Raw genomic sequence first — 72,089 nt, forward strand, 5'->3', positions numbered from 1 at the left:
ATTACTGCCCATAACCATTTTATTCTTAAGACAAGAACATTTTTTTAAACAACCATGACTTGTTCAGAGGTTTATTTTTGAATGAATCTATCTTTATTGTATATGTATAATCATTTTTTGACAGGAGAGTTTTTTCTTCTTAGTGTTTATCAGGCATGGCAGAGATTATCTCTGTGCCTTTGCCTGTTGAATTAACCCCATCCAACATTGGAGGGGTATGTTCATCACTTCTTTAAGCAATGATATTGCCCCAGAACTAGGGACATAGTTGGCCTATATCACTATAAAGCAATTTGCAACCGGCTGCTCACAAACACCATTTACATGCATTGCAAGAAGACCATCCAAAAGATCCAGAGCAGTTTTGGCTTCCACTATGAAGCAGAAAGCTGTCTCTAAGAATTCATACCTCTACTCACTGCTAACAAATAAAGCCTGTCTGAAAAATGTGGCTACCAAAAAGCCCCATGGAGCCACAGTAGTTGTTGGTATGTCCCCCAGGAATTCTGAAATTCATTCAAGTTTGCCATTTTTCTCTCATAATTTCCAATTTCTGAGGAATAATTTCTTTAGGATACAACGGGTATCCCAAATATTTGAAAGGCGGCTGTCTTTGTACTTTCTCTGGGGCAGGAACGAACCCTGCAAGGACAGGACTCTGCTGAAGCTGACCACATAATTCAAACTTATTGATGGCTGAGTCCTAAGTTGTCAAGTGATAATGGTTGGAACTAAAGAACTTCCTTTGCGTGATCTATTCATATTTAGATTATTATGGCTGGCTCCTACAGGGATAAAGAAAATATAGTAAAGGGAAAATTCCAGTATATGACTCAAAAGCAAAATCAAAGATAAATAACACTATATATTATATGTAAAAGTTCTCTTTTGCTTTATGTAGGTTTACCTGGTACCTTAAAAAGACACATAATGCTGGGCAGTGGTGGCGCACCTTAATTCCAGCACCCAGGAGGCAGAGGCAAGAGGATCTTTGTGAGTTTGAGGCCAGCCTGGTCTACAAGAGCTAGTTCCAGGAGAGGCTCCAAAGCTGTAGAGAAACCCTGTCTTGAAAAAACAAAAGAAAACAAAACAAAAAAAGACACATAAATTACACAGATAATTTCTTTAGGAATTTATTTTATTTCATATAAGTCTATCATAGTTCCATTTTTTATTTTTATTTTGTTTCCACTATATCTTAGCTGAGCTAGGTAGCCTTCCAGCGAATGGGCTCCCTAAAGTCAGAGAAAGCAGGATGGATTAATCCTGCTCGCACAGCTCCTATCCCCGCACTCAGTCCCAGCCATACAACTGTCCCACAAAATCAAAGGCCCTCACTGTCAGTATGCTGGTGCCCTCAATGTCAGGTCAGTGGTATTAGGCTACCATTAGTTCAGGCAAGCTGTTTTAGTGGGTATTCCCATCACGGCCTTGATCTCTTTGACTGTATTCTCACTTCTCCCATTCTTCATCTGAAGTTTGGGAGCTCAGCCCTGTGATCAACTGTGGATCTCTGCATCTACTACCATCAGTTGCTGGATGGAGGTTCTATGATGACATTTTTAAAAAAATCACCAATCTGACTACAAGACAAAGGCTCTTCAAGCACCCTTTCCACTATTGCTTAGGGTGTAGCCGGGGTCATCCTTGTGAATCCCTGTGAATTTCTCCACTTCCAGATTTTTGCTGGTCCCATAATCGTTCCCTCAATCAAGATTCCTATTTCCTTGCTCATTGTCTCTGTCCATATTCCACTGGACAATCCTGTTCCTTCAAGCTCTCCTCCCATCTCCTTTTCACTCCCCCTCCTCCCCTTCTGCATTACTTTCTCCCTGCAACCGGACTTTCCCAATTTCTCCCGAGATCCTGTCTTTTTCCTTTGTTTTTGTTTGGTTTTGCTTTTTGGGATTTTTTGTTTGTGTTTACCTCACCCAGGATGGATTTTTCTAATTTCATTCATTTGCCGGCAAATTTCAAAATGTCATTTTTTTTTAAAGCTGAGATGTACTCAATGGTGTAATTGATTCTTCATATTTTATCCATTTTTTTGGTCGATGGGCATAGATTTTCTTCCATGCTGCTATTATTACATTATATGCATGCGGATGATAGAGGGAAAACACAGACATTTGCCCTTTTTTGTTCACATTATCATTTACTATTCAGAAAAGATAATATAGCCGTGGATTTTACAGAGGACCATATCATATTTGGTGAATAAGTAGATTACAATGATCTTTAGAATGGTTTACTGTGCAGTCTGTCAGTTATAGTTATTATCATACTTTTTTGTTTTTATGATTATATTGTAATCTGAGATAGTCAGGCAGCAGTCTCTGTCAGCAACTTGCACATTTGTAAATTTGCAAACCTAGAAGACATTTTTAGAGTGCACATTTTCTAAAGAAGGCATGCTGGTATTATAAAATTCCAGGACATTCGAGAGTGCGGTAAAAGGAAGTTTTCTGAGTATTTATGGCCAGCTATGATAGAATGCTATGTTTCAGTCCAAGGAGAAAACCTGTCTCAAATCTGATATTTTTAATAAATATCTGCATTAAAACAGTATTTGATTAATATGTAAACACATTGGAGTGAATGAATTTTCAAAAATTGTAACTAAATGCATAATCCTTGTAGTATATACAGTGCTCAAAAATCCCACTCTGCCTAGTGGCAGGACAAATAAAGCCAAATCCTTATTAGAGTGAATATTTGCTGTATTGAACTAATTGAGAAGGAAACTTACACTTATTTTCAGGTTAGCTTGTCATGAAGTGCACGCATATACCAACAGATGACTTTAAAATGATGGACATACAATTTCCTTAAATAAATTATGTTTTTTATTAAATATAGAAAAAAAACGACTTCAGATTTAATAGTGATTATGTAATTGGGAGAGACGTGATACTATTTGGAATCTAGTAGATTTTAAAAATAAATTCTTATAAATTATTATTTAGAGGCCATTTTGTATATATTGATTGCTTGCAAGAAACAAAAATATGAAGGCTACTTCTTACAAAGTTAAGTGTGCAAACACCTATAAGGCCTTAAAACAAGCAAAAACTAATGTTAACAATGCAAATATATTTTTTTCCCTGAAATCAATTAGATTGGATTCGTTTCTTTTTCATTAAGACACTGTGTGATATTATATTACAGTCGAGTCTATTTGGAATTGGATTTCCAGTCTACATTTCTTTCTTAAATCGACTCATTCCCTTGTACAACACTCTAATCAACTTATTTATATATTATATATTAAAATTCAACTACATTGAAAATTGTATATTATATTTGTATATAATACATACTATTGTATTATATGTAACATATGAAACATAATTAAAAACAGACAAAAACAGATTACAAAAAATCAGAAGCCAGATACACTTGGCTGCACAGAGTCACAATCAGAAATCTCCAGACAGGAATGGAGGGTATATTGGAGGCAAAACAGCTGCAAGCTCACACAACCTGTCATACATTGCCAGTTTTGTCTGCTGTTAACTGTAGGCAAAAAACAGGGTAAATTGCATTTTATCCTGTGTTCAGCCAGATGCCCTGCTTCTTTTCACAGCACGCAGGGCAGAGGGCGTCATGGATGACTCATCAGCTCTGGATGAGATCACCACGTTAATTGCGGTCCTGTGCTTTCCGGTCCTTGTTTTGCGAGCTCTCTCCTTATTGGTTCCTACATGGCATAAAAACATCTGCAGTGAGGGATTTTTGCCAGTGAGGCTTTGACTAAAGTCTTGCTAAAAGCTGGACTTTAGTCAAAGCCTCACTGTAAACAACCCCAGAGAATAAAATCTGTCCAAGGGATCTGCTGGAGACAGAAGCAATACAAACATAGAAAAGCAAGGTTTGTTGAGAATCTCCGTGTTCCTGCTAAGATTCCCCTGTTCCTGTTTTCAGTGCAGAATATGTCCTTGAGTCTCTGAAGCCACGGCTTCAGTGTTAATATCTGTGATTCCTTGGTTAGAATTGGATTCTGCATTTTCTGAAATGAAAATGTATTTAGAGAATCAATAACTGACAACAACTGCGATGTACTGACCTTATGCGCCATTCGAGGCCCCAGTAAGATAATTGAGATCTCGGGAAATAGCCTCAGGCACCTGGGAATCTGAAATTTTTCAAGTGTCTGATTCCCCAATTAATGTGTTTAGGGACTCTGACATGGCATTTCTGAATATGATACCAGTAAGCTGTAATCGGCAGTACTCTATTACCATCAGCCGTCAGCGGGCACAAATGGAAAATTTCAGGTAGACAGCAGGATACAGAACCAAGACATGGGATATATGATCACCTCTTATTTATCTCGCAATGCTTTCCTTTTTTGATACTTGCATCCAGTTCCGAGTTAAACTGATTTTTTTTTTTCTGTCATCCATTTTCACTTTCATGGTTTTTTTTTTTTTTTCCTGCCGGACCACACATTTAGATGGGAGGGAGAAATGTGTCAGCGGCCCTGATAGAAATCTCCATGGTTACCACAGGATTTGTTTCTTTTGGAGGAACTGGGATCATTCTCCTCGAAGGTTTATATTCCGGGAACAGTTTGAATGCACACACTCCTTCAGTCAGCGGAAAGGCGAGCTAATAACATTTTCAGAATAGCGGGTCCTTAATTGAAACGGTGAACAGACGCTTAAAAGAAATCTCACACTAGCTCAGAATTGAGAAATAGATAGTTATTTAGGGGTAAACTCACAAATCAGAATCCTCCGCTTGACCGGTTGAATCACATGATCCAAAAGAGCAGCCGACGGAAAGGGAGCAAGGGGAAGGAAAAAACTGACGGACCTGGATTTTTCATCTGCGTACATATAAGATACAAATTAAAGATTAATTGTGTGATAGGAATATATGCTCTTGATTAATATATGCTCTTGTGTGATAGGAATGTATGCTATTGATTAAGGTTTTGTGTTGTGCAGCTAGTTTAAAATAGAATGTATGATTAAGAAACTTAGGTTAATGGGAGTCATCTATAATAGTCACGTTTGTAGTCATGTTATTCAGGTTTTCTTGATGTAAAGAGATATATTTCTGATGGATAGTTATTCTTCAGACCTCTCAAAAACTAATAGCATATGATATTTAAAATGTTTTAAAAATGTAGGACTGTTTGTGACAATGAGACACACGCCCATCAGCTCCTGGCAGCACCAATTACTTCAAATGAAGATGGGCATCGAGGAGGCTCCTTATGGAGTTTGCTAGCCATTTGGGCAAGAAACTGCTCTTGCCTGGACCGCTTGATGATATGCTGTATGAACTGGACATAGGACCCACAGGAAAATGACAGCTGTAGCTGCCTAAAGAAGGTGAGACAGTTCTCCAGTGTTCCTAATTCATGAAACAGTCTGCAAGGCATTCTGTAGGATACAGAAGAAAGTGACTGAAAATCTGCCAGTACAGGTGGAACTGTCTTTGAAATATCCTGGAAAAGTCTGCCAGAAACCATGGTTCAGTAAGCTGAAATGGGTACCCACAAAGTTACAGAAGATCTTTGTGTGACTGTCCATGCAGTGAGATGTCTCTCTCAAATCTAGAGTTTTTGAGGTTGCTTACAATGTACTTTTTTTTAAACTAGGCAATATTATATTTCTGGATACTTTGATGTAGTCGAAGAATAAAGTCATAATTATAGTTTTCCTTAGTTATGATAAAAAAGTTATAATGTCCCTTTTTATTTAGAAAAAAATGGGGAGGTGCTGTGGGAGGTGATGTATGCTGTGAATATATTTTATTGCCATACACTAATAAGGAAGCTGCTTTCAACTAATGGTTTAACAGAGTAAATCCAGGCTGAAAGAGATATATGAAAATACAGGTGGAGTCATGGAGAAGCCATGTAACTCCAGTCAGAGACAGATGCCTTCACCTGAACCTACCAATACTTGCTAGTCGGTCAAGACCTCGTGGGGATGCACAGAATAGTGGAGATAGATTAGTTTAGGATATAAGAACTAACTAGCAATACTTTTAAGTTATTGGCCAAACAGTATTGTAAATAATATAGTTTCACAACAATTGTGATTTTGCAAAGAAGCAAAGTTCTTATTGGATTAAATGAATACTTCAGTAGAGGAATAGAAATATTTTGTGGAGCACTGCCATAAAGTAGTCCCACATTACTCAGAATTGAGTATAATAAAGAGTTCTTTAATTAGGGGTATACTCTCCGATTATCAGTCTTCTGCATGAGCAGGAAACAGGAAAATAATCCAGCAGCCAAGAGGGAGAAAGAGCACATTTCTCCATCTGTTTTTATAGTACCCCAAGACCACGCCAAAGTGGCCCAGGATCTCAAAACCATTGTCTTAATCAGTTCCCAGAGCACCTCTCCCTTTTGTCTAAATAAGAGAATTTTAAACACAAAGTAAAATTATATACAATCATAACAGATACCACATATAAAATTTAGAGTAACAAACAACATAAACAATGTCAAGCAAGAAATATATGCTAAATGTTTCAATAATTATCCTATCCTATGATATCTAAGTCTTATATTAGAAATGGCTTGGTCTAGTCATGAAAGGAAAGTAACCATGCCTATCGAGTCTTCAATTCCATGAAAGACCTGAGAGGGGAAATAATATTAATTGAATAAATAGGAAAGCTGATCAAGCATCTTCCAAAATGTGCAATAAATGATAGACATGTGAGTTACCTGGCTAATCACCCAGTCTCATTTGCAACTTTGGCTAAAGCTTAGAGTAACTGACAGACCATTTTCAGCGGAAGGTAAAAATTTAAAACCATCTTACTTACCTATCTTTGCATATTTTGGCAGTTTCATTTTCTAAATTTATGTTTCTTTTTTCTCACTCTATCTAGGCTGAACTAGGTAGCCTTTCAGAAAATGGGTCCCTAAAGCCAGAAGAAGCAGAAGGGACATATTCTGCTCACACTGCCAGTGACCCCACTGTCTGCTCAAGCCATAAAACTGTCATCCATTCTGAGTGCCTAGCTTAATACTTTGCTGGTTCTCTCACTATCAGGCCAAAGTTGGTAGGCTCCCATTAGCTCAGCTAAGCTGTTTCAGTGTATACTCATAGTACAGCCTTGATCACTTTGAATATATTCTCACTCCTCCCAGTCTTTAACTCCACATTGGGATCTCAGCCCTGTGATTGTCTGTGGATCTCTGCATCTGCTTCCATCTGTTGCTGAATTTTGGCTCTATTGACATTTAAGATATCTAGATCTCCTGTGTAAATTTGAAGCATAGGGCCTTTGGGAGAGGATTGGATAAGGAAGGAAAGAGGCAGGGAGGGGAGCAGAGAAAAATGTAGTGATCAATAAAAATCAATTAAAAATGTAAAAAAAGAGATAGGTTTCTATCTGATTACAAGGCAAGCATTGCTCAAGAACCCAATTCATTATTGCTTAGGATCTTCACTGGGATCATCCGTGTGAATTCCTGGGAATTTCTCCTATTCCAGTTTTTTGCAGGTTCCCTAATGGCTTCCACAATCAAAATACCTTTTCCCATGCTCTCCATCTCTGTCCATTTCCCATCTCGACAATCCTGTTTTTTCGAGTTCTTCTCCCTCTCTTTTTCAACACACCGCCTTTTCTACTTTTCTCTTTCCCTGTGCTCATACTTTCCTGATTTTCTCAGGACATCTTGTCTATATTCCCTTCTCAGAGGGATTCATGTTTGTTTCTTTTAAAGTTCTCCTTGTTCCTTAGCTTCTCTAAGTTCATGGGATACAGTTTCTCTATTTTTTGCTTAATAGCTGGTATTCTCACCTATGATTGGGTACATACCATCCTCATTATTCTGGGTCTGGGTTACCTCACTCAGGATGTTTTTTTTTCTTTCTAGTTTCCTCCATTTGCTTGCTTATTTCAAGATATTATTGTTATTTTAACACTGAGTAGTACTCCACTATGTAAATGTACCACAATTCCTTTATCCATTCTTTGGTCTAAGGGCATCTAGATTGTTTCCAACTTCTTGCAATTACAAATAATGCTGCCATGAACATAGTGGAACAAATATATCCTTATAGCCTAATTGAGCAAATTTTGTATATAACTCTAATTGTGGTATCAATGTGTCTTCCTGTTGGTTGATTTCTAATTTTCTGAGAAACTGCCATATCGAACTCCAGAGTGTTGTTCAAGCATTAATCCCATTGTCACCCTGTGTCCGAGATGGAATATACAGGAGTGACCTCCATGCTGCTCTTCTTACATTATATGCATGAAGACAATAAGGGAAGAACCCAGACTTTTGCCCATTTCTTGGTATTATCATCTATTATTCATAAAAGATAATTTAATGTTGCTGTCTACAGAGGACCGTATCGTATTTGGTGAGTAAGTAGATTACAATGATCTTTAGAGTGGTTAACGGTGGGGACTGTGATTTATAGTCATTATCTTATTCTTTTTCTTTACTGGTTACGTTGTAACCTGAGGCAGTCAAGTAACAATCACAGGAAAAACATAAATTTTATCCTGAGTTCCCATTTCAACTGCTCTGCCTCTTCTTACAATATACAGCCAGGAAGGGGACGCAGATGAATCAGAAGCTCTTGATGACATCATCAGATTAAATGCAGGCCTGCGCTTTCCGATGCTTCATTTTAGATCTCTCTCCTTATTGGTTCCTAGATGGCATAAAAGTGCAGTGTCTGCACTGAGGGATTTTACCCATCAGACTAAACTAGACTTTAGTCAGGCTCTTGATGGAAAAAAAAATACAGAGAAGAAAATCTGTCCCAGAGACCCATAGGAGACAGAAGCAATAGGAACCTAGGAAAAGAAGGATTTTCGTGAGATTTCACATACTCCTGCTAAGACGCACCTGTTCCTGTTTGCTGTGAGGGGATGTGCTCGAGTCTCTGAAGCAACCACTTCAGCCTTAATATCTGTGATTCCTGGGTTAGTTAGTCTTGGAGTCTGCATTTTCTGTAATGAAGATGTAATTCTAAGGTCAATACGTGATGGCACCTGGGAATGTACTGCTTATGTGCTCCATTGGACGCCCCAGTAAGATAATTGCATTGTTGCAAAATATCCTCAGGCACCTGGGAATCTGAAAACTTCAAGTTCTGGATTCCCCAACCACTGTGTTTAGGGACTCTGACATGGTGTTTCTGAATGTGATAACAGTAAGCTGCAATTGGCAGCACAGAATTCCAGTCAGCCATCGGCAGGCAGACATGGGAAATTTCAGGTAGATAGGCAGGACACAGTTTCAACAAGTGGGATGTATGATCATCTCCTAGATACCTGTGATATTTTCTTTTTTGATAATTGGATTCTGGTGCTAGGTAAAATACATTTATTCCTGTCATCCACTTTCACTTTCATTTTTTTTCTGCTGGTCCACACACAGTTAGAAGGGATGGAGAAATGAGTCAGAAGTTCTGATCTAGATCACCAAGGTTACCACAGGATTTGTGCCTATTGAATTGGGATCATTCCACTCATTGTTGCCAGAACAATTTGAATGCATACACTCCTTCAGTCAGAGGCAAGGAATGCTAATTACATTTTTCAGCATTGCAGGTCCTTCCAAGTCAGGCTCCGACTATATGCCAGCTCTCAGCTGCTCATCTTTATAAGCAAAACTCGAATGTACATAGATTCACACAAGGCAAAAAGCTCTTGACTACTATATGAGACTAAGCCCAGGAAATTTAGCAAAATCAGGTACTGGTTTATTCCCAGTATTACAGTTCTGAGTCACCTACCATGGTCTCTTATATAGATAGATTCCTGCTCCTGAAACCTCTGCTTCTCTTTAAACTTTTGGCGCCACTCAGTCTTGAAATACTGCAGTATCTGAAAGGATATAATTCACTTCAGGCTTTAGCCTCTGACAGAGTAAAGGAAGTCATTCCCTCTCCTCCTTTCTCTAAGATCCATTGTGGGAATGGCTATGACGTAGGTTTTTTTTTTCATGAAAACTTACAGTCATTGATAATATTATGCAGTAACATATGAAGGCACGACCCTACCTGTCACCAAAGACTCTCTCAGTACAATAAAGTTTAGAAGAGGAAACATACTTCTTTTATCCTATTGCCTTTTAGGTTCTCACAGGCTCCACTCTGCTGTCTTGGTAGGCACAGACTCTGTGTTTTGGCATATAAAACTCTTGTACATGATTTTTTTTCACTTGTATGCCCTTTTGTATTTAGGAAATCAGATATCATAAGCTTTGCTGGAAATCAACTATATATTGTTCATGGCATCACGATCAATACTACCCTTTAAAATAATTAACACAACAGATAACTTTGTTATTGTGTGTTGTCTTTGTGTACTTTGAACAAGTACATATCTTATCTTGTATCTTCTGTTCTTCTTTTCCATGGAGACGAAAGGAAGATTCGAGACACAACAAAACCCACGTGGTGAGGTTTATTGAGGGGAGGGTGCAGTGTGCTCGACGGTGAAGGAAGGAAAGGGGAAAGAGGACTAACAAATGGCTTTTGAGCTTTTAAAGGGGACCCCCAAGCACATGCATCAAATGCCATGTTCTGAGTCTGCACGCAGGGGCCTTTGCGTCAGACGCTAGGTGTGTGTGCTCCTGGGAAAAGTAGTTTCCCAGGCTAGCATAGCTCAGGGGCCTCCTAGGAAATGCACTTCCCCAGGAGAACAACATCTCCACCCTTTTTGATTTATTAAAAATTTGGGGAGTTGAGGGTCTTAATGGGTAGGGAATGAAGGCATAGCCTGGTGTCTCATAACTGCTTCCTGCTGACTTTGTGGGCATTGAGGGGTTTGGGGTGTCCAGTGTGTCCTGGGGATCGTGTCCTGTTTGCTGGTGTCCTGGGATGGCTGATTGAAACCACATCCCTCTGTGTCTTGAGGAACTGAGTCATCGTAAGATGCTGGAAAACAAAAATCGTGTTAGGAGAGAGAAAAAAAATTAAAAAGGAGATTTGAGGCGGGGGCCTTCAGGGTTTGAGATAGTGGGGGGCATTAGGGTTTTTGAGGCTAAGAATGATAAAAATTAAATGATACTTATTCCATTTGAGGACTTATTCCTTTGAGTCCGGTCCATTCAGGTGGGTCAAGCTGGCTCTCTGGAACTTAAAGAAAATGTCTTAAAAGAAATGCATTCTTAACATGTATGATGTTTTGGGCATTACCTTAACATCCAGGAGACACTGCTGCAATCAGTGGTGAACCTGGTGTGTCAAGGAATTTTGTTAAGAATTTGCTCACCACCTGAACCTTTGGCTCCGTGTCTGATGATGATTCCTGTAACAACAGCTGAGTGGTTATTTGGAAATTTAGAAAAAGAGGAGAAAGGAAAATATGTTGGCACAAGAGAGTTGATTGAAGGACAGGACCTCTATTTTCCTTGGACTGGAGTCCTCTGGAACTTAAGAGAGCAAGGTCCTGTCTGAGTTACCGTGTATGAGGTCTTGAGCTGGAGAAGTAAACAGTTTAAGATGTGACAGGTGAATCCAGTGAGGAATTCCCTCGAGCTTAGCAGCTTTGGGAGTCAAAAGAATTACTCTGAGGTGACTCTGCCATTTAGGGGAAAAGGTTAAGGGACATTGACCTGGAGGGGGGGATAATACCTGATCTCCTATTTTAATCGGCAGTGGACATGGATTAGCACATGGTTGAGGTAATGAGTGGTAGGTAAAATCCCACAGTAGCGAGTGTAGATGGGTTAGTAGTTGTGTGAGCAGGTGATCAGGAAGGGGGGGTTAGGTGGGAGACGGGAGTTGGAACCGGCTGCCCATACATGAGTTCGAAAGGTGAGATGAAAAGGGGACTTTTGTGGAGGGCTCTAAGCCTGAGGAGGGCCAGAGGTAGGAGTCTTACCCAGTCAAGGTGAAGTTCCTGGGACATTTTAACAAGGGCATCATTTAAAGAACAGTTAGTCCGTTCTACCTTACCTGAAGCCCGAGGGTGGTATGAGATATGGAAAAGCAAGGGAATGTTAAGGGCCTTGGACAAGTTTTGAGAGATCTGGGAAGTGAACTCAGGGCCGTTATCTGACTGAAGAGAGGTTGGAATTCCAAACTGGGGAATGATTTCTCAGAGAAGAACATCGGAGACTGTCTGGGCTCTCTTTTTGGTGGTGGGGAAGGCTTCAACCCACCCAGACATTGTATCCATTAAAACCAGGAGATATTTAATTCTTTTGACTGTGGGCATAAGACTAAAATCCAGCTTCCAGTCAGTTCCTGGAAGGGAGCCCCTGGTCTGGTGAGAAGGAAAAGGGAAGCTACGGTATTTGGTCTTAGGATCTAACTTCTGGCAGATCTGACAAGAGGCAGTGATAGCCTTAAGGAACCTGATATCCTCAGGGGTGAGTTGGAGGTGAGCCCTAACAAAATGAAGTAGATCTTTGTTATTAGGATGAAAGAGCTGATGTAGGTAGGACAGGATCTGTTGGGTGTCAGGAGATGTCTGTGAGAGTGTGGGCTGCACTGTAAGAACTTACTGAGGTGACTGAGACAGATCTGGGCTCTGGAGTGCTGCTGTCTTAGCTGCTCTGTCAGCCCGATTATTTCCCTTGGAAACAATGGAACTGTCGGACTGGAGAGACCGACAGTGAATAATTCCTATAGCTTTAGGGAGATGGGAGGCTTTTAACAGGTTCATAATATAACCTGAGTTAGTTATGGATCCTCCTTTTGTTGTAAGAAGCCTGTGTTCCTTACAGATAGCTGCGTGGGACAGGAGGATATGAAACACATACATAGAGTCTATGTAAACATTTAAAGATTGTCCCTTGGCTAACTGAAAGGCACGGGTGAGAGCTATCAGCTCAGCCTGCTGGTTAGTAGTATGGGCAGGGAGTGCCCCTGCCTCAACTATCTCTGTATCTGATACTATGGCATAGCCTGCTCTACGGGCCCTATCACATAAAAAGGAGCTTCCATTTGTGTATCAGGTATAGGTGGCCTGGGACAGTTTGCCCTCCTGTATATGTGAGGGGTGGGGCAGTAGATCATCTAAGGTCTCTATGCAGGAATGGGATGGGGAATCATTAACATTAGGCTGAGGTAGAAGATTTGAGATACTAAGGGGTGGGCAGCATTGAAAGGTGAGTGTGGCATCTTCTACCAGTGCCACCTGGAGGGAAAGGATTCGGGAAGGGGGTAGGGTTTGTAAGCCTTTGTAAGTTAAGAGGTTGGACAGATTATGGTGAGAGAAGACTGTGGTGGGTGCCCCAAAGTTTAGTTTCTTTGACGCACGAATAAGAAACTTAGTAGCCGCCAAAGCATGAATGCAGGGTGCCCAGCCCCGAGTGGTGAGGTCCATCTTCTTTGACAGGTATGCTACAGGCACAAGAGAATGTCCCAATTGATGTCCTAAAACCCCAAGGGCATATCCCTTCTTTTCTGCTACATAAAGAGAAAAGGGAAGATTTAAATCTGGAAGATGAAGAGCTGGAGCCTGGATTAGGGCCTGTTGGTGTCTCTGGAAGGTTTTGGTCACAGGATGGGGAAGGGGCTCATTCAGGGAGCCAAGAACTGCTTAGTACAGGGGACGGGCAAGGAGAGAAAAGGAGGGGATTCAGGAACGCAGGAAACCAGCCACTTTCAGGAACGATAAGACCTCTTCTTTGGTGGAAGGAACTGCAAGAGATTTAATTAGTTTTTTTCTGTCCAGAGTGATAGCCTTTTGGTTTGGGGTTATGGCTAATCCCAAATATGTTACCTAAGTGGTCGACAATTGAGCCTTAGAAGGTGAGACTCCATAGCCTCTTTTTGATAGGAAATTTAATAAGGTGACAGTGTCTGTCTTGCTGATCTCCTAAGACAGGCTGCATAGGAGAATGTCGTCTACATATTGAATTAGTTTTGATTTATGGAGAGACAGTGAAAGCAGATTAAAGGCCAAAGCCTGGCCAAAGAGGTGTGGGCTGGGGAAGGATGGTCCAGGTGAGCTGTGTGGAAAAATTAGTGTCAGGAACAGTCCAGGTGAAGGCAAAAATGTTTTGAGATTGAGGGCTGAGGGGAATGGAGAAAAAAGCATCCTTGAGGTCTAGAACTGAGAAGCGAGAGGTTCCTGGAGGAATGTTAGACAGAAGGGTAAGGGGATTAGGGATGACTGGGTGAAGAGGAACAACAGCAAAGTTAATGAGCCGGAGGTCCTGAACCAAATGATAAGTTCCGTTAGAGTTTTTAACAGCCAGTATAGGGGTATTAAAGGGGGAGTTGGTGGTGCGGAGCAGTCTTTTCCTCAAAAGGTCAGAGATAATAGATTTAAGTCCTCTGAGTCTCTGGGAAGAGAGGGGTTACTGAGCTTGAGTAACATACTTGGTGGGGTCTTGTAACTGAATAACAACAGGGGAATGGTGTTTAGCGACAGCAGGATTTTGGGTTTCCCACACCAGAGGATCCACTTGGGAGGCTGGAAGAGGAAAAGACGTGTTAGTGTCAGAACATTGGGGAGCCAGGAGAAGAAGAAGCTGTGTCATCAACAAATCTGGAAAAAAGCGAATGGGAGGGGTAGCTAAAGAAATGGAGGCTCCAACCTTAGTTAAAAGATCCCTCCCCATAAGGGTACTGGACAAGTTGGCATAACTAAGAATGAATGAGTGAGAAAAATACCTCTAAACACACAATTGAGTGGTGGAGTCTGTTGAGGTAAATAAGGTTGTCCCCCCACCCTGACAATAGGGGAACTTGAAGGAGAGGTTGGCCCCCAGAATTCCCTCAGAACCAAATACATTGCTCCAGTATCCAAGAGGAACGAGATGAGCCGTCCTGACACAGTGAGAATTACCTGTGGCTCCTGATTGCAGATGACAGTGACAATCGGGTCATTAAGGGAGGAGGAGCCTGGGCAACTTCAGTCATCCAGGGCCAAGCCCAAGGGGTCAACTTGGGAATTTTTAGGGTCTAATGCCTCCATGCCACCAAGCACAAGAGGACAATCTACAGACCAGTGACCTTCCCTGTGATACCTTGGACAAGGTCCCCTAGGACTACGATGGGGAATAGGGCATCCTCGGGCCCAGTGACCCATCTTACCACACTTGAAGCACAGACCTGGTGGTTCACGCACCCTGGGAGATGGGGGAGCAGCACGAATGGGACAGGACAGGTAGCCTGTCACCTGGGTCGGTTGAGCAGCCATGGCTATCATGTGGCAATGATTGTGAGCTTTTTCGTGTTGTGCATAGTACACTTTGAAAGCTGTCTCCAGGACTTCTGCCTGCTGGGTTAAAGGGCCCTTCTCCAAACCCCTGAGCTTGGCCTTGATGTCTGAATAACAAAGTGAGTTATTAAAAGTGATTTAAAAAGTGAGTCATTAGTAACTGTCTGCCCTCTGGGGATTCTGGGTCTAAGTTCATTAACTGCAACAGGACTTTTGTAAGGCGTTCCAAAAATGCAGAAAGATTTTCCTTCGTATCCTGGATAATCTCTGAAAGTTTAGAATAATTTACTGGCTTAAGGGTAGCCTTACAGAGGCCTTTCAGGAGACAAGTTTGAAATCAGTCCCTGGCCAAGATCCCACCTTTTATAGTCCCAGTGTGGTTCTTGGTTTGGGACTGCCTCTGCCCTCGGAGGGTGGGAGGGTAGAGTTTGGTGAACTTCATCCGCACGTTGTCTGGCCTGCTCCCAGACCCACCTGTGCTCCTCCGGAAGTAAGTTATTAGACAACATCATAAAAATGTCGTGGAAAGTAAGGTTGTAGGATTGGATAATATATTGAAATTCTTTTATAAAAGTGGTAGGATTAGATGCATAGGACCCAAGTAATTTGGCTACATGGGAAAGTTGCGACAGGGAAAACACAACATGAACCCTAACCAACCCATCTGCACCAGCCCCCTCCCCCAGCGGCAGGATGGCAGCAGGCTTGGCTTGGTTAGGATTAGGCTCCGTGGCGGCACTTGAACGCGTGAGCGGAGGAGTGAAGGAAGGTGCTAGCACTAGAAGGCCAGTGAGAGAGGAAGGGGAACTCAGCAGGGCTTTGGAAGACCGAGGAGGCAGAGTAAGGCGGGGGGGGGGGGGGGGGGGGGGGGAGATGGGGAGTATGAATCCAAAGAGACTTCTGACGACCTGTGTGGCCTCTGATGAGAAGAGTGGGAGTTGGGAGGAAGCAGAGACTGAGGAGCCGGATGGAGACCTGCTGGCGGAAGAAGGGTGTCTAAGTGAGACTCTTTTAGATCTGGAATAGGATTTGGGTGGGGTCTCCAGAAACCTAGAGAAAGGTTAGGTGAGGTTTCCTTATGCCTGGACCTGGAAGGAGATTTACGTGGGACTTCCGGAGACCTAGAACTGGAAAGTTTATGTGAGGTGTCATGAAAAGAAAACTCAGGTGAGGGTTTTTTATGCCTAGAAGAAACTTTGGAAGAAGAAGACTTAGGTGAGGTGTCACTTGACTGGGCAGAGAGGGAGGAGGTGGCTCTCCGAGACCCGGGGAGAGGGGGGGGTGGAGGTTCGTCAGTTGGGTCCATGGCAGGAGCAGAGGGTTCCAGAGTAGCAGATGGCATAGCTAAAAACATGTGAGCAGGTGAACAGTGGGCAAGAACAGAGGGGTCAGTCTTAAGAGCCACATAGAAGAAAGCGGAGATATATAGGAGTTCTTTCCATTTGCCTGTACGATGGCAGTAATTTGCTAGCTCCAGTAAAATGTTGGGGTTGAAAGTGCCGTTAGATGGCCATTTGCAATTACCCTCTAAGGAATATCAGGGCCATTTTTTAGAGCAGAGACGGATGAGTGTGGATGACTGTAAGGAAGGCATTAAAGAATGGGGTTGAAGGGCCTCCAAAACGCATTCCAGTGGGGATGATGGAGGGATAGATTTGGATGGCTTTCTACCCATGGCTAATGCCATGGAAACACCTGCAAAAAATGTGGCACCTCAAGCCTCCCGAGGACGGCTCCTCGATAAAGCAAGATGCAGATAGCACGAACACTCAGGATTTGTGAGCAAGTGTCCGAGCTCACAAGTGAAGTGCTAGGAGACCTTGCTGAATGCCTCAAGCCAATGAAGGGGATGGCTCCCTGGGCAGGAGGAATGCAGCGAAGGTCAAGCTGCACTATAGCGGCTGTACAGAGAGAAGGCAGGAAAAAAATGAAAAAGAGAGAGAGAAAAAAAGCTGGGGACCCCAGGCCCCCAGGGGCGTGTGGGCAGGGGCACTGGCTAAAGCCGAGCTGTCCCTGACACGGATTTAGACAAGGATGCAAGCCAGGAGTGAATGCTAGTGAAGGGGACAACCAGGGAGGTCACCCCCCCCCCAACCACAGAGAACACCGGATGTTGCCAGGAGTTCAATGGTCAATTCTTGGATTCAAAGGGGCGATTAAGCTAGCCGGAAGGGAAAAACTCTCGATTAGGAGTCAGTGTTGTTCGTGGAGCCATGTCCGGGCAGATGGAACACGTGGGTCTCGTTGTGGAGCAGGTCCTTGGTCCTGATTGTGCCCTGGGAGGCTTCGGAACTCACCTAAAGCCAAGGCTCCGGCCTCAGGTGGAAATCCTGGGTGAGCAGATCTCCCAGGTTTCACAGCACCAAGACTTCTTCTTCTTTTCCCCAAGTGTTCTTCTTGGGGAAAGGAAGATGCGAGACACAATAAAACCCATGTAGCAAGGTTTATTGTGGGGAGGGTAAAGCTTGCTTGACAGTGAAGGGAGGAAAGGGGAAAGAGGACTAACGAACGGTGTTTCAGCCTTTAAAGGGGACCCCCAGGCACATGCATCAAATACTACGTCCTGCGCTTGCATGCAGGGGCCTTTGTGTGGGACACGGAGTGTGTGCGCTCCTGGCTCCTGGGAAAAGTCGTTCCCCAGGCAAGTGACGCTCAGGGGCCTCCAGGGAAATTCAGTTCCCCAGGAGAACAACATCTTCCTTCTCAGTCTCTGAATTCCTATATCTGTTAGTAATGTTGAGACTGGGAAACACTGGTACTTTGGAATCAACAGCATCCATTTAAATCAGTTGCAATATTTCTGTCATATTTTTCAATATAAATGTACATGGCTTTCAAGTAGGCTTTAAAGACATGTAACATCAGACATAATACAACAAAGCCTCTTATTTTCTATAGAAAGACCTTCCCTGCACATCATTATGTTATTTTCCATATATATCTTTTTTCCAAGTAATATCTTTGATGTGGGTCACACGATGCTCAGATATGTTAGGATATCAATATTGCATTTGTACTCAAGTTTTTTTGTTTGTTTGATTCTAGAAGAATGAAAGGAATTATTTTTATGTAAGTCTGTCAGCATTTTATTATTTTATTTCTAGCCATAAATGTAGTGTGTGTTATGCTTTCATCACATAGTCTTAACCACAATATTTACATATTTTTCCACTTATATAGAAGGCAGAGATATTGGGTGCTTAAAAGAAATCTCATACTGGCTCAGAACTGAGAGATAGACAGTTATTTATTTAGGGGGAAAACTTACAAATCAGGATTCTCTGCTTGAATGGTGGATGTAGATGAGATAAAAACAATCCAAAGGAACAAAACAGGAACTGGCAGGGTGGGGGGAGGAGAAGGGGCCTGATGTGCTTGGCTTCTAGGTAAATAGTCTATGAGGCCAGACCCCAGTAGGTGGGTAAACCTTCCTGCAGCACCTCCCCTATTTGTTTAAATAAACCTAATACAAAATTATATGCAGTAAGAAAAATATCCTATTCTGACTAGTGTAAGTCTTGTATAATAAATAACTTGTCCAAGTCATGTGAGGAAAGTAACTACACTTCTCTAGTCTTGAACCCCATCGAAGATCCGAGAAGGGAAATAATGTTATTTGAGTGAGTAGCAAGTGCAATCAAGCAACTTCCAAAATGTGCAACAAATAACAGAGACAACTGGCCCCCTGGAAAATCACCCAAAGTCTCATTTGCAACATTGAGGCAATCAACTTTGGCTAAGGCCTAGAATAACTCACAGACTAATTTCAAAGCCAAGAAATTGTTCAAAACCATCTTACCCTGTCTGGGCAAGATTTGACAGTCCTGCTTATCCATTTTCGGATACTATGTATTTTGTCGGTGGTTGAGGTATGGAAAGTTCCTTGCCCAAAAGGCCAGTTTTGCCAAGAAGAAAACAAGCTCCAAGTGGAGTGTCTTCAGTGCTCAACATTTTCTCAGGCATAGATCGGTGCTGCCAGGAGCAATTGTGTCTCACTTCAACTGAACTGAAGTTATTTAAATGCCATTTTCTACAGATCATTTATTGTAAATAAACAAATGTATACCTAACTATCCCAAACTATGTACATTATGTGGTAGCTATAGAATCATTTTTAGCAAAGGCATTTTGTATTTACGTAGTTTATCAATGTTAGTGTACTGCAGAAATGGATCTAACGTTTTTGTTACTTCACTTCTGTGATGATTCAGTCTCTGTTGATACTAAGCAGCTTACTGCTCACTCATCATAAACCCCATTTAACATTTTTTTTCTTCTCAGCAACATTGAAGTATGGTTCCCCTGCCTAAGTTTATATTGACTAGCTAAATTCTATTAAACTTATTTATTAAACAATTTACAGTGATATTTATTCACACTGTGAACTGCATTGGCTCTTAACAGGTAAGACTTATACTCATAAAAAGGCCGGAAGAAGAAAAAAAACTGCTTGCAATATAAGGTTAATGGCAGAACTGACAAGAAGAGAACCACTTAATATATTTTAAATGAGGATTGGGTTAAATATAAGGTATTTTTGTAAGAGACTTAAAAGTACATACCAGTTTAAAACATGAGACTTATTGTTTTTGTACTCTGAAATAAGATGTAATGAACAATAATATTAAGGATAGGTGTATTTAAGTTACATGTATGATTATACACAGAGAGAGTGTTGTCTGCTGTTAACTAGAGACAAAACACAGGGAAAATTGAATTTTATCCTGCATACCCATTTCAATTGCTCTGCTTCTTTTTACAACACACAGGAAGGAGGGGGAGGCACAGATGAATCATCAGCTCTTGATGGCATCATCAAGTTAAATGTGGTTCTTGCTTTCCAATCCTTGAAATGAGATCTCTCTCCTTATTGGTTCGTAGGTAGCATAAAAATGTCTGCACAGACGGATTTTACTTGTCAGGCTCCTGACTAAAGTCAGCTAGACTTTAGTCAGGCTCCTGACGGTAAAAAAAACACGGAGAAAAAAAATCTGTCCCAGAGACCTAAAGGAGACAGAAGCAAAAGGAACCTCGTTGGGGGGGGGGAGTGGAAGATACGTTTTGATTTTCCATGCTTCTGCTAAGAGTCACCTGTTCCTTTTCGCAGTGCAGAAAATGTGCTTGAGTTTCTCAAGCTACTGCTTCCTCCTTATATCTGTGATTCCTGGGTTAGTCTTGAATGCTGCATTTTCTGTACGGCAGGTTTACTGTGGGAGTCAATACCTGACAATACACCGGGATGTACTGGTTATATGCGTCACTAGATGCCCCAGTAAGATAATTGCAATGTCGGGAAATATCCTCAGGCACCTGGGAATCTTAAAATTTCAAGTGGCAGAATCCCCAATCAGTGTATTTAGGGACTCTGATATTGCATTTCTGAATGTGATACCAGTAAGCTGCAATCGGCAGCACAGAATCCCAGTCAGCCATCGGCAGGCAGAAATGGGAAATTTCAGGCAAATAAGCAGGATACAGACCCAAAGAGTGAGATGTATGATCATCTCCCAGTTACCTGCGATGTTTTTTTTTTTTTTTTTTTTTTTTTTTTTTTTTTTTTTTTTTGATGATTGGATTCTGGTCCCAGGTAAACTACATTTTTTTCCTTCATTTTTTTCTGCTGGACCAAACGCAGTTAGATGGGATGGAGAAATGAGTCAGCAGTTCCGATCAAGATCACCAAGGTAACTACAGGATTTGTTCCTATTGGTGGAATTGAGATCATTCTTCTCATTGTTCCGGGAGCAATTTGAATGCACACACTCTTTCATTCAGAGACAAGCGGAGCTAATTACACTTTGAGCATAGCGGGTCCTTACTTTATTGAAAGGATGGCAATATGCCAGCTCTCTGCTGCTCATGTTTATAACCAAAATGCGAATTACAATGACCCAGACATGGCAGACTGCTATTGACTTCTATATGAGACTAAGCCCACGAAAATTAGCAAAGTCAGGTACTGGTTTATTCCCAGTATTACAGTTCTGAGTCATCTGCTATGGTTTCCTGTGCAGCAAGTTGATTGTTGCTTCTGAACCCTCTGCTTCTCTTTAAACTTTTGACACCACTGTCTCAGTCTTGAAACACTGCAGTATCTGCAAGGAAATACTTCGCTTCAGGTTTTAGCTTCTGACATTCTCTTTCCTCTTTTCTCTGCAATCCATTGTGGAAATGGTTATGACATTGTAGTTTTTCATGAAAACGTAGAGTCATTGATAATATTATGCAGTAATATATGAAGGCACAACCCTACCTGTCACCAAAGACTCATGATTGAATAATGTAAAGAATAGGAAATGTACTTCTTTTCATCCTATTACCTTTTAGGTTCTCACAGGTTCTATAGTCTTTTTGTTTTGGCATATAAAACTCTTGTACATGATTTTTTTTCCCCTTGTATGCTCTTTTTTATTTAGGAAACAGACAGCTTGACCTTTGTTGGAAATCAACCACTTATTGATCATGTTATTGTGTGTGTTGTCTTTGTGTCTTTTGAACAAGTGCATATCTTATTTTGTATCTCCAATCTCAGACTCTGAATTCCTATGTCTGCTAGTAATGTTGAGACTAGAAAACACTGGTACTTTGGAATCAACAGCCTCCATTTGAATCAGTTGCAATATTTCTGCCATCCTTTCAATATAAATGTACATGGATTTCATGCAGGTTTTAAAGACATGAAACATCAGAATATAATACCACAGAGCCTTTATTTTCTATAAAAAGACCTTCATATCATTATGTTATTTTCATTATGTTATTCTCCAACTAGTGCCAAAGGAATATCTTTGATGTGGGTCAAGTGTTGCTCAGATATGAGTTTATCAATATTTAATCTGGAATCAGGCATTTTTTCTATTTTACTCTGAGGAATAAAAGCAATTATTTATGTAAGTCTGTCATCATTTTATTATTAGTTTCCTAGCCATAAAGGCAGTATGTGTTATGCCTTCCATCACATAGTCTTAATAAAAATATTTACTTGATTTTTCCGCTGATTTTTCGGCCACTATGACAAAAATATATCTAAAGATTTCTCACTATTTTCTCTTTTGAGCATGTAGCTAATGAGACTGAAAATTTTTGGTCATGCGAATTTGAGGATTAACCTGCAATTATAGCACAAGTCGTCAATCCCTTTTTAATTCTAAATATTAGCAGATAAATTCCCATTCTTTCACGATGAATGTATTTAGGAACTTCCAAAACAGGTTTATTTTTCCCATCATATTGGCAGTTGTAAGCATATTTTTGAAATGGTCTATGAATCTCCAGTTTTTAACATAAAGCCATGTTTTGGCCAATAAACAAATGTAATAACACACTGCTTAGACCTGAATGACAATAAGCTGATATCCCTTCATAGTATAAGGAGTTCAGTTTTATAATATCTCTCCTAATATACAATGAAGAATCTCAATTACTTTCAAATATTCATGTAAGTTTACATATGTGTATATGTATGAGATTGAGTATGCATAGTTATATTTATACTTACGTATGTATGAATATATACACTTTCTTAATTTTGTTTAGAATTTTATACATTTCCATTATTGTATTATTGTAAGGTATTTCCATTATTTCACACTTATTTCTCCTCCTTCCTTTAAAACAATATCTATACTAAAAAGTCAAAATAAAATGAACTGTATAATAAAATTATTCTATTTAATTTTGCACATACAATTGTATACATCAGTATTCCACACTGTATACACATTGTTGTGATTTTGTATAACCAATTTTCCATTGACCTTTCCTAAAACAAAATCATACTGTACAGTAGAAATTGATTCTTTCTATCTTAGCCTTCATTCAGTATTTGTCAGTGGCTTTTCTGCTAATTGTGTTAATTTTAGAAAATCTTCCATTTCTATTAACATTTCAATATGGGATGGTGTTTTGCTAAGCAGTTTTCATTGTTTCTTTGCTTTTATTGAATTTTAATTGACTTTTAGATTTCTAAAATTATGCTTCTTATTACCTTAGCCTAATTAGAAGACACTGTCTTCCCAGCAGATATGCTGTCCTTGGTACATAAATAGTGTGTGGACATTGCATCAAAAATTTTCTAAGCGATGAATAGTGGAAAGCTTTTGGATTTATCAGCTACTCTCTGACCAAACATGTAAGTTCTTTGATATTTAAGCAGTTGTGGAAATGTGCAGAAATGATGTATAATCATGTTTTTTCTTGTTCTGTAAGTTAGAGCCATTGTCTCCTTTGGGTTTAGGAATAAATATTTAGAACACTGTTAGAAATTATATTTGTTTAGAGAAGGTGCAGATCTGTTACCACTATCTTCCTAACAATTTAGAGTAGGCTTGAAGGTTGGATTTGGCAAATTTTTCCACCTGTCAATGATATATCTGCATTAGTGAAAAATGTTAGAGTGAGTTCAGACATGCCTATTGGTACCAAACCTGTAATAAAATCTAAGGGCTAAATGTTGGTAAATTATGACATTTGAAGTACATGGAGAAATCATGCATTTTACCTTGATATGTTGTAGTCTTATTAGTTGTGATTTTGACGTAGAAGTTATAGCTATAGTAATGGTTTAAGAGACTGACTCTCAGATCCTAAGATTATAGAAACTTTTAAAAGATTTTTTTAAGAGGAACAGTAAATCCTAATTTTATTTAATTTTGAGGTGTTATGTATGGGAGACTCCTAAATGTTGCTCTTATTTCATGTACATGTGGATTACATAAAAGCAGCAAAGACAGTGTAGTGATCTCATGATTTGTTTCAACAGGCAGACAACAAATTTTGAAACTGTGGGAATGCAAACAATAAAATCAAAGGAAAGAAAGTAGGAACTAGTTACATAAAAGAAACGTCTCTGCCTGTAAAGCACTGTGCCTGATCTGTGCTCTGCATGCTATATGCCACTGTACAGTTCAAACGCTGGGAAGTGGGCTGGAGATTGAAATGCAGATACACACAGAGACAGAGACATGGGTCATCCGTGAAACAAGAATGCCAAGAAGACCAACTTGAATCAAGAACAGCAAACTTACTGTGTTCCAGGGGAGCTTATACAGTGCATTCCCTGACCAATATCTATGCCATAACTCTCAGAATTTTATTCTACCACCCCAGCAGAAACCCACTACCCTGCCATCAGAAACTCCTGATGATCTCGTGCTCGGAGTAGCTGCAAATACAGGAAGCATGGTTGCCTTGCTCAAAACAGCTGCAAACACAGGAAAAACAAGCGCTTACAGGAAATTCAGAGATTGGGGGTCCACAGTCTCCCAACCTGTGTCTACTCTAAAAAATATCCCATATGTCATTTTCGACTTTTATGTTTATAAAATGCACAGATTGACAGAGGGCTCTGTCCATGAACTTACAATTTGAATATGAAAAATTGAATCTATTTATAGTATATACGTTTGAAAAAACCTGGTATTCTAACAGTATCATACAGTCCTAGGACATGAATCATATGTAGTGAATGCAGGAGCTCTGAGATTTGGTTTTCCACAATAGATGGTCTATTTTGACAGGCAAGCTTTGTACATCTGTTTCCATTTCCCTAGAATCAAGGCTTCTAAAATAATATACTCCAGCAGCATTTGCATAACTGGATATTTGGGCCATACTAAACTCAGTTTGCATTTAATTCTTTGAGTTGTTTGAATGGGCTTTGGGTACCTAATCTATTATTTATCCGAGCATCCTTTTTTTTCTATTAATAATAACATTTCAAAGCACTGTGCTTCTTTTTCTCTTATTGTCCCTTACTGAAACTAGCTTTCTTGAGAGATACACAAAATTCTGAGTGCTTGCAACACTTCAGGAGGTCTCTTCACCATGGGTGGATCTAAAGCAGCCCTTGTGGAGGAAGAGGAGTGCTTTTCTGATAAGAGGAGATGTACAGAGTTTCCTAATTCTGTGACAGTGATATTGCTAAATCCCTCAAACTTTTGAGCTCCTGTTTAATTTCTTTACCAGGTTTTTAACTTTCATTCCACACCAGAAGCAAGGGGGTTGAAAACTCCTAATTGTGGGACTTAGCAGCTTCTTCCTATAGCTCACCAGGCTCAGGCTGATCATAGTCACACAGTCCTTGTAATGCTTCCTCATCTAGAAGCTTCTGTGGAGGATTGGAGTGACTTGTCTCACTTCTAGCCATTTCAGGGAGAACAACCTTTTGCCTTTCATGGTGTCATTCCGAACTCTCCCTTAGAATCACTCACAAATTAAAAGAATCTTTTGGGATCCTTCCAAGCCTATATTTGTTAATATCGTCTTGGATTTTCACCTCAATTTTTCTGTGTCCAAGGTACCATGCATGGGAACTCAAGGGAGAGGTACTTTACAAATTCTAAAAATTTCTGTCCTTGCCACTACTCCAACTTAGCTCCACTATCTCTGAAAGTATCTCCAAGCAAATGCCAGTCAGATGATTATTGATTTTCAGCCCCTATATTTACAAATTTATTTACAATTATAGTCCCATGTTATTCAACCCATGTTTATTTTTACATACTTCCAAAGTGCTTAAACTTTACTTACACCTGTGGTATTCTTGACTTGCGGTGTCCATCAGGCTATACCTCCATACAGAAGCTTCTCTTTCAAACAGCCACTATTTAGGGTACTGACCAACCTATTTGTCCATACATGGCATAGGGATTAGGATTAAGATAGATTTTTCAAGAGAAAATTTATACATTTTGAAGGGCATCCAGTAAATACTATTATATGACCCAAGTTTCTTATTCAAAGTTTTTAAGTACATCAGTCCAAAATGTTGGGGGAAGGCAAGACTTCCTTGCCATGATACAAAGACCAAACAAAGTAATTTCCTCCACAAATCTCCAAACAAGAAGTAACCACACCCTAGGTAATAATACATTTTTGCCTTGACAAAATGTCCTGTAACCACACCTTATGTCAAAGCATCCTGGCTTATACCCTTGAAAAAATAAGACTAGGTGGAACAGATTCATTTCTCTGCTTTCTTCAATATAAGCACATGTGAACTCGTGAATTTCAATTGATAGAAGAAAATGTTTTAATTCTTATAATATATCAAGATTCAGAAACCTCATCATGCTTAATGACAGGACAAATGAGACCCGGTCTTTATTAGAGTGGTTCTTTGATTTAATGAGATTAGTGAAAAGAACATCATATATCTTTTCAAAGGAATTTACCAAAATGAACTACAAAGGTTCCACTAGGTGGGTTCATACTGAATGACAGACAAATGCCATAAATGAACTCAGTTGTTATTAAAGAGAGAAAAAGGAAATCATCTTTACATGTAATAGTGATTTTGGAAATTGGGGAATAGTTTGAGAATTGGGAATGTGGTGGATTTTTCCCAGAAATATTTGTAGAATAATTTAAAGAATGTATTATATGAGTAGGAATTACATCTGAGAAAGAAAAAACAAATAGTGCAAATGCAAAGTAACCCTGAAATTGGATATAAGACCTTATAAACAAAAACACATAATTGTTGATAACATGAATATATATATATACATGTATATATAAAACTTTCCTAATCAAATCATTTGATCTTATTTTATTTCTTTATCTTTAGCACACTACGTTATTATATTCCAGTTGGGTCTATTTGGAAAAAGACTTGAAATCAGTATTTCTTTCTTCAATCCTATCAATTTTGAGGCATGATTTTGTAAATATGAATATATTATACATTATATTCAACTGAATATAAATATAATTATATATTATACATAAATATATTTGTTTTATGTATTATACATATAGTGTTTTATAATAATTCAGCTAAATAAAAAAAACACACAGAAGAACTAACAAAACAGATAAAAAACAGTCATCAGTCTGATGTAATTGACAGCCTAGAGTCATAATCAGAAAAGTTCAGACAGGAATGCACACTTTCATTTATACAGCTAGAATATAGGAAAAAGGAGCCTGAAATTCACTCAGCCAACCAGGAATATTAGAGAGTATTCTCTAGTGATCACTGTAGGCAGAGATCAGGTTAAAAATAATTTCTCCTTATTTCCACTTAATTACCCTGCTTATTTGATATCTCAAAAACTCAGGCGGACTGAGAAGGAAGAAGCATAGGAACAAACTAGTCCCACTGATTGTGGCTGGCAGTTACATGACTGAGGTGGACTGAGGAGCCACTGTAGTGGCACCAGGATTTGTTCCTACTGCATGTCCACCTATTCCTTTGGATGGATACCTTAATCAACCTAGAGACAATAGGGAGGGTCTTGGATCTTCCCCTAAGCAACGTGCTTTACCCTCTCTGAGGATTGGATGGGGGTGGGGCAGATTTTGAGGGAATGGGAGGAAGAGAGGGAGTAGGAGAATGGATAGGTATGTATAAAGAAAAAAAGATTTTCTCATGTGTTCCCCTTTCAATTACCCTGAATATTTTACAGCACGCAGGGAGGAGGGAGACACAGATGAATCAGGAGCTCTGATGGAGATCTCTACGTAAATTGCAGACTAATGCTTCCCATTCCTTGGTTTTAGATCATGGTCCTTAGTGTTTCCTAATACATCTCCTCTTGAATGTACGTTTTCCTCCAATTGGAGGCCTTCAGATAAAATAAAAAAAAAATGTCTGTACTGAAGCATTTTGCCAGTCAGGCTACTGGCTAACATCCAGCTTTTAGCTGAATTTATTAAAAGCTTGTCTATAAACAACTGTAGACAAGGAATTCTGTTTCAGACACCTGCAGGAGACAGAGGCAATAGAAACCTAGGAAAGGCAAGGAATTTGTGGGATTTTTCATTTTTCCGCTAAGAGTCGCCTGCTCCTGTTTACGATACAGGAGATGTATTTGTGTCTCTTAAAGCCACTGCTTCAGACTTATATCTGCAGTTTCTGACTCAATCTTGGTTCTGCATAAACTGCAAGGAAGATTAACTTTGTCAATCAATACCTGTCAGAATTTGCAGATGTACTGATCAACTGACAATACAAGATCCTCCTGAGATAATGGCTATATCGGGCGGTATTCTCTCACACAGTCACCTGGCTCTCCTTGAAAATTTCAACGGGCTGTGGTGGTGCACGCCTTTAATCCCAGCACTTGAGAGGCAGAGGCAGGCGGATCTCTGTGAGTTCGAGACCAGCCTGGTCTACAAGAGCTAGTTCCAGGACAGGCTCCAAAACCACAGAGAAACCCTGTCTCAAAAAAAAAAAAAATCAAGTGTCAGATTCCCTATTCATTCTGTTTATGGAATCTGGCATGGAATTTCTGAATGTCATACCAACAAAAGGCCACTGTAAGCACAGAATCACAATCGGCCATAGCAGGCAGACAGGGAGGCTTCCATGTAAATAGCCAGGACAGAGGGATAAGTAGCTGGATATAGGATCGCACCCTAGTTACCACAGGATGGTTCTCTCTTTTGACAATGGAAATAAGTGCCTAAATGAAATAACATTTTTCCTGTCATCCACTTAAAATTTTGTCGTTTCTGTCACAGCACATATTTAGATGTGAGGGAGAAATGACTCAGTAGCTCCGAAAGTGCGCTGAAGGAATCGCAGGAGCTCTAGCTGCTCAGTCTGCCTGCTAAGGTGCTGCAACTGTGGACACCTGCTGGCTAATAAAGATTATTACACCTACTTCAATTCATCTTAGTTCAGGTTAGTAAATTGTAAAATTCGAAAGTTACATACATATTAACAATATTACTATTCTGGAATTTAATAACCAGTATGCTTATGCTGGAGATGGTATTCTGCAAGGTGTATGTGATTTTTCTTATACATCCATTTATTTGGTTTTGGGAATTAGCCATGTTTTTCAAATTATATCTCTAAGAAAATGTTTTGAAAACAGGGCCAAGAATGAGTCATTTTTATACATGATGCATTCTTTATAGACTAATAATGAAGAGGTAGTTGAAAACATTAACATTAGTGAAAATGATAACATTCTCTAAGCAGACAAAGTCCAATCTGTGGTACTGAGAAATTATCTGAAAGAATTCATACTGTTGAACTTCACAATCAAAATTTGATGAAAACTTATGATAGGTCATCAGAAAACTATCTCTTTTTGAAGGCAATATGCACTGCATCAAAATAATATCCAAGGATGAGACAGTATCTTTACCGGATAAATTTCATACCTTGCAGCCATATGTACAGGATAAGGACCAAGAGCTAAATGAATAAATGAGGGGACTAGAACAGTACAGAGGACTAGAGATTCAGACTCTGAATACCTGGAGTTTTAACTGCCTAACCAGTTATCTCCTCTAAGAAGCCATCTGACACAAAATATCCTATGGTATTCAAATAATATAATTGGCAACCTATAGGTATGAGTGATCTAAAGAAAACTATGCAAGCAATAGTATTTTATGTCTTGCACTCACCATTTATTAGGGACAGGATTCAGTAACCAGGAAAGAATTGAATCACATACCAGGGTTAAGCAGGGCAAGAGAGAACACTTTTGTAACTTTTTAAAAAGACTAAGGCTGTACAAATAGGAGTAACAAACCCAGAAGCTAGACGGGTACTGTTTGATTTTCTGCATTTTGAAAATGCCATCATCAAGTGCAATACTATACTTGGGCTTTTAAAAGTCAGTTCAGAACCAATACATGAGTAGATCTTGCATACAATGATATGAGACATTTGCACATAGTACTTATGCTAGGGTATGAGAAGCAGTTTTCAATGATATGAGGAAACACCGAAATGCCAAATGAGGAGGGCATGAGATGAAAACCTACAGAGAGCAGAACCAAGTTTATGGGAAATCATGAACAGTAAAGCAACAGCTGGGAAACCTGTATTCTACTGGTCTAATCCTTCTCCATGTAGAAAGATAGCTATGTAGCTTACTCGCTTTGAGGGGACCATACCAGGTGGACTAGAAATTATTTTTGGTGCTAGATCTAAATTTTGGAGACAATCTCATAATTTGGCATGGCTAACACAGCCTTCATTTGGTAAGGACTTGAAAATGCCTAACCTCAATGTTCCAGGTTATGTTAACTGTCAATGGGAGGCCTTACCTTTGTTAGGAATTGATGGAGGATGGGCTGTGGGGAGGCAAGCCTGTGGTAAGAGAAATGGGTAAGGAACTGTGTTTAGAATGTAAAATGAATAAAAAAATAAATAAAAGTAAGCAATTACATGAATCCCAACTTTTCAATGACTCAAATATTATCTCATTTAATAATAAACATAATGAAGTAAAAAAGAGAAATGTAGAGACACTGGTACATACATATTTATAAACACATAGCTGTCTGTTTAGAGGTTTTTTGTCCTGATCTTCATTACTAAATGCCTGATTGGTTCTTTAATCAATGAGATCAGTCTTAAACTACTGTGTTGCAGTTTACCACTGCTCAGAATACAGCACATGTTGTTGCAAGGCATTGGTGACTGGCTCCTTGCCCTTGGTTTCCTGAGAGACTAGATTCATGGCTGAGGTATCAGGGAGCCATAATTATCACTGCACCTCTGGAACATTATTGTGTCTATGCTTACCCTGAGCAGCATATAGTCCTCAGTTAAGAAATCTTATTCAGTATTTGAATGGAGGGCCACTTAAGAGAACCATACTCCTGGTAGTCACCAGCAACCAGCCCAGAATCCTTTTCTTAAAGAGCTATTCCTCTCTTTGACATGAGCATTGATCTTAGATGAGCAAATTAGTTATTCAGAATCCATGTTTGACTCCTCCATTTTTTGATTGCTTATAATCTTTTGAGTATATTTTTTACTTGTTATGTAGTAATTAGTGGCCCAAGTAAGAATGCCATTAGAAGGCAGAGATTTGTGTACCAAAATACAGTTTCATAATAACTACATTGAAAATTATCATTAATTACAAACATTCAGCCAATAACTCAGGCTTTTTAAATTAATCATACATCTTATGTGTGCTATCATATGAACTGGAAACTTTTCCTAGTATAGAAAGTACATTTTCTTCCCACTGCTTCTCATAATAATGAGACTCCTCTCATTCTTCCAAATACTTCTTTTTCTGGTTCATCAGCTTAACTTTATCCTGCTTATATATAATCCTGTCAGGATCTTTATTATATCAATCACAATAACATTTATTCACATAGTATAAAGGAATATTTCATACCCTGTACTTGAGTTTTTAATACGCACAGCCATTTAATTATATTTTATTGATTTGATTATAGAGACATAAATTGCCATCCTTGCTCTCTGCTTGACAAGCTTTATGATTAAATCTATTCAGGAAAATGTTGATATATATATATTAATTTATATGTTTATTTGGTCTATATTATCTAAGTTTAATCCTTACATTTTTCATGTGCTGAATAGTGATTTCATCCTGAATGTTCATGTTTAGAAACTGAAGAACAACCAGCTAATTCTTAATATCTTAAATAGAGGCTGGGTTATGATCTACAATTGCCTTAAAATATGGTATAGATGAACAGGCCAGTGTTCTTAGTCAGCCCGCCCCTCTCATTCCTTGACATGAAGTATTAACAGCAACACAATTACAAAGAGTAAAAACTATGTAACTTTAATCATTTCCCATAGCATAAACAAAATCTAGTAAAAATTAAAATTCTTATACTCATTTTTTTTTCTGTCTACAACTTGCACTTACTCAAAAGCAAAATCACATTTAACTTACAATAAGTTACATGTAAAGGTTCTCCTTTGCCTTAAGTATGCTTCACCTGGTATATTAAAAGACTCATCAATAACACAAGCAATTTTATTAGGTATACATTTTTTTTCACATGAGCATACTATAGTTTCACTGTATTGTTTTATGTTTATTTTGTTCCTACTATGTCTATTTAGCCTTCCAGAGAACGGATTCACAAAAGCCAAAACAAACGCTAGGGTTTAATCTCATCCCACTGAGAGTGGTCCACAGTCTGTCCCAGGCAAACACTGGTACCCATATTCTGAGCGCCTACTTGGCACTATGTTGGTTCCCTCACTGTCATGCCAGAGTCGTTAGGCTCCCATGAGCTAAGGTAAGCTGTTCCAGCGGGTACTCCCATTACAGCCTTGGTCTCCTTGCATGTATTCTCACTCCTGCAAAAATCAAGTTTGCTTTGGGTGCTCAGCCCTGTGATGGAATGTGGATCTCTGCATCTGCTTCAACCTGTTGCTGGATGTCGGTTATATGATGATATTTTAGATAGTCATCAATCTGACTATTAGGCAAGGGCTCTTCAAGCACACTCTCCACTATTGTTTAGGGTCTTCACTGGGGTCATCCGTGTAGATTCTTGAAAATTACTTCTATTCCATATTTCTGCTAGTCCCATAATGGTTCCCTCCTCAATCAAGATACCTTTTTCCTTGCTCTCTGATTCTGTCCATCACCAATCTTGAAAATCCTGTTCCTTCAAGTTCTCCTCCCCTTTCCCTTTCTATCTTCCTCTTCTTCCCCTTTTGCAGTACCTTCTTCCTGCACGCATACTTTCCTAATATTCTCAGGAGATCTTGATTTTTACCCTTCTCAATGGGATGAATGTTTGTTTCCCTTAATGTTCCCCTTATTACATAGCTTGCCTGGAGTTGTGGTTATCGGTCCCTGATGTTTTGCTTTATAGTTTGTGTTTATTTATGATTGGGAATATACCATCCTCATCATTGTGTATGGGTTACTGACTCATGGTGAATTTTTCTAGTTTCATTTATTCGCCTGCAAATTTCAAGATGTAATTATTTTTTTTTAACACTGAGATGTACTCCATTGATTAAATGTACCAACAATTTTCTATCCAGGTTTTGGTCGATGGGCATGGATTTTTCTCCAGGCTGCACTGATTACATTATATGCATGAGGACTATAGAGCAAGAACGCAGACATTTGCCCATTTTTTGAGATTATCATTTATTATTCAAAACAGATAAGGCAACACTGGGGTTTACAGAGGACCATATCGTATTTGGTGTGTAAGTAGATCTTTAGAGTGGTAGCACTGTGGTCTGTGATTTATAGACATTATCTTATTTTTTGCCTTTATGGTAGCCTTGTAACCTAAGGCAGTCAGGTAACAGTCAGTCAGCAGCATACCCATTTGGAAATTTGATAACCTAGAAGACATTTTTAGGCAGGGTGGTGGTGGCGCACGCTTTTAATCCCAGCACTCGGGAGGCAGAGGCAGGTGGATATCTGTGAGTTCGAGGTCAGCCTGGTCTACAGAGCTAGTTCCAGGACTGGAACCAAAAGCTACGGAGAAACCCTGTCTCTTCAAATCAAAAAAAAAGGACATTTTTAGAATACTAGTTTTATAAAGAGGGTATTGTACAATTACAGGGCATTAAGAAAATATGGTAAGGAAAGTTTTCTGAGTATGCTTGGCCAGCTGGGATAGAATGATACATTTCAGTCCAAGGAGAAAAGCTATCTCAAATCTGCTACTTTTAGTTAATATCTGCATCAAATCAGCATTATATTAATATGGAAACACATTTTTTGAATGAAATTCCAACAAATGGAACTAAATGCATAATTCTTATAGTCTATTCAATGCTGAAAAATCCCAGTAATCATAGGAAGTAAACAAATGAAGCCAAACCCTTATTAAAGTGGCCATTTACTGTATTGAACTAGTTGACAAAGAAATTTAGAATTATTTTCAGGTCACCTTGCCATGTATGGCACTCTGGTACAAATAGATTGTTTCTAGTTGATGGACATACTATTTTATTGAACAATTATATTTTTATTAAACATCGAAAAATATGCTTCAGATTTAATAGTGATTATGGAATTTTGAGAGAAATTCTTGCATTTGGAATCTAGAGAATATTTAATGTAAATGCATTAAATTAATAGTTAGAGGATACTTTATGTATATTAATTGCATGTTAGAAACAAAAATATTTAGGCCTCTTCTTATAAGGTGTGTATGCAAACACCTTGGAAGTTTAAAAACAGGCAAACCTAAATGTTAAGAATATAAATATATTCATTTTTTTATTTCAATTAAACTGTATTCATTTCTTTATCATTAAGACACTATGGGCTATTATATTACAGTTGGATCTATTTGGAAGAGGGTTTCAAGTCCACATCTCTTTCTACAATCCAACCATTTCCTTGTACAACACTCTAATCAACTTAAAAATATTATGTATTATAATTTAACTCATGAAAATTTTAAATCCCGAGTGCTGGCATTAAAGGCGTGCGCCACCACCGCCCTGCCTAAAAATGTCTTCTAGGTTATCAAATTTTCATATTTAATTATAATATGACTGCATAGAAACACATACATAAAAATAGATCACAAAGAATTAGAAACCTGATACAGGTGGCGGCACATAGTCACAATCAGAAATCTCCAGACAGGAATGGAGGATTCCATGTATACACATAGAATCTAGCCAAAAGCCGATATAAGCTTGCTCAACCTGTCATATTTTGCTTGTATTGTCAGCTGCTAACCGGAGGAAAATGCAGGGTAAATTACATTTTATCCTGCGTTCCCATGTCAATTGCTCTGCTTCTTTTTACAGCACTTCGGGAGGAAGTAGACACTGATGAATAATCGGCTCCTGATGAGATCATGGGGTTAAATGCACTCCTACGCTTTCCAATCCTCGGTTTGTGTTCTCTCTCCTCATTGGTTCCCGGATGGCATAAAAAGGTCTGCGATGAAGGATTTTACCAGTCAGGCTCCTGACTGAAATCCAGCTTTTAGCTGGAATTCAGTCAGGTAGACTGGCTATAAACAACCACAGAAAAGGAAATCTTTCCCGGAGACCTACAGGAAACAGAAGCGATACAAACCTAGGAAAGCATGTATTTGGTGAGAATTCTCATGTTCTTGCTAAGATCACCTATTTCTATTTGCGGTGCAGGAAATGTGCTCGAGTCTCTGAAGCCACTGCTTCAGCGTTAAAATCTGTGATTCCTGGGTTGGTCTTGGATTCTGCATTTTCTGAAATGAATGTTGACTTAGAAAGTCAATACCTGACAACAACCGGGATGTACTGATCTTATTGGACGGAGCAGTAAGATAATTGCAACGTCTGAGAATAGCCTCATGCACCTGAGAATCTGAAAATTCCAAATGTCTGATTCCCCAATCAGTGTGTTAGGGACTCAGACACGGCGTTTCTGAATGTGATACGAGTAAGTTGCAACTGGCAGCAGAAAATCATGATCAACTATCAGCAGGGAGAAATGAGGGATTTTTGAGCAGGCAGAAGTGGATGATTTTAGGTAAATAAGCAGGATACAGACCCGATAAGTGGAATGTGTGATTACCTTCTAGTTACCTCACAATGCTTTCCCCTTTTGATAATTGAATTCTGGTCCTAGGAAACCGCATTTTTATTTTTGCTGGAGCACACATTTAGATGGGAGGGAGAAGGGAGAAATGAGTCAGCAGCTCTGATGGCGATCGCCAAGGTAACCACAGGATCTGTTGCTATTGGTGGAACTGAAATCCTCCTCCTCATTGGTTCATATTCCAGGAACATTTTGAATGCACACTGTCCTTTAGACAGAGGCAAAGAGGGATAATTATTACCTTTTCAGCTTAGCTGGTCCTTATTAGTCAGGCTCTCAGGTGCTCATGTTTATAACCAAAACCTGAATATACATTGGCCCCGACAAGGAAGACTGTTCTTGACAACTATATGAGAAAAAGTCCAGGGAAATTAGCAAACTCGGGTATTGGGTTATTCCCAGTATTACAGTTGTAAATCAGCTGTTATTGTCTCCTGTGCAGCAAGTAGATTCCTGTTTCTGAATCCTATGCTTCTCTTTAAACTTGTGGCACCACTGTCTCTATAGGAAACACTGCAAGAAGCTGTGTTAAACTCTGTATTTTTGTATTTAGACTTAAGCTTTCTCAGGTTTTCAAGTGGATTTCAGTTTGCCAGTTTGGCACCACTTTGTTGGAGGGAGTAAGCAACTTGTTGTTTCCCAGCTGCTCAACCCCAAAATAATAACACAGAAATTGTATTAATTCAATCACTGCTTGCCCATTAGTTCTACCCTCATATTGACTAACTCTTACATTTTAATTTACCACATTTTTATTATTCTCTGTATCACCACTTTGCAGTGGCTTACTGGCAAAGTTTCAGAATGTCAGACTCTGGCGGAGGCCCCATAGCTTCTCTCTGACTCTGCCTTTCTTTCTCCTAGCATTCAGTTTCGTGTTCCCTTCCTACCTAAATTCTGCCTTGCTATAGGTCCAAAACAGTTTTGATATTCATTAAGGGTAATTACAGCATACAGAGGAAATCCCACATCATTGGTGCTTCCCTGTGTTGACATATATCACTCTCATAAATAGTGCATAGATTAGTGGAGATGGGTTAGTATAAGATATAAGAGCTAGCTAGCAATATGCTTAAGCTATTGGCCAAAGAGTATTGCAAATAATATACTTTCTTAGTTACTATTTCGAGTCAGAGCGGTTGTGAAATGAACTAGCAGCATGTTCAACTATATCCATGTAAACCTGACAAAGTTTAAAAAGGAATTCTAGACACACAAGGACGGACAGAGTTAATCATGCCTTTTTGGTAACAGCATTTTCTCAGGTGAGCTTTGTTTGCTAGAAGCAAGCAGTGGCATAATTCTTTTAAGAGAAGGCTTTCTGATTCAGTGGTAGCAGCAAAAACTGTGAGACTCCTTTATGAAGGCTTCCTGGTCCATGCTAGTTGCATGAACATCTCTGACTCTTTCTGATGGTCTTGCTATGTGTGTGTATATATATATTTCCTTCTTCATGAAAGAGTTTGCAAGACATTTTGTAAAAGATAGAAGAAAGTGACTGATAAACTGCCAGTACAGGTGGAACTGTCTTTGAAATTTTGGAAAAGTCTCCAGTTAGTAATTGCCTGTAGGCTGAAGATGGGTACCCACAAAATACAGAAGAACTTTGATGACCATCCAGGCAGTGAGCTGTCTCTCTCAATTCTAGAGTTGTGGAAGTTGCTCAGTCTTGGTTTTGCAATAACTTCAAGGAATGGACTTCAGGAATCAATATGTGATGGAATCCACAGATGTACTGATCAATTTCACAATATGGGTCCCCCTGAGGCAATGGCCAGGTCAGGCATTAGTGTCCCATAGCCACCTGTGTCTTCTTGAAAATATCAAGTGTCATATTCCCTAATCAGTTCATTTATGGAATCTGGTGTGAAATTTCTGAATGTTATACTAACAAACCGCAATTAGAAGCACAGAATTAAAATCAGTCATAGCAGGCATAGGGGGTCATTTTCATGTAGATAACCAGGACAGAAAGATACATAGCTAGATATAGGATTGCCCCCTTGTTCCCAAGGATGTTTCTACCTTTTGATAATGGGATTCAATGCCTAAGTTAAATAATATTTTTTTCCTGTCATCCACTTACAGTTATGCTTTTTCTGCTACAGTTAACACTTAGATGGGAGGGAGGAATGAATCAACAGCTCGGAAGGAGCTCTGAAGGGGCAGGAGCCCTGGCTGTTCAGTTTTTCTGCCAAGCAGCTACACTGATGACACCTGTTGTCCAATAAAAATTATTACACCTACTCCAATTCATTGTAATTGCCTAGTGCAGATAATTTGTAAAATCTAAAGTTTATGATCACTGACAATATTACAGTTCAAAAATGTAATAACCAGTTTGCTAACGCTATACATGGTGTTCTGCAAGGCTTATGTGATTTTCCTTATACATTAATTTATTTGGTTTGGGAATTATCTTTGTTTTTCTTATTATATCTCTAAGAAAATGGTTTAATATCAGAGCCAAGGATGAGCTACTTTTAGAAATAATACAATCCTTACAGACTAATAATAAACAGCTTGCTGAAAACATTAATACTAGGTTTAGTATTAACATAAAAGGATAGCATTAATTTAGCAGACAAAATCCAATCTATGTTGAACGGTGCTGAGAAATTATCTGAAAGAATTTCTACTGTTGAAATTAACAATCAGAATCTATTGAAAAATTATAAAGGGTTATCAGAAGAAATATTTCTAGGAAGGCAATATGTACTCTATCCAAATAATATTCAAGGATGAACCATTATGTTTATTATAGAAGTTTTTTAACTTGAAATCATATGTGCAAAATAAGGACTGGAAGGTAAATGACTCAATGAGGGCAGTAGAACACCAAACAGGACTAGAGATTTATACTTAATAAAAGTAAGTGGTAAAAAGAGTTGAAACAATTATGAAGTTATTAGAACTGATAGGCAGGGAGAGAAGGTACAATAACAGTATTTAGACATTCAGTATGGGTCAAAGTCAAGGATGACTTACCCAGAGTTTTACATGCTTATTCAGTTATTTCCTCTGAGAAGCGGTCTGGTACAAAATAACCTAATGCAGTCCATTAATATAAATAGCAGCTTATAGGTGTGAGTGATCTAAAGGAAATTACGCAAGCATTAGTATCTAATGGATTGTACTCACTCACCATTTGTTAGGGTCAGAATTCAAGAACCAGGGAAGAGAATTTAATCTTATACCAGAGTTAAGCAGGACAAGAGAAATCCCTTTAGTGACTTTTTACAAAGACTAACTAAGGCTCAACAAGTTGGAGTAACAGACCCAGAAGATAGATGTGTCTTTATAGAATCTCTGAAAATGCCAACTTAGAATGCAAAAAGATACTTGGGCCTTTAATGTTCAGTCAACACCATTAGATTATTAGATCTTCCATACAATCAATTTTGAGACATTTGAATATAGTACTGAAGCTTAGGTAGGAAAGGCAATTTTCAATGGTAAGAGTAGAAACGAAAATGCCATATGAGCAAGGAAGGGGAAGATCATAAGAGGGAAAGATACAGAGATAAGAACCAAGCTCATGGAAAATCATGAAATCTACAACAGCTGTGAAGCCTATATTCTACTGATCTAAGCCAGCTGCTTGTGGGTACAGATTTGTAGCTACTTCTATTTGAGAGGCACATTGTTGGGGACCAGGATTTATTTCAGTTAAAAGATAACTTTTTGAAGACAGTTCCATAAGTTGGGATTCTATCTTAGCCTTTATATGGTAGGGTTTTGAAACTGCTTCAGCTTAATGTGCCAGATTATGTTGCTTATAAATGGGAGGCCTTGTATTTGGGAGGAGATGATGTGGGATGGGCTTTGGTGAGGAAAGCGTGTGGAAAGAGGAGAGGGTGGGAGAACTGTGTTCAAAAGTAAAATGAATAAAAAATAAATGAAGAGAAAGCAATGGTGTAAATCCCACCTTATCAGTGATTTGAAATATATTATCTCATTTAAATCCATAATACAATTATAAAGATCAAAAAAAGAGCTGCAGAGACACTGGCACATGCATATTTATAAACACACAGCAGTCTCTCTAGATTCTTTTTTCTATTGATTTTTTTTTTCTGAATGTCTACATTGTTTTTTTGATCAGATGAAAGAAATCTCAAGCTACTATGTTAGTTGAAGTCTATCACTGTTCATAGTACAGCATGTGTTGCTGTATGGCATTTGTGGCTGTCTCCCCAGCCTTGGTTCCCTCAGAGATTAGCTTCCTGAATGAGGTATCATGGGGCCATGATTACAACTGCACTTCTGGGAAAATATTTGCTCCATGCTTGTACTGAATAGCATACAGCTCTGAGTATATAAACCTTATTAAATATTTGGATGGAGGGCCACTTAATAGAGCCATCCTCCTACTTGACACCAGCTACCAGCCCAGAAGACATCTCTTAAAGGGTCATTCCTCTGTATGCCACTATAATTGATTTTAGATGAGCAAAGGTACTTTTTCAGAAGCCAAGTTTGGTTTAATTTTTTGATTGCTTAGAATATTTTGAACATGTATTTTAGTTTTTTATAGTAATTAGTGACCGACATCAGAATTCCATTAGTAGACAGAGATTTGTGTCCCACAAGACAGTACCTGCATATCCACAGCAAGAATTATTATTCATTATAAACACTCAACAAATAGTGTGGCTTATTACTAGCTAATTTGTAAATTTTAAATTAATTTTATTTCTTATTTGTGTTCAACCATGAGGACTGGTAACTTTTCTCAGTATAGCAAGTACATCTTCTTCCCACTGCTTCTCATGATACTGGGAATCCTCCATTTTTCCCAACTACTTTTTGTCTGGTTAGTCAGCCTAATCTTATTCTGCATAGTCATAATCCAGTCCAGACTTTTATTAAATCAATCACAATAACATATATTCACACAGTATAAGGGAATATTTCATCCCTGTTCTTGATTTTTTTAAATATACACACACGTTTTATTACATTTTATTTATATGCTGTTGGAGACATAAAATTCTATCCTTGCTATCTGTTTGACAATTTTGATGATTAAAATCTATTAATGCAATGTTGGTATATATTATTTCATGTGTATATTTAGTCTAAAATATGTGTTTATTCCTTACATATTTTACTTACTTTGCAGTGATTTCATCCTGAATGCTCATGTCTAGAAATAGAAAAACCACATGAACATGAAAGTTCACCCTGAACAGATGATGCTTAATATATTACCACAGGATGGGCTGTGATCTAAAACTACCTTAAAATATGGAATCATTGAACAGGAACACTTTCTAGGTCAGGCTGCACATCTGATTTTGTGACATTAATTAAACACAAAGCACAATATCAAAGAGTTAATACAGTATAACAGTGGTTATTTCCCATGAGATAAAGAAAACCTAGTAAAGAAAAATATTCCAATTCTCATTCTTTTTCTGTCTACATTTTGCAATTACTCAATGCAAGTCAGTTATAAATAATACTGTGTTATATGTAAAGACTCTCTTTTGCTTTATATATATTTTTTACCTGGTACCTTAAAAAGACACATCACAAACACAGGCAATTTCATTAGGCATTTATTTTATTTTATATGAGCATATACTAGTTTCATTATTTTATTTTTATTTGTTCCCAATATATATAGGCTGAGCTAGGCAGCCTTCCAGGGAATGGGTTTCCTAAAGTCAGAACAAGCAGGATGGATAAATTCTTGTTCCACTGCCCCTGGCACCACAATCTGACCCAGCCATAAAATTGTCCCACAAAATCAAAGTGACTAGTTGTTACTATTCCTACTCTTTCAATGTCAGGACAGAGATACTAGACTACCATTACCTCAGGTAGCTGTTTCAGTGGGTATTTCCATAATGGCCTTTTTCTCTTAGCATGTATTCTCACTCCTCCCATTCTTCCACTGGACTTTGGGAGCTCAGCCCTGTGATCAACTGGGGATCTCTGCATGTTTCCATTTTTTGCTGTATGTAGGTTCTACGATGACATTTAATGATTTGGGAGGCCAATTGTTCATTTCACAGCAGCCCAGATTCCAGGAATATTCACACAGAAACTATATTCTTTAAATCACTGCTTGACCCATTAGCTCTAGCGTCTCATTGGCTAATGCTTACATCTTAATTTAATCTACTTATATTAATCTGTGTATCACTATGTGGCTGTGGCTTACCAGGTAAAGTTCCTGTGTCTGTCTATTTGCATTTAAAGAGAGATATGCTACAGAGATTTGCATTCATAAGGATACTGGTTTATAGATAGAAATTTAAGATCAATGTTGTTACATATATAATTCTGCTCTTGATAAAGGTATTTTGTTTGTGCAGCTAGCTTAAAATGTAGTGCATAATTAAGAAATATAGCTTAATAGAGAGTCATCTATAATAGTCAAATTTGTAGTCATGTGGTTTTGGTTTTCTAGAAGTACAGATATATAATTCAGATGGACAGTTATTCTTCAATCCTTTCAAACACTAACAGAATATTCCATTTATAATGTTTTTAAATTTTAGGACTTTTCAAGGTAATGACACTCATGCACATCTGCTAAAGGTAGCACTAATTACTTCAAGAAGAAGATGAGTATCGATGAGTTGCTTTATGGAGTTTGCTAAACTTGAAGAGAAGAAACTGCTCTTGTCTGGACTGTTTGATGGTATGCTCTATTAACTGGATATGCAAGAACCATAGAAAAATTATTACAGAAGATGCCTAAAGAAGGTGAGATAGTCCTTCAGAGTTCAGCATAGCTTTTTCCTGCTAGGGCTGAAAACCAAAAAGCACGTGGTCAGATTTTCATCAACACCATTTAAGTGTTTTATGACAGGACCTCTTAAAAGTGCTTCAGGGTTTTGCAGCTAAAGCTGAGTCAGGAAGCCTGTCTTTAATGACAGCGCTTATCTCTAGCAAGCAGAGTAGATCCAAGAAATTGCTGCTACCAAGAAGCCATGCTTTATTTTTTTCTGTCTAGAATTACTTCATAAGCTTTCTCAGATTTTATGTGGATGCAGTTGTTCATGTGAGCACCATTTATAATACTAGCTTTGTCAGTAGAGCATGAGACTCTTAATCTCGGGGTCATGGGTTCAAGCCCTATGTTGGGCACCATTCTCTTGTTGTGAGGGTTTCTGTCCTGCCCAGTTCCCACAGCCAGAGAGCCCCAAAGAAAATCACACAGGGGTCTACATAAGTTATAATCTGATTGGCCCATTAGCTCAGGCTTCTTATTAACACCTGGAACTTGTATTAACCCATTATTCTTATCTATGTTAGCTACATGGCTCAGTACCTTTTTCAGTGGGGCAGGTCACATCCTGCTTCTTCAGTGTCTGGACAGGACTGCAGAAAGAGCTTCCTTCTTCCCAGAATACTCCTGTTCTCTTTGCCCCTCCCCCCTCTAATTCCTGTCTGGTTGTCCCACCTTTACTTCCTTCCTGGCTACTGAACAATCTGCACCGATTTAAAACATAATTGACAGAACACTGAACTGTCACACACCAGAGGAAGGCAGATTCAGAGAGAAGTTAGTTAGCTGCCACCAGAAAAAGACATCCCAAAACCTTGCTGGTAGGCCATGACCTTGTGATATATTGATTAATAGAAATTGGTTAAAATAATATGTAAGAATTAGCCAATGAGAAGTTAGAGCTAATGGACCAAGCAGTGATTTAATTAATTCAGTTTCTGTGTGATCATTTTGGTTTGGGGAAGTCAGGACAAATAAACAGCCTCCTTACTACAAATTGGCCCCTCAACGTGGTGGCCTAAATTCATGTAAAGCCTGAGAAAGCTTAAAAAGAAATTCTAAACACACAAATACAGAGTGTAACACAGCTTCATACTGTTTGCTGATGGCATGCCACAGCTCCTTTAAGAGTGGTTTTCCTGATTCAGTTGAGTCAAAATGAAAAAAAAAAAGTCATGTCATTTTGAAATGGCAGCTTATAGGGCCATGCTGGCAGCATAAACTCTGACTCTTTCAGGGAAAAGATCCAGCAACAGAGCATTTGAGTGGGGTATGTCAGCAGACTGCCGCTGTTTGCTTAATGGCTACATAGACCTGTTGATGCCTAAAGCTGGGGCAATGTGCATGGCTTGCAGAGGCAGTGACTGGATTTCCATCATGTTGGACACTGTGAAGCAAGCAGGTAGTACCAAATTTATCATAGCAATGTCACAGCTTAAGTTTTAGACTTAGGCAGGCAAACAGAAAATACCATATATACCATAGTAATGGTGCACCATAAGTGTGAAAGAAGTGTTTAAATTTTAAAAAGTGCTCCTATACCGTAAAAAATTACAGATATGCAATAAAGACAAATACAGATGAGTCATAGTGTTGGATAAATGTACATAGGCTTTGAAGATAGAAGAAAAAGCATTGGGATTTATAAAATAAATTTAATGCTTTGAAAAAGGGTAAAATCTTTAAAGGGACAGTACAGATAATAAGAGTTTAAAAGGTGTAAAGAACAATAAGCTACATAAAAATGGAAAATTCAGAGAGACTGGATTATGTATATTATTGTATTTTCTTTGAACTTTTTGACTGTGAAGGTGCTAGTACTGAGAGACATTTCATTGTATGGACTTCTAAGCTAAAACAGCACATATGTTATAAAGATATTATGACTTCCAAATTTGGGTCTAAGGATATGTTGCTTTGGAAAACAGGTTCTCCTTCTGTTTGCCCAGAAGATCAAAACCTGTGAATTCTTTCAAACCAATATAATTTGATGGAACCAGAACCCCTGAAAGGTTCCCTTGACCAACTCTCAGAAAATTACTTCACCAAATAAACTGCAGGAAGAAATTTGAACAGAACTATGCCCATATTCCCAAGTTGAAGACTTGGTAGTTATTATTATAGTTTTCCTTAGTTATGATAAGTGATAAAGTAGATATAAATATTGCAACTGTAATTCTTGCTTGATACCTGATTTTATATATAATTTTACCCTGTTAAAGCATTCCTTTTTATTTAAAGAGAAAAGAGAAAATAGTGTGGGAGGTCCTTCTGTCTATGTATTGCTTTTATTAGTTAATGAATAAAGAAGTTCCTTGGCATATATCATGGCAAGAGGAAGGCAGAGTCAGAGAGAAGCTATGGAGCTACAGCCAGCGACAGACATATCAAAACTTTGCTAGTAGGCAATAACCTCATGGTGATATACAGATTAATAGAAATGGGTTAGATTAATATGAAAGAGTTAACCAATAAGTAGTTAGATATAATGGGCCAAGCAGTGGTTTAATTAACACATTTCCATATTATTATTTCAGTTCTGCATGGCTGGGATAAATAAGCAGCCTCCTTGCAACATTCCTAAAATCTTTTAAATGCCATATTCTGTAACTCTGTGAGGTGTTGAATATTATCTAACTAAACAATATTTCAGCACTTCTCGAAAACATAAATTACATGACTAAAAGTTTAATTACTATGGATGACTATGTATTAATCTATAATTCTTAACTATAGACTACATTAAGTGAGATACAAAAAATAACTTAAACAGGATCAGAAATACAAATACAGATTGTACCAAAATCAACCTTAAATTTTCACCAGTAAACTAAGGTCCATATGAATACAACGTTTCATCTCTATATGATATTCCACCTTATATAAAAACAAACAAAAATAGCCATTTGGAAATTTGCCTGCAGTTTTCTACAAACTACTTCCTGTAGCTTGGTGGGAAGCTTTATTTAGGGTTCGAGGAGACCTTTTTGGAGTTCTTGCTCCATCAAACAACATTTTCCTGGAAACAATCCATTAGTTCTCATCTTCTGTAGAAACAAATATAGCATGTCTTATCAAAAGTAACATATTTACCATATGATGGTGACAAGATTTTTCCCTGTACTGATGTATCTATGCGAGTTTGAGGCCAGCTTGCTCTCCAAAAGTTAGTTCTAGGACAGACTGCAAAGCTACAAAAAACCCTGTCTTGAAAAGTCAACAAAACCCACATATTCTTAGACTCAAATTTTGATGTCTTTAAAATATATATTTTGATATAGCTTAGGATTCCCCAAATCAAATGTCTCTCTGCAGTAAGAATTTTCAAGAACACTGAAATAACATAATTCATATTATTTGTATACATTTCTTCTTTACATGGTTTACTTTTATGATGTTATCATTTATTTTATCATCTCTACTCCTTTAATCTATCACTGTCTGTACTGTTTTATGTTATTTTTACTGTCTCTTTAAAGACTTTGTTTAATTTTTATAAACTTATTCATTATATACCATTCTCTACCCATTTTATTCTTAAGTGTATGCACAATTTTTAGAGAACTCTGACCTGTTCGGAGGTTTGTTTTTGAATGAATCTATCTTTATTGCATATGTGTAATCATTTTTTGACAGGAGAGGTTTTTTCTTTTTATTGTTTATCAGGTGTGACGAAGATCATCCCCACTGCTGTTGAAAATATCCAGTCCAAGATGGCAGAGTTATGTTCACCACCTCTGCAATCAATCATAGCTGCTCAACTCAATGGATGCAGGGGTTCTATTTCAGCATAAAGCAATTTGTAGTATGCTGCCTATAAGCACCATTTAAATACTTTGTAGCAGGACCTTCCAAAATATTCTTGTGCTTCTAGTTTGAACCAGAAAGCTGTCTGACTCACTGACAACAAAAAAAGCCTTTCTGAAAAAAACTGTGACTACCATGAAACTGGAATTGACTCCCTTTTTGTGGGCCTAGAAAAGCTTTTTAAAGCATTCTTAGGATTTATGTTGATGGACATTGCCAAACATTGGGCACTATGATGAAAGCAGAGATTACCTTAGGTTTCCCATACACCCAGACCCAAGTAATCACAAAAAAAAATTATAGTCATTACAATACTGTTTGGATAACAGCTCAGATACATTTCTAGCTACCTCTTATATTTTTTTCCTAGTTAAGGTAATATTCTGTAAAATAAACAAATGGAATATACCTCTACATAGTTAAAGTAATATTCCACAACAGAGGTCAGATATGTGGCTCAGCTGACAGTCTAACATGCACGAAGCTCTAGGTTCAATCCCAGTAGCACACAAACGGGGCAAAATGGCACACATCTGCAATTGCAGCACTCAGGAGGCGAAGGTGGAAAAATCAAGATTGAAGGTCATTCACGGCTACACAGCAAAGAGGCTATCTTGGAGTGAGCGAGGCTGTCCAAACAACAACAGTATCTAAGGACATAGGGTCCTTGCAGAGATCTGGGCACCTACCATCTTCTGCCTGGGCTGGTGACTTGGCCAAGGGTGACTGTCTCTCAAAGCGAGGGGGGCATCAAACTGTGGAGGTTTCTGATTAGGAAGGAGCTCTCCAGATGGTGAGACAGGGGTCTGTCTGTTCTTTCAGCAGTGAGATGTACTTGAGAGTCCAGAGTCACAATCAGAAAAGTTCAAACAGGAATGAAGGCTTTCATGTATACAGCTCAAATCTAGGCAAAAGCAGCCTGAAACTCACTCAGTCAAATTTCAGTATTACATAGTTTTCTCTAATGATCACTTGAAGCTGAGCATAGGTTAAAAAAAGTATTTTCTATTGTGTGCCACATTCAATTATCCTACCCATTTTACCACACTCAGAGAGGAGGGAGACAAAGATGAATTGGCAGCTCTGGTGAAGATCTCCATGTAAAGTTCAGACCTGTGCTTTCTAATCCTTTGTTTGAGAACTCTGTTCTTGTGCTTCCTAAAGCAACTGTGTGTGAATGCATGTCCTCCTCCAATATAAGACAATCAGATTTTTTTTAAAAAAAAGTCTGTACTCTAGCATTTTGTCAGTCAGGCTGCTGGCTAAAATCCAGCTGTTAGCTGGATTTAGTCAAAGCTTGGTTATAAGCAACCCTAGACAAGAAATTCTATCCCGGAGACCTGCAGGGGACAGAGGCAATAAAACATAGGGAAGGAAAGGAATATGTGGAATTTTTCATTTTTTCCGCTAATAGTAACCAGATTCTCTTGGCAGTAGAGGAAATGTATTTGTGTCTCTAATTGCTATTGCTTCAGAATTTATATCTGCAATTTCTTGCCCAATTTTTGTTCTGCAATAACTACAAGGAAGATTAATTTTGGGAATCAATACCTGACAGAATTAGTAGATGTGCTGATAAAATATACAATCAGAGATTTTCTTGAGAAAATGGCTAAGTTGGGCAGTAGTCTCACATAGCCACTGGGGTCTCCTTGAAAATGTCAAGGGTCATATTCCCTAATCAGTTTGTTTATGAAATATGCATGGAATTTCTGAATGTCATACCAACAACAAGCAACTGGAAGCACAAAATTACAATCAGCCATAGCAGGAAGAGTGTGAGGTTTCCACATAAATAGCCAGGATGGAGGGATAAGTAGCTGGATAGAGGATCACCCTCTAGTTTCCACAGGATGGTATTTTCTTCTGATAATTAGAATAAACGTTTAAGCTAAATAAGACTTTACCTGTCATCTACTTGCCCTTTTGTTGTTTCTGACACAGTACACGTTTAGCTGGGAGGGAGAAGTACACCAGCAGCTCTGAAGAAGCTCTGAGAGAGCAGCCTGAGCCCTGGCTGCTCAGTCTGTCTGTCAGCTGGCTGCAACTGCCGACACCTCCTGGCCAATAAAGATTACTACACCTACTTCAATTCACTCTAATTGCTTAGGGCAGGTAAGTAAAGTGTAAAATTTGAAAGTTATAGGATTACAGATAATAATGTTATTCAAGAATTTAATGACCAGTTCGCTAACACTATGGATGGTATTATGGACGGCTTATGTGATTTACCTTATGCATCCATTCACGTGGGAATGAGCTTTGTTTTTCATATTATATCTTTACAAAAATGATTTGATAACAGACTTACTCAGAGTTTTAACTGCCTACCCAATTATCTCCTCTGAGAAGCCATCTGGTATAAAATATCTATGGGGGAAAGAACCCAGTTTATAGGAATCATGAACACTACAGCACCAGCTGGGAAGCCTGTATTCTATTGATCTAGGCAATCTGAATGTGACAAGAGAGGAGTATAGCTTGCTCTATTTGAGGGACCCATAACAGGTGTCCAGGATTTTTTTTTGGTGGTTTTATATTTGTTTTATATATTTGGTGGTTTTATATTTGTTATATATTTTGGAGACAATTCCATAAGTTGGCATGGCTAACTCAGCCTTCATTTGGTAGTGTTTTGGAAATGCCTCAGCTTAATATCCCAGGCTATGTTGATTCTATATGGGAGGCATACTTTTGGGAGGAATTGATGAAAGATGGGCTGTGGTGAGGCAAGCATATGGTAAGAAAACTGGGTAAAGAACTGTGTTTAGAATTTAAAATGAATAAACAAAATAAAAATAAGCAATTACATAAATCCCAGCTTATCAGTGACTCAAATATTATCCCATTTAATTTTATAATAAACTTACAAAGAACCAAGAAAAGATGTGCAGAAACAGTGATACATGTATATTTATAAACACACAGCAGTCTGTTTAGAGTATTTGATCAGATGAGACCAATCTTGAACTCCTGTGTTAGTTGCAGTTTACCACTGCTCAGAGTACAGCATGTGTTGTTGCAAGGCGTACATGACTGGCTCCTTGCCCTTGGTTTCCTGAGAGACTAGGTTCATGGCTGAGGTATCAGGGAGCCATAATTATCACTGCACCTCTGGGACATTATTGGGTCCATGCTTACCCTGAGCAGCATATAGTCCTCAGTTAATAAACCTTATTAAGTATTTGAATGGGGGTGGGGGCACTAAATAGAGCCATACTCCTGTTAGTCACCAGCAACCAGCACAGAAGCTTCTTTTTAAAGAGCTATTCCTCTCTTTGCCATGAGCATTGATCATATATGAGCTAAGGTAAGTTATTCAGATGACATATTTGACTCCATTTTTTGATTGCTTAGAATCTTTTAAATGTATTTTTAGTTGTTATATGATAATTAGTGCCCCAAGTCAGAATGCTCTTAGTAGGCAGAGTTTTGTGTCCCAAAATATAGTTTCATAATAACCACATTGAAAATAATCATTAATTACAAACTCTCAGACAGTAACTCAGGCTTATTACTACCTAACATGTACATTTTAAATTAATCATATGTCATATATGTGCTATCATATGGATTGGTAACTTTTCTCAGAATAGAAAGTACGTTTCCTTCCCACTGATTCTCATGATACTGAGACTCCTCTCATTTTTCCAAATACTTCTTTTTCTGTTTCTTAAACTTAACATTATCCTGCCTAGATATAATCCAGTCAGGATCTTTATTAAATCAATCACAATGACATTTATTTACACAGTATAAAGGAATATTACATACCCTGTACCTGAGTTTTTAATATACACAGCCTTTTAATTATATTTTATTGATTTGATTATAGAGACATAAATAATTGCCATCCTTGCTCTCTGCTTGACAAGCTTTATGATTAATATATATATATATATATATATATATATATATATCTTACAATTTCTATATTTAATACTTACTTTTTTCACTGACTGAGTAGTAATTTCTTCCTGAATGCTCATGTTTAAAAACTGAAGAACAACCACACAATCATGGAAGTGTATCCTCAACAGCTAATTCTTAATATTTTACCTCAGTCTGGGCTGTGATTTACAATTGCCATAAAATATGGTTTTGATGAGCAGGCCCAATTTCTTATTCAGCCTGCCCCTTCCATTCTGTGAAATTAAGTAATCACAGCAACACAGTTTCAAAGAGTAAAAACACTGTGACTTTAATCATTCCCCATAAGACAGAGAAAACCTAGTAAAGAGTAAAATTCCTGAACTCATTTTTTTTCTGTTTACAGCTTGTAATTGCTCAAATGCAAAATCACATTTAACTAACCCCAAGTTATATGTAAAAGTTATCTTTTTCTTTATGTATGGTTCACCAGGTACCTTAAAAGACTCATCACTAACACGGGTAATTTTATTAGGTATTTATTTCATTTCATATGATATACTATAGTTTTATTATTTTATTTTATGTTAATTTTGTTCCAATGGTATCTATTTAGCCTTCCAGAGAATGGGTTCTCTAGGGCCAAAACAAACAATAGGGATCTTGTTCTACTGACAGAAGCCAACAGTCTTTCCAAGCCAAATAGCTGTCACCTATATTCTGAGCTCTAGTTGGTACTGCGCTGGTTCTCTCACTGTCAAGCCAGAGTTGTTAGGCTCCCATTAGCTCAGGTAAGGTGTTTCAGTGGGTATTCCCATTACAGCCTCATCAATATAAGTATATTTATTTTTTCCTGATTTCAATTCAACTTAAATCATTTCTTTATCATTAAGACACTATGGGCTCTTATATGACAGCTGGATCTCTTTGGAAGAGCATTTCAAGTCTACAGTCCTTTCTACAATCCACATATTTCCTTGTATAACACTCTAATCAACTTTATTGTGTATTATAATTTAACTACATGGAAGATTTTAATTATATATTAGATTTATATATAACACATATTATTGTTTTATATGTAACATATTTAAAAATAATTTGATTGCATAAAATATTTATATAAACATATCTCAAAGAATTAGAAACCAGACATACTTGGGTGCACATAGTCATAATTAGAAATCTCCAGACAGGAATGGAGGGTTCCATGTGTACAGATAGAATCTAGGCAAAAAGCAGCTGCAAGCTCACTCCGAAAACCTGTCATATTTGTCGGCTTACTGCTGTTAACTGGAGGAAAACCCAGGGTAAATTACATTTTATCCTGCGTTCCCATGTCAATTGCTCTGCTTCTTTTTACAACGCACAGGGAGGAAGTAGACACTGATGAATAATCGGCTCTTGATGAGATCATGGGGTTAAACGCACTCCTACGCTTTCCAATCCTCGGTTTGTGTTCTCTCTCCTCATTGGTTCCCAGATGGCATAAAAAGGTCTGCGATGAAGGATTTTACCAGTCAGGCTCCTGACTGAAATCCAGCTTTTAGCTGGAATTCAGTCAGGTAGACTGGCTATAAACAACCACAGAAAAGGAAATCTTTCCCGGAGACCTACAGGAAACAGAAGCGATACAAACCTAGGAAAGCAAGTATTTGGTGAGAATTCTCATGTTCTTGCTAAGATCACCTATTTCTATTTGCGGTGCAGGAAATGTGCTCAGGTCTCTGAAGCCACTGCTTCAGCGTTAAAATCTGTGATTCCTGGGTTGGTCTTGGATTCTGCATTTTCTGAAATGAATGTTAACTTAGAAAGTCAATACCTGACAACAACCGGGATATACTGATTTTATGCGCCATTGTAAGACCCAGTAAGATAATTGCAGTGTCGGGAAATAGCCCCTGGCACCTGCTTTCTGAAAAATTTCAAGTGTCTGATTCTCCAATCTGTGTGTTTAGGGAATCTGAATTTGATACCAGTAAGCTGCAATCGGCAGCACAGTATGACAATCAACCATTAGCAGGACGAAATGAAGCAATTCCGGCAGATAGGAAAGATACAGACCCAATAAGGGGCATATGTGATAATCTCTTAGTTACCTCACAATGATTTCCTCTTTTGATAATTGGATTCTGGTCCTAGGTAAACTGATTTTTTCTGTCATCCATTTTCACCTTCATTTTTTTCTGCCGCACCACAAAGATGGGAGGGAGAAATGAGTCAGCAGCTCTGATGCAGATCTCCAAGGTTACCACAGGATTTGTTCCTATTGGTGGAATTGAGATCATTCTCCTCATTGGTTCATATCCCAGGAACAATTGAATGCACCCAGTCCTTCAGTCAGAGGCAAAGATGGCTAATTACATTTTCAGCATATCTGGTCCTTACTAGTCAGGCTCTGGCTATATTCTAGCTCTCAGGTGCTCATGTTTATAACCAAAACCTGAATATACATTGGCCCCGACAAGGAAGATTGTTCTTGACATCTCTATGAGAAAAGCCCAGGGAAATCAGCAAAGTCAAATACTGGTTTATTCCCCGAATTACAGTTGTAAATCACTTTTCACTCTCTCCTGTGCAGCAAGTGAATTCTTGCTTCTGAACCATAAGATTCTCTTTAAACTTGTCGCTCCACTGTCTCAGTCTTGAACACTGCATTGTCTACAAGGAAATAATTCACTTCAGGTTTTAGTATCTGACAGAGTTAAGAGGAGTCATGCCCTTTCCTCTCTTCTCTGAGTTCCATTGTGGGAATGGGTATGACATTGCAGGTTTTTTTCATGAAAACTAAGTAATTGAAAATATTATACAGTAATGTATAAGGTGCTGCGGGCAGGCTTGCTTTTTGTCCCACCCGGCTCCCACATGGCTAGCTTAGCCTCAGAAATAATAACACGGAAACGGTATGCATTTAAACACTGCGTGGCCCATTATTTCTAGCCTCTTATTGGCTAACTCTCACATCTTGATTAACCCATTTCTAATAATCAATCTGTGTAGCACCATGAAGTGGTGGCTTACCAGGAAGATTCTAACCACCATCTGTCTTTGGTAGGAGAAGCATGGCATCTGCCTGACTCTGCTTTCTTCCTCCCACAATTCTGTTCTGTCTTCCCCACCTACCTATGTTCTGACCTATCAGGCCAAGCAGTTTTCTTTATTAATTAACCAATGAAATCAACAGAAAGATAGAAGACCCTCCTAAACCATTTAGCAGGAAAAAAGCTGTGCTGCTTTAAAATGCCAGCTTTCTGGACCATCCTGCTAGGGCAAACTCTAACTCTTTCAGGCAGGCGGTCTGACTACCAGAGCATTTTTATTGTGGTCTGAGTGCACGGCTACAGCTTGCTTTCTGGCAGGGACCTTGAAATTCCATAGAGTTGTGACAATAAAGATGGCTAGACCAGTACCTGTGCCATGATCCTGGAAAGCTACGGAATGGGCTGGATCCAGCCGTCAAAGCCACAGCTTTAATCCTACCAATATTGCCTGGTAAATTAAAGACTCACGTGGTCACAAAAAGAGAGATAGATAAGAAAGATTCAAAGTTGAAGAAAACCTCTGAATGATTTACAGTTTGTTAAAAATATATGTAGGCTAAAGGTTAAAGCTCTTAAAGTGAAAAAAAGAGAGTAGTTGGGTGTGGTGGTACACACCTTAAATCCCAACACTTGGGAGGCAGAGGTAGATTGACCTCTGAGACTTCAAGGGGCCGAGGTAGATTGATCTCTGTGACTTCAAGATGTGACAGGACATACCTTTAATCCCAAGGCCTGGGAGGCAGAGACAGAGGGATTTCTGTGAGTTCAAGGACAGCCTGGTCTACAGGAATAACTCTTTATTCTAGGACAAAGATATACAGTGAACCTGTCTCAAAAAGTAAAAGTAAAAATAAAAGAAATAGAGGTTAAAGTAAAGTCGTGTAAAGAAGAAAAATACACAGAATCTTAATACTGTATGCTATTATGCTCTCTTTGAATTGTTTGAATGCTGAGGAAGGAGCAACAGCTGCTAAAAGATATTTGCGTATAAATGCTGCTGAATTAATCCAGGAGAGGTATTCTGAAAATACTTTTACTTCAAAATTGAAGTCCAAAGGTATGTTACTTTGGAGAAGATATTTTGCTTTTGTTTCTACAGAAAATGAGAGGCTGTGGATTCATTCTGAGTTAAGAAAAATCCAATTTGATCAAGGAAGACCACCTGAGAAATCTCTGGTAGGAACAGATGGCCCAGATGTCTGAGTTCTACAACCAGAACAGATTCAAGACTGCTGCCTGAGGTGAGCAAGACTCACAAGATACTCCAGTCAGGACTTGTTGATAATTTTTTTAGGTCCCCATAAGATTATCAGCGCCCCCAACCAGCAAAAAGTAGCTAGGAATACTATGCCCACATTCCCAAAACATGGACTATGGGCATTTTCCTTTGTTTAAAAAAAAGGGGGGAAGTGGTGCAGGAGGATTATCAGTATTCTGTCAATCATGTGTCTTAATAAAACGCTGATTGGCCAGGCAGGAAGTATAGGCAGGTCACCCAGACAGAAAGTAGAAGCCGAGAGATGAGAACAGGAGAATGCTGGAAAGGAGGAAGCCCATTTCCCCATTCCTGGCCAGACTCCGAAGAAGTGACATGTGATCTACCCAGCTATGAAAGGTACTGAGCCACATGGGTAACATAGATATGAATAATGGGTTAATATAAGCTGCAAGAGCTAAGACTGAGCTAATGGGCCAATCAGTTTATAGTTAATGCAGATTCTCTGTGTGATTTTCTTTGAGACTTGCCAGCTGTGGAGTACCGGGTGGGATGGAAACCCCAACGAGCAGGCCTCTCATGTCACATAGTAACATATAAACACACAATCCTACCTGTCACCAAAGACTCTGAAGGTACAATAACCTATAGAAGAGGAAACATACACCTCATCATCCTACTGCCTTTAAGCTTCTCACAGGTTCAACGTTGCTCAATATTTCATTAGGACTCAGGTTTTTTTTAAATATGGCAGTTTAAAATAATTTATTTTTATGTAAGTCTGATCATCATTGTAGTCTTAGATTCCTAGCCATTAAGTTTGTTTGTGTTATGCTTATATCACATTGTCTGAATACGAATATTTACTTGATTTCTTCCCTGATTTTTGGCCACTAGAACAAAAATATATCTGAAGGTTTCTCAGTATTTTCTCTTTGTGGGCATGTATCTAATGAGAGTGAAGAATTTTATTCTGGCTAATTTGAGGATTAACCTGCAATTATAGCACAAGTATTCAATCCCATATAAATTACAAAAATTAGCAGAAGGATTCCCATTATATGATGATAAATGCATGCAGAAACTTCCAAAACAGATTCCACAATATTGGCGGCTGTAAACATATTTTTCAAATGGTCTGTGAATCTACAGTTTTGCACTTGAAGTCGTGACTTTGGCCAATAAACAAATGAAATAACACACTACTTGGATCTGAGTAAGAAAAAGCTGATATTCCTTCATAGTATAAAGAGTTCAGTTTTACTATCTCTCTCCTAATATGCTATGAAGCAACTCAATTACATACAAATATTTATATAAGTTAATATATGTGTACATGTAAGAAATTGACTATGCAAAATTATATTTATACATACATATGCTTGCATGTGTACACTCTCTTAACATAGTTTAGAATTTCATACATGAGTGCTGCAATTATTTTATTTCACACTCATTTCTGCTTTTACTTTTAAAACCATATATATGCTAAAAATTGTCATAATAAATCCTACTAAATAATCAAATTATTATATTTTTGTGCCCATAAAGTTAACCCATATTTAGGAGTAAATTAAAATTTTATTCTCTTGTTCACCTTCAGTTTGGCGGCTCGTGCTAAAAAATACATTTACATAGGAGGGAGAAATGAATCAGCAGCTATGTTTGAGCTCTCCAAGATTACCACAGGATTTGCCTCCCCTGTTGGAATTAAGATTACTTTCCTTGTTAGTTCTTATTTTATATTCAGTTTGAATGCACACACTCCATTCAGAGGACAGGAGTGCTTATAAAAGTGTTATCAGTGCCGGTTCTTACTGGTCAGGTTCTATTTGTATTTCATGTCTTAGTTGGACCTGGCTATAACCAAAGCCTCACTGTACATTGTCTAGACAAGGCAGGCTGCTGCTGACATGTACAGGTGTCCGAGTCCATGGAAATTAGCAAAAATCAAGACTTACATTCATAACAACTATTCCAACTGTGTTTGACAGCTTTGTAGAATGTATTCTATTACCCACCCTATACTGGTGCTTACAAATTTTGTGTAAAACCCACATTGTATAATAACTTGTATTCCATACTAAAAATACCATCGGTCCTTAAGTCATTTTCTCAGTTCAACATGGTAGTGTTTCATATTTCTCTAGCTTTTTAAGTATCACATCACTTTTATGACTTTTTTAATTTGGTAGCAAGGAAATTTGTTAAACTGTAACTATATAGTCTTCAAATGTTTCAACGACCTGAGCAGGTGAATGTATTACCTGAATGAACAGCAAGTGCAAAACAAACAATGTTTAAAACTATGGAATTTAAAAAGCCTGCAGGGAGAGTCACCCAAGTTTATTCTGCAACACTGAGGCATCAGTCTTTATCTTACTGGACTAAACTATCTGACAGATGTTTTGTAAGGCAAGATGTAGTGGATTTTCCCCCAAGGTATTCATATATCAATATAATGAATATATTATGAAAAGGAATTTCATCAAAGAAAGAAAAACATAAGGAACAAATGCAAAGTACCTGTGAAATTGGATATAAGAAATTATAAGCAACCAAACATAATTATTGATAACATGAATATATATATATATATAATTTTTATTTTTTTAATTGAAAAGAAAAAAATTTCTGCCTCCTCCCAGCCTCCCATTTCTGTTCCCCTCCTCACGCCTCTCTCCCCCTCCCCCCACTTTTTCCTCCTCCCTCTCCAGTCCAAAGAGCAGTCAGGGTTCCCTGCCCCTTGGAAAAATCAAGGTCCTCCCCCCTCCTTGCAGGTCTAGAAAGGTGAACATCCAAGCTGGTTAGGCTCCCACAAAGCCAGAACATGAAGTAGGATCAAACCCCCGTGCCATTGTCCTTGGCTTCTCATCAGCCCTCATTGTCTGCCATGTTCAGAGAGTCCCGTTTTATCCCTTGCTTTTTCAGTCACAGACCAGCTGGCCTTGGTGAGCTCCCAATAGATCAGCTCCACTGTCTCAGTGGGTGGGTGCACCCCTCGTGATCCTGACTTCCTTGCTCATGTTCTCCCTCCTTCTGCTCTTCATTGGGACCTTGGGAGCTCAGTCCAGTGCTCCAGTGTGGGTCTCTGTCTCTATCTCCATCCATCACCAGATGAATGTTCTATGATGATATGCAAGATATTCGTCAGTATTGCTATAGGCTAGGGTCATTTCAGGTTCCCTATCCTCAGCTGCCCAAGAAACTAACTGGGGACCTCGGCTTGTGTTCCTGGGAGCCACTCTAGGTTCAAATCTCTTGCCAACCCTAAAGTGGCTCCCTTACCTAAGAATTGTGCTTCCGTGCTCCCCTATCCAACCTTCCTTTATCCCAATCCTCCTTTTTCCCCAAGTTCCCCCCATCCTCCCCTTCTCCCGTTTCTCTCCCCATCTCCCCTATCCAACCCTCCTGTATCCCAATCATCCTGTTTCCCCAAGTTTCTGACCCGTGGCAGCAGCCCGGGGCCCCGGAACTCAGACGCTCCTCATCCCCCCTATACTGGCCTTCCTGCAGGGCCTATACCCCCTCCATGCATACTACCTCTCTCTTCCTATCCCATCCAGCTTGCATCACGAACCCTACCCCTTCTGCCTCTCTATATATAATTTTAATGTAATCATTTGATCTTATTTCTTTATCTTTATCACTGTGTGTGTTGTAATCAAGTAGGGTCTATTTAGAAGATGGTTTAAAATCAATATTTCTTCAATACTATCATTTTTGAGGCATGATTATGTAAATATAACTAAACTGCAGCCTTGTGCTTTCCATTCCCTGGTTTTTAGATCTCTGTACTTATTGGTTCTTAATGCATATATAATTTAATGCATGGTCTTTTCCAGTAGCGTGCAATGAGAACAAATAAAAATGTCTCTATTGAAGCATTTTGCCTGTCAGGCTGCTGGCTAAAATTTAGCCTTTAGTTGGATCTAGTCAAACCTTGACTATAAGCAACCCTAGACAAAGAATTCTGTTGCAGAGATGTGCAGTTGACAGAGGCAATAGAAACTTCACTTTATATACAGAATCTGTCATGGAATTTCTGAATGTCATACCAACAAACTGCAACTGAAAACACATAATTAGAATCAGTCATAGCAGGCATAGAGGGACAATTTCATGTAAACAACCAGGACAGAAGTATATATAGCTAGATATCAGATTGCCCCCTAGTTACCAAGGATGTTTACACCTTTGATGATGGGAATCAGTGCCTTAGTTAAATAATATTTTTCCTGTCATCCACTTATAATTTCATTGTTTCTGCCAAAGTAAACAGGTTAATGGTAGGGAAGAATGAATCAACAGCTCAGGAGCCCTGGCTGCTCAGTTTTTCTGCGAAGCAGCTGCAAATGCTGACATCTGCTGTCCAATAAAAATTATTACACATACTCCAATTCACCGTAAAAGTCTAGGGCAGATAAATAAATTGCAAAATTTAGAAGTTATATGATGACTAATAATATTACAATTCAGAAATTTAATAACCAGTTTGCTTACAATATGGATTGTATTCTGCAAGGCTTATGCTATTTTCCTTATACATTCATTTATGTGTTTCTTTGGAATGAGCTTAGTTTTTCATATTATAACTCTATGAAAATGGTTTGAAAATGGAGCCAGGAATGAGTCACTTTAAGAAATAATGCAGTCTTTACAGACTAATAATAAACAGCTAGCTAAAATCATTAATTCAAATGAAAAGAAAAACATTAATTTAATAGACAAAATCTAATCTATGTTGAGGGGTTCTGAGAAATTTTCTAAAGAATTCATAATGTTGAACTTAACAATCAGAATCTATTGAAAAATTATAATAGGTGATCAGATGAACTATCTCTCTAGGAAGGCAATATGCATTCCATCAAATAATATTCAAGGATGAACCATTATCTTTACTGGAAAAATTCATACCTTAGAATAATATGGGCAGAATAAGGACCCTGAGCTAAATGAATCAATGAGAGTAGAACAGCACACAGGACTATAGATTCATACTTTAGAAAAGTAAGTGGTAAAAAGATTTGAAATGATTGAGGAAATTATTGAAACTGATGGGCATGGAGAGAAGGAGCAAGAACAGGATTTATTCTCACCAGTATGGGTCAAAGTTATGGAAGACTTACCCAGAGTTTTAACTGAATATTCAGTAATTTTTTTCTGAGAAGAGATCTGGTCCAAAATACCCTAAGGAAGTCAAATAATATAAATGGCACCCTATAGGTATGAGTGATCTAAAGGAAATAAAGCAAGCAATAATATCTTATTATTTGTAAGGATCTGGATTCAAGAACCAGGAAAAAATTTTTTAATTATATACCAGGATTAACCAGGACAGAAGATAACCCTTTAGTGACTTCTTACAAAGACTAACAGGCTCTATAAGTTGCAGTAAGAGACCCAGAAGATATGTGTGTACTTATAGAATCTCTGAAAATGCTAACTTAAAATGCAAACAGATACTTGGTCCTTTAAAGTTCAGATCAACACCAATAGATTAATAGATCTTTCATACAATGAATTTTGAGATATTCGAATATAGTACTGAGGCTTAGGTAGGAGAGGCATTTTTCAGTGGTATGAGGAGAAGTGAAAATGCCTAATGAGAAGGGATTATATGAGCAAGGAAGAGTAAAGGCCATGAAAGGAAAAGCTACAGAGAAATGAATCAAACTCATAGGAAATCATGAAATCTACACCAATAGCTGTGAAGCCTATATTCTATTGATCTAGGGCATCTGCTTGTGGGAAACAAATGTGTAGCTACCTCTGTTTGAGAGGCCAGGGTATTTATTTCTGTTAAAAGGTAACTTTTTGAAGACAATTGCATAAGTTGGGATTTTAACTCAGCCTTGATATGGTAAGGGTTTGGAACTGCCTCAGCTTAGTGTGCCAGGCCATGTTGCCTCCAATGGGAGGCCTTACGTTTGGGAGGAGATGAGGGGAGATGGGCTCCCCAAAGGGAGGCAAGCGTGTGGAAAGAGGAGAGTTTAGCAAAACTATGTTTAAATATAAAATGAATAAAAAATAAATAAAAAGTAAGCAATTGTGTAAATCCCACTTCATCAGTGATTGATAAATATTATCTCATTTAAATCCATAATGCAATTATGAGATCCAAAAAAGAGCTGCAGAGACACTGGCACGTGCATATTTATAAAAACACAGAAGTCTCTTTAGAGGTTTTTTTTTTTTTTTTGCTGAACATTTGCATTGTTCTTTTATCAGATAAGACAAATCTCTAACCACTCTGTTAGTTGCAGTTTAGCTCTTCTCAGAGAACAACATGTGTTGTTGCATGGCATTTGTTGCTGGCTCCTTGCCCTTGGTTCCCTCAGAGACTAGCTTCATGAATGAGGTATCAGGGAGCCATGATTACCACTACACCTCTGGGATATTATTGGCTCCATGCTTATACTGAGTAGCATACAGCCCAGAGTATATAAGCCTTATTAAGTATTTGGATGGAGGGCCACTTAATAGAGCCATATTCCAGTTTGTCACCAACTATCAGCCCAGAAGACACTCTTAAAGAGCCATTCCTGTGTTTGCCACTAGCATTGATTTTCGCTGAACAAAGGCACATTTTCAGAAGCCACGTTTGGTTTAATTTTTTGATTGCTTAGAATCTTTTAAATATATATTTTAGGTTTTACGTAGTAATTAGGAACCCATGTCAAAATGTCATTAGAGGGCAGAGTTTCAGATCCCACCAGACAATTAATGCTCATCAGGCATGGTAAAGTTTATCCCTATGACTTTGCCTGTTGTACTCCCCACCAAGACCAACATGACAGAGGTATGTTCATACTGCTCTAAGCATTGATAACTGCTCCAGCTCTAGGGACAAATTGGGCCTATGTCACTAGAAATCAATTTGTAACATGCTACTCACAAACACCATTTATGAGCTCTATAAGAGGACTGTCCAAAAGATCCAGAGCCCCTTATTTCTTCCAGTATGAACCAGAAATCCATCACTTAAGGAAGTCACATTTCTATCACTGTAAACAAAAAAACAACCTTTATGAAAATGTGATTGCCAAGAAGCTGCAATTGACTCCTCTATATATGAGCTTATAAGTGCTTTGTAAAGCTTTTTATTTTTATTTTTTTGGCTTTATGTTGCTGTACACTGCCATAGGTCAGTCAGCATTTGTAAGCAGAGACTCTGCTTATGGTTTCCCATGCACACAGACCCACATAATCACACAGAAACTATAATCCTTACTATACTCTTTGGACAACAGATCAGGTGTATTTATAGCTAGATCTTACATCTTAAATTAAGCCATTTCTGTTCATCTGTATATAGCCTGACGACTGGCTTACTGATATATTTCTTCTTCAGCAGCAACCTTGATTTTCCTTGAATCTGCTTACTCTTTCTCTATATCTCTATTTGATTTCTTGTCTGTATATAATCTGCCCTGCCTTATGCCAAAGTAGGTTGTTTATTAACCAATGGTAAGAAAACATATTCACTGCATATAGAGAGGAATCCAACATAAGGACATGAGTTAGCAAGTCTGAAGGAGATTGCAAAGTTAACACAGGATTTATTTATATTGGTAGAATTTATATCACACGTTTAATTGGCTCATATTTCAAGCACAACTTGAATGCACACATTGCTAAAATCAGGTGCAATACAGTTGTCAGCAGAGCATGTACTTACCAGTCAGGCTTTGGCCATATCTCAGTTCTCAGCTGCACATGATTATAATCAAAATCTGAATGTTCCTTGTTCCAGGCTAGGAAGACTGTTCCTGACATTTGTGTGAGACAGAGCCCTTGGAAATTAGAAAAGTCAGGCATTTAAAGTTAATAATCATTAGAGGATTTAAGCAATGTAAACATGTGCCATGTTTAGTATAGATGTTACATAGCCTGTTGCTTCCTCCTTACTTATAAGGTGGATCATGCCTCTAGGTCTCTGTTATTCTTAAGCTTAAAATCTCTGTAGTTCAAAAATTGTGGCTTTTCCTTACAACATGTGACCGATACCATTTTGATTGAGGTGAGGTGACCTTACTGTCATCTAAACTGAAAACCAATTCATGTGACCAACTCCTGCCATCTTTACTTAAGTATATCCTGCCTGGCTCCCTATTTACTTTTGTTTTTTTTTTCTCTAAATTCTTCTAGCTGATTCGGTTGCATGTGTGTTTTGCACAGTGGCATGACTTTGGTAAGGCCCAACAAGAGCATCCACTTCACCCAATTCCTGTTCACTCTCTGTGTGTATATTCATAAATGTAATTTAAATTCACCTATGCTTCGTGTTATTATTGTTCATTGCATCTCATTTCAGACTACAAAAACAGTAATTCCAGTGTTTTAAATTGGTATGTACTTTTAAGTCTTTTACAACAATACAATATATTTAATCCAACCCTAACTTAAAATATATTAAGATGTTCTATACTATTGTTACTTGTGCCATTAACATTCTATTGGAAGTGGTCTTTTATTCTTTCTATCTTTTTATGAGTGTAAATCGTACCTTTAAAGAGCCAGTACAGTCAAGGTCAGACCCAGCTCTCTAGGCAGATTCTATACTGTAGTTTTACATGATAAACAGTCCTCAAGGGCTCAGAGATCTGGGGAATATGGAATTTAAATACTTAATTATTAAAAGACATTTTGTAACAAAAGAGACTGGTTGGCTCCTAACAACAGTACTCTGTATCCACCAAAGAAAACAGAAGACAAATGGCACAGAACAACGACCATCCATGATTAGTTTCAAATGTCAAGCACTGACCACTGGGGAAAAACTGCCTTTCATCTAAACTACAGATCACCAGACATGGACAGAAACACTGAAATTGACAGCCTAACTGCACAGTTCAAGATTGTCTTGTCTTCCTATAGGTTTCTTAGCCCACAGGATCTTCTGGAACCTGGCAGGCCTTGTGCTAAACAGCCCACGGTAAATACAACCTTCAGCGATCATGGAGAGCACTGAGTAGTAGCTCTAGGTACCACCAAGTAAGTTCTCTGTCATTTTATAATCAGTGACTCAAGTAAAATTTCATTCTTCTCAAAGATCTCTGATGCAGCTGAGAGGTTTTGTCAGCTTAGATGGACAACCTTACCAAACAAATATCAGTAAATTACAAATACAAGTTATTAAAGTGTGTACCTGAAAGTTATAAAGGTGTGAGGACAAATACAAGTTAACAAAATTCTCTCCCATGCTGCCTTCCATAGTCTTAAAATACTTTTTATTGTTCAAACAATATTTGTCACAATCATTCTGAAATAAAGATGCTACTGTTTATACAATGTATACATCTAAAACTTCTGTTTTTACCCCCCCCCCCAAATTCTTGTGAGTTCCAGGGAGCTGAAATAGTTCAGATACACCCTTCTCAATTCCATGGTCCTAAAATTTATTTTCCTAAACTTAACTTTGTCCTCTGTTCTGCCAATACCTTAAACAGGTGTAAGAGACTTCAGCCATTTCAATACCACAAACACCAAATGGGATCAAACAGACCAGCTACACCAGGATGTAACCAGCACCCAGCTTTTCAGGTCCCCCCAAAGATGATGCCCCAAAAAAGGTAGGATGAAGTATTGAGAATTCAAAGCCCCAATTCCTTTAATCTGTGGTGCCTTTTTATTTAAAAAAAAAGAGATGGAAAACTCATCACTCAAGGACCTGCAGCGTTTCTGCTGCTGTAGCTTCTGGGGATCCACAGCATTTTTAATTAATCCATTAAATTTGGTGCTGAGAGACTCAGGAGCCTCTCCCACCCTGAGACCCTCTCTTGGGTTGGGATCCAGAACCAGGTATTTTTTCCACAACAACCATATTTTCCATATGCCTGTATGTGATTTCTACGGCATGATTTCTACGCACCCCATTGGCTTCAGTTGGTGAGTTTCCCCCATTCTGGTCAGCTTAACCATTTCTCCAAACCAGAGGAATTGACTGGTGAGCTTCTGGAAATTTTCTGGTGCTCCTGAAAGTGGGGGACAGACTCCAACTATGGAAGGTTGAGCCCTTCACTGACATTCATCTCTGGACTGCTTCTCTTAGCTAAAATCATGACTGGACTGAGCCCAGGGTCAGTCCTCCTGCACTAGCACTGGACACTCTGTGTGGTGCATTTGACTGGGGGCCCAGGGTTCCTCAGTTTTTTTCCTCTTTTTTCTTTTTCTCTTCTTTTATTTACCCTTACTTCAAAGGCCACTCAGAGCGGCCTCTGGCCTCTCTGGCTTTTGAGTCACCTTGACCAAATCCAGTCAGGCTGTAGCACCCCAACCCGGGGTGGAGGACACTCTCCCATGGGTCCTGTGATGTTCACAATGATTCACATCCCACCTATAATGGAGAGGCATCTCACCTTGGGCCTTGTGGAATTGCCATTTTTTGTGGGTTTTTACAGTTTCAGCTATGCATACCAAGTCATCCATGTCCATCCCCCCTGGGATGGATGCCTTTTAGAGACCCTCACCAAACAAATTTCAGAAATATAAATACAAGTTATTAAGGTGTATACCTGAAAGTTATAAAGGTATGAGGACAAATACGAGTTATCAATTTTCTATCTCATGCTGCCTTGCAGAGTTTTAAAAATACTTTTAATTGTGCAAAAATATCTGTCACAGTCATTCTGACACAAAGATGCTACTGTTTATACAAAGTATATGTCTAAAACTTCTGTTTTCCCAAACCATTCTTGTGAGTTCCAGGGAGTTGCATTGAAGGATCCACCTTAAACAGGTATAAGAGACACCAAACATTTCCATACCAGAAACACTGGAAAGAAACAAAGGGACCAGCTATGCCAGGATGTGACCAGCATCCAGCTTTCTCAGGTACCCCCCCCCGATAAAAATGACACCCATAAATAAACAAGAAGTAGTCTGGAGAACCTGTTACTTCAATTCCCTTAAACTGTGGTGCCTAACCTCCTGCCTTCTTATTATAAAAAAAGAAACTGGAATGTAATTAACTGTTCTGTCTCTTTAAGAGACAAGCCATGCCTATTCCCTCCCCCATCTACTGAGGCAGGCAGATCTTCCTTCCAGCTTGCAGCTTGAGTCTCTTCCTTTCTGTCTCTCCCCCAAAGATGCAGATTCTGCCTCTTTCCATTCTCCCCTTCCACCGTTTGTTTCTTTCCTGCCTCCCCTCTCTCTTTGGGTCTGTCTCTGTCTTTCTGTCTGTCTCTGTCTCTGTCTCTGTCTCTGTCTCTCTCTCTCTCTCTGCTCTTCTCTCCTTCTCCCTTTCACCTTCACAAGCCACTAAATAAATATCTAACCTCACTGTGCATGCATGCTGATCCATGTCTCTGTCTCTCATCTGCTACTCTGTGTCTCTCTACCTGGGACTAACCACCTTTGGAGACCTGCAGCATGGTCTCGTGGCATGCCCATCTGTCTGTCTCTCCTCATGGCCTGCTGTGGCCACTCGGGGAACTTTGCTGTCCCTGCCTGGGACTGGCTGCTCTTGGGACCTGCTGTTCACTGCCTGTTGCCACATGGACCGAGGCCGCTGCTTAGGGACTGCAGCATTTCTGCCACTGCAGCCACTTGGGGATCCTCAGCATTTTTAATTAATCCGTTTTAGCTTGAATCTCACATTCCATTCTTAAATCCAAACAGCATTTGACAGCACAACCTAATGGATGTAAGTATATTATATTTTAATTACATGAAAGTTTATAATTATGTATTACAAATATATATAAAATATATAATAATATATTATAACATATAATATTAATTCAGTTTCATTAAAAAGACACATGAATCAATTGACACAAACTGATCAGAAAGATTCAGCAATAAGATGGACTTGGAAGACCAGGGTCACAATCATAGAAGTCCTGATATCAATGTAACAGTTATTATAGATACATAGATTCTGGGCAAAAGCAGCCAGCAACTCACTCAGCTGACCCTAAACAATTAGCCAGTTTTAACAATTCACTACCCTGTCACCTAAGGATTTTGATGGTCCTGAAATATAGCTTCTCTATGACAATTTATAGCCTTTCCATCACTTTCTTCTGTAGCAACATGGTGTCTCATTAGCTCAGACTACTCTTTCTCTATATCTTTGTTTGAATTTTTTGTCTGTCAGTATTCTCTCCTACCATAGACAAAAGCAGATTTTTATTATGCAATGATAATAAAACATATTCACAGCATACAGAGGGGAATCCCCTATCATTTCCACTTTTCTGTCTGAATAAAAAAAGATTTTTACTTTAATATTGGAAAATTACATATAACAATACAAGGATAAAGCAAGAATTGTTAGCTATATTTAATCCTTTTACATACTGCAAATTCAGGAAAATGCTTTATTATTCATCCTATCTTTATAAGACTATTACTTTATATGTAATTTATCTTTTATTGTAACAAAAGAAAAATATAATTATAATTATATGTTTTCAATACTAAGCAAAGAGGAAGTGCATTGTAAACAACTTCCAAGGCTCTAGAACTGATAAAGGCTGTCACTCCCTGGAGAGCTACCCAAAGTTTTTCCGTAACATTGGGATTATCATCTATAACTTATAGGCCCATGGTATATGACAGACTTTTCTATGAAGCAGGAAATTTGAAACACTGTTTTACTTACATTGGTGGTTTATACTCATATTCTTCTGTGTCTTTCAGAATATCCAGAAGACTCATAAAACAGGAACCCTGAAGTATTCTTTCTCCCTCTTTTACTTTATATATTATTCACCTGGTACCTTAAAAAGATACATCACTAACATAGGTAATTGCATTAGATATTTATTTTATTTCATATGAGCATACTGCAGTTCCATTGTTGTATTTTCTGTTTATTTTGTTCCCACTATATCTAGGCTGAACTAGGTAGCCTTCCAGATAATGGGTTCTTAAAGCCAGAACAAGCAGTAGGGATAAGTCCTGTTCCCACTGTGAGTGTCCCCACTGTCTTTCCCAGCCATACAACTGTCACCAACATTCTGAGTGCCTAGTTTGGTATGTTGCTGTTTATCTCACTGTCACACCTGAGTTTTTAGACTTCCATTAGCTCAGGTAAGCTGTTTCAGTGGGTCTTCCATTACAGCCTTGATCTCTTTGCATGTATTCTCCCTCCTTCCATTCTTCAACTGGACTTTGGGGCCTTAGGCCTATGATTGACTGTTGATCTCTGCATCTGCCTCCATCAGTTGCTGGATGTTAGTTCTATGATGACATTTAAGATAGACATCAATATGACGACAAGGCAAGGTCTGTTCAAGCACCCACCCCACTATTGCTTAGGGTCTTCACTATGTTCATCCTTGTAGTTTCCTGGGAATTTTTCCTATTCCATGTTTTTGTGGGTTCCATAAGGGTTCAATGAAATTTTTTCCTTGCTTTCTATCTCTGTCCATTCCCCATCTCAACAATCCTGTTCTTTCAAGTTCTCCTCTCCTCTCCTTTTCACAGAACCTCCTCGTCTTCTGACTTTACTTCTTCCTGCACCCATATGTTCCCAAAGTTTTCAGGAGAACTTCTCTATTTCCTCTTTCCAGAGGGATTTGTGTGTGTTTACTTTAATAAGCTTCTCCGGGGTCATGGACTATAGTCAGGATGTTTTTTCTTTTGTTTCATCCATTTGTTTGCACATTTCAAGATATCTTTTTTTTTTCAGCGTGAGTGGTACTCCTTTTGTGCAAATTACCACATTTCCTTTATCCATTCTTCGGTTGATGGGCATCTAGGTTGTTTCCAAGTTCCTGAAATTACAAAGAATGCTGCTATGAACATAGTTGAACAAATTTCCTTGTAGCATGATTGAACAAACTTTGTAAATAACTCTAATAGTGGTAATGATTGGTTTTACAGTTGATTGATTTCCAGTTTTTTGAGAAACTGCCATACTGAACTCCAGAGTTTTGTGCAAGTATTAAAGCCATCTTCATTCTGTGTCTGAGATGGAATATATAGGGAGTTGTCTCCACATTGGTATTATTATATTATATGCATGAAAACAATAATGGAAAAACTCAGACATTTACCCATTTCTTGACATTATCATCTAGTATACAGAAAAGGTAATTTAACATTGGTGTGTACAGAGAGATATATCATATTTGGTGATTAAGTAGAATACAATGATTTTTAGAGTGGTTATCAATATGGTCTGTGAGTTATAGTCATTATCTTATTATAGGAGGAGGGTCCAATTGTTCATCCTGGCCACTCAGCCCCAAAATAATCACAAAGAAACCATATTATTTAAAACACTGCTTGTCTCATTAGCTCTAAATTCTTATTGGCTAATTCTTGCATCTTAATTTAACCCATTTCTATTAACCTGTATATCCCCACGTGGCAGTGGCTTACCAGGTAAAATTCCCAGCATCTTCTTATTCTTTTGCTTTTATGGTTACATAGTAACCTGAAACAACTAAGTAGCAGTCTCAGTCAGCAACAAGCCCATTTGGTAATTTGAGAACCTAGAAGACATTTTTAGAATACTCATTTTCTAAAGTACAATTCCAGGAGAATAGAAAAGTGTGGTAACAGGACGTTTTCTAAGTATTCATGACCAGCTGGCTAGATTGGCATGTTCAGCCCAAGGAGAAACCTATGTCAAATCTGCTAGTATTAATAAATATTTGCATCAAACCAGTATTTGATTAATATGTAAGCACATTTGCCCTAATGGATTTTCTAAAACTGGAACTTAATACATATTTTTGTAGTATATCCAGTGCTCAAAAAATCAAGTAAGCCTAGTGTCAGGACAAATAAAGCCAAACCCTTATTTAAGTAGCTATTTTTTTGTATTGAACTAATTTAAAAGGAAATTTAGACCTTTTTTTCAGGGTAGATTGCCATTTAGGGGACTCATGTACCAATAGATTGATTCAAATTGATGGATTACGACTTTCTTAAATAATTTCTGTTTTTATTAAAGATAGAAAAATTATACTTCCGATTTAACAGTGATTATGGAATTTGGAGAGGAATTCTTGTATTTGGAATCTAGAGGATTTTTAAAGTAAATATTTTATATTAATATTTAGAGGATATACTTTATGTATTTTAATTACATGTAAGAAACAAAAGAATAAACTCCACTTCTTGCAAAGTTAATTGTGCAAACACTTATTAGGCTTTAAAACAAACAAACACAAATGATAAGAATATAAATATTTAAATTTTCCTGAATAAATTAATTTGAATTAATTTCTTTATCCTTAAGACACTGTGGGTTACTATATTACCATGGGTCTATTTGGAAGAGGGTTTGAAATCAATATTTCATTCTACAAACCACCCATCTCATTGTACAACCCTCTAATGGACTTAAATATAGTATGCATTATAATTCAACTACACTAAAATTGTAATTGTATATTATATTTGTATATAATATGTAATTTTGTGTTATGTGTAGTATATTTAATTATAATTTGACCACATAAAAACAGACAAAAGCAGATCACAAAGAATCAAAAGACAGACACACTTGGCTGCACAGAGTCATAATCAGAAATCTCCACTTGTATATTGTGGCTTCCATGTATATTGGTAGATATGAGCCAGAAGCAGATGCAAGGTCGCTCAGACAACCTGCCATACTTACACAGTATTTTTTTCTGCTGTTATCTGAAGGCAAAACACAGGAAAAAATACATTTTATCCTGTGCTCCCCTTTCAATTGCTCTGCTTCTTTTTACAAAACACCAAGAGGAGGGAGCACAGAGGAATCATCAGCTCCTGATGAGATCATCAAGTTAAATGCAGTCCTGTGCTTTCCATTTCTTGGTTTGAGATCTCTCTTCTTATTGGTTCCTAGATGGAATAAAAATATCTGCACTGAGGGATTTTACAAGTTGTGCTCCTGACTAAAGTCCAACTGGTAAAAAAACCACAGAGAAAAAAAAATGTGTCCCAGAGACCTAAAGGAGACAGAACCTATAAAACCTAGGAAAAGCAAGGATTTTGTGTAATTTCCCATGCTCCTGCTAAGAGTCAGCTGTTACTGTTTGCCGTCCAGTAAATATGCTCCAATTTCTGAAGTGACTGATTAATACTTAATATCTTTGATTTCTGGGTTAATATTGGATTCTGTATTTTTCTCTAATGAAGATTTACTTTGGGAGTCAATACCTGACACCACCCGGGGATGTACTGATCATATGCGCCATTGGACGCCCCAGTAAGACAATTGCTATGTCTGGGAATAGCTTTAGGCACCTGGGAATCTGAAAATTTAAAATATCTAATTTCCCAATCAGTGTGCATAGGGATTCCGAAATGGCATTTCTGATTATGATAACAGTAAGCTGCAATAGGCAGCCAGAATCGGTATCAGCCATCATCAAGCAGAAATGGAAAAATTCAGATAAATAGGCAGGATAAAGACCCAAGATGTGGGATGTATGATCGTCTCCTAGTTACCTGCAATGTTTTCTTCTTTTAATAATTGCATTCTGTTCCCGGGTAAATCACATTTTTCCCCGTCATCCACTTTCACTTTCTTTTTTTTTTTTTTTCTGCCGGACCACACACAGTTAGAGGGGAGGAAGAAATGAGTCCACAACTCTGATGGAGATCTCCAAAGTTACCACAGGATTTGTTCCTATTGGTGGAATTGAGATCATTATCTTCATTGTTCCAGGAACAATTTGAATGCACACACTTCTTCAGTCAGAGGCAAAGAAAGCTAATTTCATTTTCAGCGTAGCAGGTCCTTCCTAGTCAGTCTCTGGTTGTATTCCAGCTCTCAGTTACTCATGTTTATAACTGAAACTGGAATTTACATGACAGAGTGCTCTTGACTTCTATATGAGACTAAACCCAGGGAAATTAACAAAGTGAGAAGCTAAGTTATTCCTGCTGTTATAGTACTGATTCACCTTATGATCTCCTGTGCCACAAATCGATTTCTGCCTCTGAAACCTTTGCTTCTTTTTAAACATAAGGCACCACTGTGTCAGTCTTGAAATACTGCAGTATCTGCAAGGAAATAATTCACTCCAGACTTTAGCATCTGACAGAGTCAAGGGGTGTCATGCCCTTTCCTTTCTTCTCTGAGTTCCATTGTGGTAATGAGTATGACATTGTAGGGATTTTTTTTTGCATGAAAACTTTGAGTCATTGAAAATATGCAGTAACATATGAAGGCAAAACCCTATCTGTCACCAAATCTCTTGAGGTAAAATCAGGTATAGAAAGGAAAGATACTTCTTATCATCCTCTTGTCTTTTAGGCTCTCACAGGTTCAATTTTACTGTCTTGGCTACCAAACTCTTTTTTTGCATATAAAAGTTCTTGCAAATCATTCTCAAAAGTATGCCCATTACTAATTAGGAAATCAGACAGAGAGAGTAGGCAGAGTCCAGGAGAAGCCCTGTAGTTGCTGCCAGAGACAAACGTCTCTACAGCAAACTTCTGAAACTGGTAGGCTTCAACCTCATAGCAATGCACATATTCGTGGAGATGGGTTAGTTTAGGATAAAAGCCTATAGCTAGCAATATGCTTAAGCTATTGGCAAAACATTATTGCAAATAATATTGTTTCTGAGTGATTATTTCTAGTCAGGCAGTCGTGAGATGAACTAGCAATGTGGTCAACTATATTATGTAAACTGAGAAAGCCTAAAACGGAATTCTAAACACAAAAGGACAGAGTTAAGCACGGCATTTTAGTAGCAACATTTTCTCAGTTGGGATCTGTTTCCTAGAAGCATGAAACAGCAGAATTATTTTAAGAGAAGACTTCCTTACTCAGTGGTAGCAGCAAAACTTTGAGACTCCTTTAAGAAAACTTCCTGATTCATGAACAACTCTGAAACTTTCCAGTGGTCTGGGTATGGAGCATTTAAATGGGGCTTGTGAGCAAAGTACTACAATTTACTTTTAATTTTATTTATTTTATGCATTTTATTGATATTTATTGAGCTCTACATTTTTCTCTGCTCTCCTCCTTGCCTCCCCTCTTCCCCCTTCAATCCTCCCCCAAGTTCCTCACGCTCCCAATTTACTCAGGAGATCTTGTCTTTTTCTACTTTCTA

At 38.3% G+C, this 72,089-nt stretch overlaps 1 long non-coding RNA gene across 1 annotated transcript; it reads right to left on the reverse strand.

The window, feature by feature from the left end:
- Window positions 1-10,398: 10,398 nt before the first annotated feature.
- Window positions 10,399-52,039, reverse strand: LOC142837380 (uncharacterized). The gene is made up of 4 exons (XR_012908260.1): window positions 51,912-52,039; window positions 31,761-31,806; window positions 30,139-30,181; window positions 10,399-10,880 (listed from the first exon to the last, which is right to left on the reverse strand). It is a non-coding gene; the product is annotated as an uncharacterized LOC142837380 (long non-coding RNA).
- Between the last annotated feature and the right edge of the window lie 20,050 nt (window positions 52,040-72,089).

This window comes from Microtus pennsylvanicus, chromosome 18 (assembly GCF_037038515.1).
Source record: "Microtus pennsylvanicus isolate mMicPen1 chromosome 18, mMicPen1.hap1, whole genome shotgun sequence".
In the NCBI taxonomy this organism is placed as follows: Eukaryota; Metazoa; Chordata; class Mammalia; order Rodentia; family Cricetidae; genus Microtus; species Microtus pennsylvanicus.